Raw genomic sequence first — 72,089 nt, 5'->3', positions numbered from 1 at the left:
GGAATAAAATAGGAATAACTGTTTGGGTTGCTTCCCAAGGATGCTTTTGGACGTGGAATGCACAAAACTGATGTTGTTACTTTAGCATGATTTAACTATTATGAGATGATTTTACTTCATTATTCCTATTCTTAATAGAGTTAGAGAAAATGCAGAAAAGGGAAAGCAAAATGATCAAAGGGCTGAAACAACTCCCCTTTGAAGAAAGGTTACAAGACTCTGGGATGAGAGATGTGGGGGACCATGAGAGATATTTATAAAATTATGCATTCACAATAGGAGACTTCAGAGTTTTCCAATGAATCTGAATTGTGGAAGATGTAGAACAAATAAAAGGAAGTACTTCTACACACATCCCATAAAAAACTATGGGATCCTCTACCATAAGATGTAGTGATGGCTACTAACTTGGGTGGCTCTAAAAGAAGGCTAGACAAATTTATGGAGAATAAGATGGCTACTAGTCTAATACAGGAGCAGTATGAATGCCTACACACATGACTTGCTGGGAGCACAAACAAGAGGGGGCAATCGCATGCCTGTCCCATTTGTGCGCTTCCCACAGACAGCAGTTTGGTGACCAGCCCTTGGTCTGATATAGAATGGTTCTTCTTATGTCCTTCCTCTTGCTCAGGAGTCCTCAAACTTTTCCACCAGGGGGCCAGTTGAAAGCTGGCGGTGGTGGGTGCGGGCCAGAAGGGTGGTGCCAGCAGTGCGCTCGGGCTGGTGTGGGGGCAGGGGCAGTGCGTGCAGGCGTGCACACTGAGGTGGGGGCCAAGCATGCAACGAGGGGAGGGGAGGTGCAGGCAGGGGCAGGCATGTGCCATGAGGTGGGCGCACGAGGCAGCAGCTTGCTTGCTTGCTTGCTTGGAGGTCATTTTCGCCGAGCAAGCAAACCACTGCCTCCCTGCCCGCAGTGCAAGGTGGGCGGTGGCGGGCGCGCATGGCAGGCCTGAATGGGCATGGCTCCTGGGCTGTTGTTTGAGGACCCATGCTCTTGCTAATGCTTTCCTTTTCTCCTTATAACTTTCCCAGATGCCAATTGTTCATCAATAAATTAAACCAGATAGGAAGTCAGCTTGGGAGATGTTGCTTCCTTGTGTAAGAAACTAAACAGACATGACAGTGAGAATCATGATGAGATTTCCTGACCTTTAAAGAAGTCTTCCTTTTGGTTTTGATTCCAGCAGTGACAGTACTTTGAACAGTTTTCCTGACGTAAAGATTACCCACTGCAAAGCTGCTATTAGCCCCATTTGGTACAATAAATGTACCTGTATTTTTTCCCAGGAAGACCAACAGCAGCTTTGGGGTAATTCAGTTTTGAGAATTGTAAGCTACAGATAGATGTGTTGGACCACCACTTTGTTCAATGACAATTAACATGGTCATTACTTTCTGGGAATAATGGGTGTCAGAGTTCAGCACAGCAGGAGGTCACCCAAGTTGGGGAATGCTGCTCTTTCACCCCCATTTTCTCATGGAGGATGAGGTTATAGTGCCCTTTTCATTTTGGAAAAGCCAGATTCATTCCCAGGACCCCAAGGATATCATTGTTCTGGAATTTAGATTTGTTTGGCCTCTCTGGATCCCTTCCAACTCTGTGCTTCTTGGTTCTGCTCACAGAAATCAGAGGTATCAGTGTGGCTCTTCAGCCCTGCCAAAGATAGTCTATCATACTCAGACACTGTGTCTCCATGGAAGCTGAGATGGCCTGAGAAGGCCAATTTAGTTAGCAATTAGCAATAATTACATATCATTTTTCATTTGAAACAAATCCAGAAGCAGCTTACAAAAGATCCAAAATAAGCCAAGCAAACGAACAAAAGCCACATGCAGCACAGGATCATGAGGCTGGTACAAAGATTGTTCATGGCTGGGGGAGCCCAAGACTTGGCAGCACAGGGTGGGCGCCACTGCAGAGAAGCAATGCTTATTCTGCTCCCCACTTCCCCCCACCAGGCAGGGGATAGGGGGAAGCCAGGAATGTAAGGAAGCAGAAAGAGCAAAGATCTACCCATTGGGTTGTGGGGTGGCTGTTACTTTCAGAGTAGGGAAGAACCCACCAGTACTGGGGGTGCCCCTGCCAAACTGATAGAGCAATGTCTGTTGGAATGGTAGCACTCCGACTGCCCCACTTAGCCTCAGCCTGTATATTTGTCAATGCATTCAAATAAAAATGTCTCCTGTGACCTTGCTCCTCACTCTGAGGTAGGGTTGGGGAATCCTTTTTGGCCCAAGGGCCACACTGGTTCTGGGCAAGCAGTTCAGCCGACCATATGCCTGCACATGCCTACACCTAAAAGTTGGTGGAACCATTCCATGATATGTATGGGGTCCCACAAATGAGACTGACCACCCACACATTCATAAGTGTTGTTGTTGTTCTTGTTACATTGCATTTATCTCCCACCATTTTTCTTCTAATGTTGGACTCTAGGCAACTTACATAATTCTCTTTCACTCTGTTTTTATCCTCACAGCAACAATCCTGTGAGGTAGGTTGGGCTGTGTGAGCGACTGGACCAAAGTCACCCAGTGAGCTTCATGGCTGAGTGGGGACTAGAACCAAGAGCTTACAGGCCCCTAATCCAGCAATCTAACCACCGAGCCACACTGGTGCTCGACTCCTCAAAAATCCATACATTGCCCTCTTCCAGTGATGAGGCAATAAGGAAAGCACCGAAAACTTTTGGAAAGTCTGATTGCATCGGAGGAGGGGTCACAATATTAGGGAGAAGACACTTGTCCTTCCCACTCCAGCAGTCACACACCCTCTAAGACACCTGCCTCATTGCAATTTTGCATGCTAAAACATTGGAACCAGTGGAAGCTTTCCAAAAGATTTAATGCAGAGTGATTGAGGAGCAGAGACACTGCCTTATTTGCAATGAGCAGAACTGACGGGATGGATGGAAAACGTCCACTTGTTGTGTTAGGTCCCCAGGCTAGAGGTTGCTGAACCTGAGTAACCTCCGGGAGTCCTGAAGCTCCTCACTGCTCAGACAAGTAACATGTTTTGCTTTTTAGTAACAATGCCCATTTTATTCCTTTTCAAAGGGACTACGGAGGTTGTTATTTGGAAGCACATTCCAAATTTTCAGCTATGAATGGAAAAAATCATATTTCAGATACCATGATCCATATACTGACTTGGCCTATGCCCTGGAAACAGATAAGGTAAGATATATCAGTCATTTTATAAAGAAAGAAATACTCTTGTTCAAGCTAGGCCCAGCTCAGTCATATACTCATTGGATGGCCCAGATCAAAATCTCTCTGTACCAGTTCATTTCTTCCGGTGTATTATAGGAATCAGTGACTGGGTTCAGACAACATAACCCACACTCAGGGGTTGAGTGTGGGTTATCAGTGAATCATGGATTGTTGTTGAAATAGGGATTATCATGTTGTTTGAACCCAGCTGCACTACCAAGCCATGGTTTGTTAACCACGAACAATCCATGAAGAGACTCAAAGTATGTGGCTCGGTTGAAAACTATGGATTGCTCACATTGGTTTGTTATCTTGGCTGGGTTCATATTACAAAATAAGCAACAACCCATGGTTCAGTGACAACCACACTAAACTCATACTCAGTCTTTGCAGGTGGGTTATTATGTTTTCTCAACCTAGTCATTTTCCCCACTTCACCAAATCCTGAGAATGAAATAGATTGTAAAGCACCCTCTCATTAAAGAAGTCACCTATTAGATGGCTATTGAGTACATCTAGAATTTTGATGCAGAAGTAACTCATCACCATGTGAATCAGCCCCTTTGCCCCATGTATTGAATCTTCTGCTGGCCGTCACAGCTATATGTGTTTAAGATTAGTGTAACTGTCTAAGTAGCCTTCTTCCATTCCTCCCTTTCCTTCTGCCGGTGATGCCAATGAAAGCCATCATCACTGACTAGTATTTGTATCCAGAGAAGCTCTCCTATATATTCCTGATAATGTTCACCTTGCAGAGCAAATTCATTTAAATGAATAATGTGTGGCCAGAGATGGCCTGCAGTACCTTTTTCAGTTTTCTCCTAAACCTTCCCTGCATGCTGGTTTCAGATGTGTGCTTACCCAAGTCCATTGTGTTTTGTTGGGAGGGTTGCCCATCACACTTAATGTGCAGAACAGCACAATTTCTGTGGTGCAATTCACTAATGCTTTCTTTCAGGGAGGAGCAGCAGCAGTTCAGATGGCTGTTCAGGTCAACATAATTAAATACTTATTGTTTGTACAAAACACAGAAGAAAATGTTTGTTTCCAAAGGTAAGGAAATCCATTTGGAGTAGGGAAAAATACATATGTCCTTTGTGTTTTGGGTCCCAGAATGTGAGTTCCAAGTCCATATTGCAAATTTGGCCCAATTTAGCTTTATTGTGCAAAGGACACAATTGTAACATCTATATGTCTCAGCAACCATCCGTCACAGTATCCATTGTTATATGTGTTGTTATATTTCTGTACCACCCATTACCCAAAACTCCAGGCAGTTCACAACTGTTGAAGAAATAAAATACACTATACAATTTTAAAACTATAGTATAACGTAGAAGTAAAAGTTCACTACAATACAAAAATTTAAAATACAGTAAATGATTTAAAACTGCAGTGCCTGAAAGACTAGGATTCCTGAGAATATAAGATCTTCACCTGGAACCAGAAAGAAAACCACATTGGTGCTTGGTGAAGCTTTCCAAGAAGCTCATTCCACACCCAAGGTGCCATGGCAAAGAAGGCCTTCTTCTTACTCACTTCCTTTGGTACTGCTCGGAGAGAAAGACCACTGAGGATGACCTTAGTTCTGGACAGGTATATATGAGAGGAGACAGTTCTTCAAGCAAAAGTAGCTTAAGAAAGTTTCAATGAGTCTGAGCAAACGTCAAGTTGTCACTCTCCTCCCCTCCCCTCTCTTCCTCCCATGCCAGGGAATTTGGAAGCTTTCACTGCCACCTTCAGTTACTCACACTTTGCCATATCTTCCAGATGCAGAATTATGGGTAATGCTAAGTAAATTCAGAAACCATGATTTCTGCCAGGTTTAGAAAGAATTGTTGGTTTTTAAAATTATGCTCACTTGTTCAACTTTGAATGTTTGCACTTACACTGATATGGGACTGAGGAGCCTTGGTTGAGTAATATGCAAAGGAGTGCAAGCTGGCAGGTACCCATCCAGTTATTGCCCCACAGAGTCTGCAAGTTCATTTTCCCCTTCGGTTACTTCTGACAGCTGTCAAAAGTTGAGCTCTCAAACATAACCAAGAGCATGAAACATCTTAGCTCATGGAAATGTGGTGGCATGTCATTCATCCCCTTTGTAGCAAGAACTTGGGGTGGGGGGTGGGGCAGGGAATAGGACTCATGTGTCTCAAGGATACCCTCACTTTTATACCTGTTCCTGATAATCCGTCATTTTGCAAAGTGCCAGCTACCCCATTCACACAAACAGTTAACTCTGGCAGCTGGTAAAGTTGCAGCTCCATTTTTAAAGCTTTCTGCTGTCTATACTGTGTCTATCTATTCTATGTTCAGATGTCATGGCAATCCACCAGCGGTACAATGACCTATACATTTTTGGGGTGGTTTGTTGCCCATGAGCAAGGCACCCTGGGCTTGCGTGACACTATAACCCTTTGTGGATTGCAGCTCATGGTGGGTTGTCATGCTGTGCAAAGCCCTTCGCTGCTCTTTGAGAGTGTTATCCAAAGAGCTATTCTGTGGTCTATTGATTAGCCAGTGGATTTGTGTGGTTCCCTTCATAGACTCTTTCTATTTGGCTTTTCAGTTTATGTGAGATAAGTCAAACAGAGCAAGAAAAGGCTCTTGCATCAGCTCTGGCTGGGATTCTGTGGAAAGCGGGGGAAGGTCAGAAAGCTACTGTCTGTCTTGTCACCAATGACACATATTTTACTCCAAGCATAGACTACAAAGTGGATCACTTTACTGAAAAAGTAAGAGAAGCGATGTTCTTAAAAGATGTATATTTGGAAGTGGGCTTGATTCTAAAAGGCAACACACAGTCTTCAAAGCATACACATGATCCTATGTTGTGTCAGAAACAACGAACACTTAGAACTCCTATTCCCAGCCGAACCGCTGGTGGAAATCAGTTTCCTTTGATGAAAAAAATATTTACTGTATTTCTATGTAACTCAGTAAGTAAAGCTGTCTGGGTGGTTCTCACACACACACACACACACACACACACACGGAGGGAGGGAGGGAGGGAGGGAGGGAGGGAGGGAGGGAGGGAAGCTGCTGTGTGAATTGAGGTACTGAATTCTGCAATTCATTCTTTTAAATTTAATATGGTGGGGGAGGGGTTCTTTGTTTTGCTGTGCTGCTCCATGTATTGTTAAATGTCATAGGGTCTGCCCAGATGTTTCAGCAAAAGCACATCAATATTTTATGTGTTTATATACTGGTTCCCATATCTAAAAGCAGCTTGATGTGTTTTACAAGATGAGACAGTAAAATACAACAGCATAATAACAAAAGAGTCATCTAGGGAGCAATCCTATGACCCCCTACACATAGACACTTACACAAATGTGCGTAAAAGGATTAAATTAGGCTGGACTAGATGAATCCAATGCAGCATTGGCTTCCATTCTTATATATTCGGTTCCATTCTGCTAAGATGCGACTTTCTGAATGAGGTAAGAAGGGGTGACCAGGCTTCCAGACCAGCAGACCAGCTCTACTTTTTTCTCTAGAGCCAAAGGAACCACGAACCAGAGCCAGGTGCAAGAACCAGGACTTTAAAAGCAGAATGTCGGATTTAAGCAGAGGGGCATTTAAAGTGCTTGGAGCCTAGCCTATTGTGTCAGAAATTTCCATACAATTTGCATATCCCCTGGCAATCTCCCTCCTTATAGGCAAGTAAGCTTTTTGAAAAAGTATGCCATTGGTATCAATAGAAGCTCTGGATTTTCCCCCTAAGTTTAATTGCCATGCCAGGGAAGAGGTATTCTAGTATATGAGAAGGAAAGGATTAAACCTTTCTTCCCCAACTGCAATCCCACTTGAAAATTGCTGCCTGAATGGCAATTAAATGACACTTAGATCTCTGGGGAATAGAGGTTTAGGAAATCAGTGAGGGTTGGGGTCTCATGGACCCAGAACTAACGACATCCCTGGCTTGGGGATTTATGTTCTGTACTGGAACCGAATTAAGTTTACCTTCTTACCACACTAAAGTCATTTCCTCACTACCCAAGTTATCTCCATTCCAGCAGCTAATATTGGCACTGGGGAAATCATTCTGCTGCTGCTTTTGTTAAAACAACTGGAAATTGGAATCTCTTGTTGGTCTAATGAGAATCATCCAGAGACCTTTCCGTATATCCAGATCTACTGTCTGCCCACCTATGTAGGGAGTTGGTATGAGCAGAGCCTGGATTACAATGGAAAAGTGGGGTCCAGGGATTGGGAAACCTCCATAAAACTATGTTCAGAGCAAAAACTGAAACTCAATCCAGATAAGATGGAGGTCCTTTTGGTAGGTGGTTCAGGTTTTCAGGTAAGTGATTTTGGCCCTGTCCTGGATGGGTTGAACTCCCCCTAAAGGACAGGGTCCGCAGCTTGGGAGTGCTCCTGAACCCAAAGCTGACCCTGGAGGCCCAGGTGGCAGCAGTGGCGAGGAGCGCTTTCCTTCAGCTTCAGCTGATCCATCAGCTGCGTCCTTACCTGGACAAGCACTGCCTAGCAGTGGTGATACACGCTCTGGTAACCTCCCGGCTGGACTATTGTAACGTGCTCTACAATACGTGGGGCTGCCCTTAAAGATGGTCCGGATACTTCAGATGGTGCAAAATAGAGCTTCCAGGATGCTGTCGGGGGCCAGTTGTTATTCTCATATAATCCCGGTCCTCTATCAGCTTCACTGGCTTCCAATTGAAACCCGAGCCCAATTTAAGGTGCTGGTATTGACCTATAAAGTCCTAAATGGCTTGGGACCAGGATACCTAAAGGAACTACTTTTTCCCTACATACCCACCCACCCCTTAAGATCTGCAGCAGAGACCCTGCTCCAGGAATCCTCCTTGAAGGAGGTTAGGAGAGAATATACTAGGAGGAGGGCCTTCTCTGTGGGGGGCACCCTGGCTATGGAATGTGCTCCCCAGATAGGTCTGCCTGGCACCGACATTATATGCTTTTCGGCACCAGATCAAGACCTTTTTATTTTTCCATAATTTTAATGTTTAATATTGTAACTATGTTTTATGTTCAGTAGTGGATTATTTTGTATTATTTGGGTTTATACGTATTTATTGGATTTTGACTTGTAAGCCATCCAGAGACCTGAAAAAGACTGGACGGGGTAAAAAAAAAATCCAAAAAATAAATAAATAAAAACAAAATTATAATGAGCTGCTCTTGCTTGTAACAACACTGGATGAATTAATTATTACACCACACAACATCTTTTCCAAAAATTATTCCTACATTCATAGCATTTTAAATCTTCATTTGCAGGTGCAACTTTTTGACTTTTTTGAGAAAGAAACAGCTCAGCAATTTCTCTGTGATCACATACACTATGTAAGTAGAGGATATGCAGTGGCTTTTCAGATTTGTATCAGTTGCCAGGTTGTATAAGGTGGAACTACACTTATGCAAGTTTGAGTATAAGTAAGCACTTAGTTATTCAATGGGGCTTGTCCCCAGGTCTGAGTGCACAGAATTGCGGCCTTATTCTCAGGCAGCAATGCTATAAAATGGCTCTGTCTTTTGTTCTGATCCAATTTATGGCTAATTAAGTTTTGCATTCTGGCTGACAAACTTATGTATGTAGCAAATGCTTTCCCCTCAGCTTTAGTCCTACAAATAGGTGAACTATGAATATATATGTCAACATAACTCTGAAAGACGCTCATCGTTCTATCCTTTTAATCAGCTGAATTGTGACGGAAGCCATGGGGTGATCTTATTTCTATATAGCTTGCTTTTCTCAAGGACATTTGAGCGGTAAGAAAATGCTTTTCCATTTTTAGTAATGCTTAGATTTAAGCCAAGGAATGTTTTGACATTTGCTCCTTTTTACTTAAATGCTTTTTGCAGCTTAAATGCTTTTTGTGTATTTCTGGCAAAATCACGACTCTCAGTATTTAGCACCAAAGAGCAACCCTGAAGAGTTGCAGGAGGGTCAGCGGGAGTGGGGAGGGCACTGGTATGATACCAGATGTAGAGATGTTCCATGCATCCTACCAATAAGTATTATTTTTAAAAATCTTAGCAGGGAAGAAACTTTTAGAAGTATGAGCCCCCACACTGATCACATTTTAAGGAGAAGCCATAGCATGGTAAGAAAACCAGTGTGATGCAGCAGTTAGGGTGCTGTACTGGACCTCGGGAGATTTGCATTTTAGTTGCCACTCAGCCCAGAAAGTCCCTGGATGATGTTGGGTCAGCCACTGACTTTCAGCCGAACGTCTTCATGGGCTGTTGTGAGGACAAAATGGGGAGGAGAACAATCTTTGCAAGAGGAGAAAAGGCAGAATATTAATGTAGTAAAATATATAAAATAAATGGATATTTGCAATCATTTCTGGATGGATATTAATGGAAAATAGGAGTTTGACAGAAGGATGCAAAGGCAACAGTTCTCATTTAACTATACAACATATTTTGCTTGCCAAAAGTATTTAAAACCAAACTACATGTTAAACGTGTAGCTTAACATAGAATGTATTCTTTTAACTGTAAACAATGGGCAACCATGTGAGGAGGGAAACATCAGAATCAGGACCATGGGACACCAGAAGGGAAGCTTGATCTTTCTTCCTGCAGTGTGATCCCAGTGAATCCTCCCAAAGCTCTGGATGCTCCTCTTGATGCCAGGAGCATGCTTGCTTGCCATGTCCAGAGAACCTTTCGGGGTACAGTGAAGGCCTTGCCTGGTAGGACCCATTACACCTGAATGTTCCTCATGCCATCTCTTAATTTGAGCAAGTTTGGGTTATGAGAACAAGGTAAGATGTTATGGGAATCAGTTTACCTAGTATTATGAGGACTTTAAGATCTCTTCAGGCAGAAGATGGGTTAACAAATTACGTTCTAATTTGGTTCAGCCAAGGGAACTCACTTTAGATCTGAGGATACTTAGGAAGAAACTAAAAAACCTTTATCAAGGATGAAAATGTGGTTCATTGAACACCGTGATGAAATATGGATGCAAAATATGAGCAAGCAAAAGAAAGCTTACACTCCCTGGCTGAATTGCTTCCCCAGGGAATGCCCCAGGGCCAGAGGATGCTCCATGGATGTCCAAAGTTGTCTGAGTGAGTGATGCATCAATTCTCTCTCCAGGCCAGAATGAAAGATAATGCCTTTTGTCATACATTTCCACCCACCCACCCCTCATTATTTCAGGAGTTGACAGGACACAACCCACTTCCTAGGAGACTGTGGGGACAAAGCTGCTTCAGCGGAGGAAGCAATTTCATTCTCACAGTGAAATCAGTCCTTCTCTTGAGAATGATTGGTGAAGGCACATTCAAGGCAATTATTACTGGAGCTCTTCCCAACAAGCTGAAAGCCAAGAAACTGCTCTGGCTTTTGGACACTGGGAAATTTCTCTACACTACCTGTTGAACCTGAATAAACTCCTTGCCATTCTTCCAGTACAGCCCATCCAACAGAGCTTGTTGTTTACATCCACATTTTGCTTTCTCCAAAGCACCCATGGCCAGTTCTGCCCCTTCTTATGTTCCATGATCCTCATGGCAACCCTGTGAGTTAGATGAAGCTAAGAGACAATAACTGGGCCAAACTTTCCAATAAACTTCATAGCAGTGTGGGGCTTTGAACCCAAATCTCCACAGCCCTAGTCTGGCACTCTAGCCACTTTATCATACTGTTTATCAGGTTTATGCTGTGCTGTGGGAACATGATGAGAATATTGTGCATTAACTTGCTGTTCCCAGGTATAGCTGTTGTTTCATTCTTGGCAACACAGCCTTCTTCATATCATGGTTCTCTTCAAATTAACCTTTCAAAATACAAAGTTTTGGTGTTTTAGGGTGCAATTGAATGAGGCTGCCCATGACCCTCTGAGCATGGAGGACGACAGGCATCCTGTGTAGAGAGGGAAGAGGAATTTATGTCCATACTGGTCCCACCCTGCACCTAGGCAGCCAATTCCTGCCACATAGCCAAGGTTATCGGGAGGGGGAGGGAAGGAGGCTGAGGTGCCCCCTGAAAAAATTGTCTCTTGGCAGTGCTACTCTCCTCCCCACCCCACCCACCAGAATACCTGTCCCTTCTCTGAGGTCCCTCTTTTGGTCTTGGAGATGCAACAGTGTAATTCTTTCTGCACAAGCCACAAGATGGGAGGAAGGAATTCTGAGTGTGGATTCTCAGATCCAAGGTCTCTTTTCTACCTTCAAAAGTGGGAATCCAAATGATCCTATGGCTGTTTAGATGCTGTCTAGGAATCACAGGATTGGACTGTCTGTAATGTTCTTTTTTTGAAGGACTTATTGCATTAAAATGTTGTCTGCTGCCTTGTTGATTTTTTAGGTGAGGTCAGGAATAAATAATAGAGAAATGATCATAAGATGGCTGAAACTCAGATCATTTTTTGGCAAGAAGGCTGGTGATGCATAACATGCTGACATCAAACTGTAATTGAAAACAATAAAGTTTTCTTTTGTTTGGTTGAATAGGCTTCAAAAAGACCTAGATTTCACAACAGCCCATTTGTTACAATGCAGACTTGGAGACTTCATCTGTAGACAAGTAGGTTTGTGTATGTATGCTACATTTTCCTTCAGTACTTTTCAAAACCACTTAGAGATATTCTTAAATATGGTCAGAGGTCTATCAATTCATTCAATTCAGAATAAAACAATGAGAGCAAAGGTTCAATAATGCTAAAGGCAAAAAGAATTTTAAAGAATCATCCCTTTGGGGGCATTTGCAATACTTGTTTGGCTGATTTTGTATCTTTGCAGGCTCTGACAAGATAAAAGAGGGAAGATGAAAAAATTAGGATGGTTAAAGTCCTTTGTTTGGTTTTAATGCTTACTACAGATGTGTACATCTCTTAACAAGCTTTGGTCCATCTAGCTCAGGGTTTATCACACACACACACATACACACACACACTGACACAGTTCACACATTGTAAACAACATATGGTCTATTTAACTTTGGGTTTTTGTGTTGTCTAAAGTGGGCCACTGACTTGCAGTGACTTGTCAGGGTTTCAGAGAAAAGGGGTAACCTTGTAATAATTTAATAACTCAGTAAGTAAGCAACTTTGCACTTCTGAGAACTCTATATTCACGAAAGAATAGGGTGAGGATAGGGAACAGCAGGTAATCAGTCAGTAATTTGCTCTGTCATTGCTAATGCCACTTGTTAGAATAGCTACTATACTGGTGGAAATCTCGTACCGAGTAACACCATCTCTCTAAACATGTGCTGGCATTGTCATATGCCAGGATGCCATGATAGTAATACTTAGCTGCCATAGCTGCTGAGATGATCCAATTAAAAAAAGAAAAATGGTGCATCTTGTAGCTACAAAGAGTAGAGATAAAAGGATAACATGAAAAATATGTGTGCATTGCCCAATGCAAGCATGGCACAAGAGATCTATGAACAGTTCTCCTGCTAATCTTTATTCCTTTTGGTGCCAGGCCAAAACCTTTTTTATTTTCCCAACATCTTAAGATTTCATCTTAAGAGACTTTGGTAAGGGACAGTCTAAAAAAGTTTTAAAAGGTAAAGGTTTCCCCTTGATATTGTCCAGTCATGCCTGACTCTAGGGGGCGGTGCTCATCCCCATTTCCTAGCCAAGAGAGCCAGCGTTTGTCTGCAGACAGTCTCCATGGTCATGTGGCCAGCATGACTAAACACCAAAGTGCACGGAACGCTGTTACCTGCCCACCAAAGTGGTACCTTTTTATCTACTTGTATTTGCATGCTTTCGAACTGCAAGGTTGGCAGGAGCTGGGATGGAGCAACAGAAACTCACCCCGTTGTGCAGATTTGAACCAGCGACTTTTCGATCAACCAGCCCAGCAGCACAGCAGTTTAAACCACTGCACCACCTGCACTCCCTAAAAAAGTTTTAAATAAATAAATAAGATTTAATACTTGTTTTAATTGGGGCATATTGAGGATGTTGACGTTGTGCTTCCTATTGTATCACTGTCCTGAGACTTTGGTGATAGTACGGGATAAAAAAATCCTTAAATAAATAAATAATCTCTCACTTTAAATCCATCACAGAAAACTTTGTGCTCAACATGTGTGCATTTGGAAAGAACATGAAAACGTGTACGTTTGAGAAATCCACACAAATACTCCTTAACCAATGGGAGAGGAATATATATATGTTTCAAAGTTGCACACAATTGATGTGTACTTTTGGAAAAATATGCAGAAAATATACATGGATTTTCAGGCAAAAAAGAATAAAACAAAGCTCACAATCTGATATTGAGTTGGAACAGCTTCAGAATGGAATTTGCACAATTTTGGCAAGCTCAACGTTTTGCTAAGTCATACGAGGAAGGAGCATTAACCCTCCTGCATTAATTTGTTTCTGAACTAAATTGTCCCAACTGCTTTTAAATGCAGAGAGGAGGGGGACATGGGGAAGTATGTAGCCATACAGTGCCCATCTCCTTCGCAGCATATCTAATAGATCCTGCTAGCCTACTTTAAGGGGCAGCAACAAAACGAAGCAAATTGGCTGAATGCATCTATTTGGCATCTGTTCTGGCTTTTGGTGTCATTCTTGAGCTCAGTTTCTGATCTACCTCCTGAATGTGGATCCTTTCCCCTTTTAGGCAATTCTGAATCTCATTTTAACAGGAAGAGCAAGCCCACATGTGTTTAATGGGTTCCAGAAGATTGACACTGAAGGCAGTGTGCAAAAGCTGAGTCATGGAGTCTTATCCCGCAGTGATGTAGGCTATTTACACTGGAGCAAGGAAGAAGTGGAACATTATAGTCTTCTGCAGGTGAGGTAAACATACTAACCCCCAAAATCTGAGGGAGAACTTCTCCTCATAGCAGCCCAACTCTGCTTTAAGATTGTCAAAGGAGACCCTTCTCCAAAAGGCTTTTATATATGAGGCAATTACTCCACTGTACCTACTTTCAGTTTTGTTGTAGAACTGACATGAAGAGTATTTCCTTTCCTGTTTTTCTGCTACATAACCTTTAGGTGGCACTGGGGTACAACAGAATAACTCAAATACACAAGTGAAAAAACTGGTGGGCTGTTTGCTTTTATAAATGATACATTTTTCTTGCTCTAAAAGAAACAAAAATAAGACATTGAAGCAAAACTGAAGGATCACAACAACATCTAAAGAACTGATAAACAATGGCAAACACACAATAATTGCCTTGGGTAGGAAAATTCACAGTACTGTTGGAACTTTGTGTGAAAACAAAGGGGAGAACCTTCTTTGTTGTGGCACCCTGATGTTGCTGTATTTTTGTTTGCCCAAGCATTTTAAACTGTCTTATTTTAAGTTGACTAATGTGATTGTTGATTTTATGTATTTCTTGCCATGATTAATGATTTTGTTTTATTTTACAATTGTTTAACTTGCTGTACAGAGCCCTGATATCAGTTGAAGGGTAGTATAGAAACATTTTAAAATGAATTTCCCTTGAGTATCTGTTGGATTCAGGTACATATGCAAGCTGTTGGCCAAATTAAAAGTGACATTACTCACATTGGTTAAATGAATGTACCTAACCTGGCCACTTTTATTCTAAAGGAAAGAAGGTCTTCCCAGAATATTTACAAAAAAGAATAAGCTATTAAAATGTAAATATGAAAAATATAATAAACTAGAAGACACAACACCATAAAAGTAACTGGAGGAGGACTATTGTGCTGGAACAGGTCAAAGGCTGGAATTCTGTCCTTGTGGAACAAGCAACATTTATTTATTTATTTATTAAAACATTTCTATGCCACCCCATTCGCCGAAGCCTCGGGGCGGCTCACAATATAAATTAAAATACAAGAAATAACAATATAAAATAAGTCGCCCTGGCCAGATAAAATAAGCAAATAATATTAACAATTAAAATGTCTTTGGGAAGCGCACAGGTGGGACATGAAAGCAATGTCACCCTCTCATTCATGTGCTTCAGCGACTGATATAAACCCTTTGATTATTCTGGAAGTATTATATGCCCATCAGGATTACGAGCCATTAATGACGGTGGATGGTCCAAGCTGGCTGCCATCACCACAGCTTGTTGTAGCAAATTCCATTGTTAACCATGGACCATGTGAAGACCTACTTCTGTTATGTCTGCTGTAAATCTTCCACCATTCAGCATCAAGGAAGGAGATCAGGTTCCAGTATTATGAGACAGGAAGGAGAAAACCTCTCCCGAGACATTTCCTCCACAGCAAGCAGAATTTGATTATGTACCCTTTTCTCACGTCCTGGTGATTCATCTTTCTCCTAAGGTGAAAAGGCTGCAAACCTTTCCTCATAAGAGAGATGTTCCAGACCCATGATCATTCAGGTTGCCCTTTTTCTGCATCCGTTGCAGCTCTGCAGTATCCTGTTTGATGTGCAAGGTTACAGGGGTTTCTAAAATGCTTGTGAAAAGAGGAAGGGCTTTTCCTAGCACTGCAGGAACAACGAAGTATTGGGATGGAAACCAACACAGAACGAACGAATGAATATCAGGTGCCATCTAGACAGGGCCATGCAGTTTGCGGGAGATGAAAGCAGTGGTTCAACACATGTGGAGAGCACTATATTAAGGAAGGCTAAATATATTTAAATGGGAGATACAAATGCTGGATATATAAAAAGATGCATAACCATCCTACTGAATCCGTTGGCCCTAGCAACATAAGAAATGTTCTGATAGATCCTGCTTCCCACATTAATTCCCTATGTTAATTATGCGTGTATAAAGAAGTCTGTCCTGAATCTCCTGCCACTCTGTTTTATCGGATGAACTCAATTTTTGATTCTCAATTTTGTGGCAAACTTTTTTTCTGCACCTCAGGCATAATTTGATAGTTCTGGACCACTGTCCTCTTCCTTCCTAAACTGTTTCCAACTTCTTAGTCTCGTCTCATAGAGTAACTGCTCCAGTTCCCTGATCATTTTGGTTGCTTTCTTCTGCACTTTTTCCAACTCAACAATATAGTTTTTGAGATGGGGCAACCAGAATTGTCCCCTCGCCCATATTGGCTGCACCATACATTTGTATGGGGGGGTTACAATATCGGCAGCTTTGTTTTTAAATTCCCTTTATAATCTCTTTTCAGAAAATGCCTTTCTTGCTTAGCTGCCCCAAGTTTAAACTTCATCAGTGTATTATGACTAGGATCTATTTATTTATTCATTGATTGTATCCACTCACTCACTGTAGTATACTTAAATTTAATCACAGTTATTGGTTGTTGTCCGTTTATCAAGTTTAGTGAGGCTTGGACTCTGGCTTGAAGTTGCCCTTGATCTTGTGAATTAATTAGCAAAATCTGGATATGCAGAGTTAAAGAAATGGGGCATCAGATGGATACGGCTTGGTAAGGGAAGGGCATACATTGCCCAACAAATCAGTTTTGGTGGCTAGGGTAGAGAAAATGCATTTACTATTCAGACTCTTTCTTTTGTTTCTTTTTCTTCATCAATGTAACTCTAGTTATAATGGCCTTTGCAGTTTATTTCTTTATTTAAAATATTTCTACCCCATCCTATCTGAAAATTGTCCCAGGATTTATTTATTTATTTATTTATTTAAAACGTTTATATGCGGTCACCACATGCCTTGGCATCTCAGGACGGCTTGCAATGCAGAATTAAAACAATAAAACAATACAGTAAAATTATATAAAAACAAAAATAAAAAAGCCACTATTAACAATAAAATTAATTTTTAAAACAGTCATTAAATAAAAAGGTTTTAACCTTAATTCATCACCGTTAAGTGCTATATCCTAAAATACAGAATGCATTTATCTAGTGACAGTATTTGTTCTGGGTCCCAAGTTACTTCTCTGGGGCCCTGCATCATACCCAACACCCCCCTCCCCCCCATGTGCACACATGCACGCACACATGCAGACACACTGAAAAGTGTAACCACCCCCGGAAGAGCGCTTTTTTAAGTGAAGAGGGGTTTTTAACCCGCAAACATGACCTGTTAACTTTTCTACTCACTCCACTGTCTGTGTGTAAACTTCTTGCTTTCTCCCCTAGGTTGGCAGTATGCTGAAGACCCCTAAATTGCCTATATGGTTGTGCGATATCAATGGAACCTACAGTGTTCTTTTCAGCACCAACAGGTTGCTCTTGTCGGACTGGAAAATGGAACATCTCTTTGACTTGTATTTTTATAATGCGCAGCCCTCGCAAAAGACAACGGTGCATCTAACAATAGGTAGGCACTTAGATTTCTCAAAGAGAACTTTTACAAGAATACACTTAGCTTTTTTCAGCTTCATATGCCCATCACTGCCCTTTACGTAAATGTTGCTTAAATCCTTTTTTCTTTTCTTTTTCTTTTCTTTTTCTTTTGGTGCATTTCTGCAACGTCATAAATTAATGGTGGCAGGGTGGATATTGATCTGAGTGCACCTTTTGATTTTTAAACTGGCATTGTTCTGCTTTCTGTACTGTGGGAGCTATATGCAGAAGTAATGCATTCCAGACAAAAAAATGTTTTTAAGCAACCCCTTTTAAAATGCCCAAATCTTAAACAGATCACAGTAAACAGTATTTAAAAATACAGCTCTGAGAGCAAATTTTGAAAGAAAACTCCAGCAATTAGGAGACAAGAACATTTCTAAAGAAAAATAGGTTCCCTGAGGAGAGTTCTAAAAGCTTGTTGGGAGGGGAAGAATGCCCAAATTGTTCTAGGCCGTATAATCCATTAAGAGACCAACTATTTCATTTTTTCCTTCTCTTTTTATGAAACACTCAGTAACAAAAGAATGTCAGGGAAGGTCTCTCTATTATGCAGAATAAAAGACAGGCTGAAGAGTTGGGCACATGTTTTCTAAAAAGCATCTTCTGAACATTTGGATATCTTGAGAACTAGTGTGGCACAAGGATTAGAGTCCTGGACAGGAACTAGAATGACCCAGGTTCAAAACCCCACTCAGCCATGAAGCTCATTGGATAAAGTTCAGCTAATGACTCTCTCTCAACCTACCCTTCCTCACAGAGTTGTTGTGAGAATAGCATGGGGAGCTGGCATTAAAGCAAGGGTGCTGCCATTTGCTTTTTGTGGGAAGAGTAGAGAGCAGTGTGGTGTAGTGTTTAAGACCACAGGACTGGGACTCAGGGAATCTGGGTTCTAGAGTCCCTGCTCAGCCATGGAACCAACTGGGTGACTTGGCCAGTCACAGATGCTCAGTCCAACCTACCTCACAGGGTTGTTGTGGGGATAAGATTGAGAGCAGAAGGAAGAGAATGATGTAAGCCACTTTGAGTCTGCTAGAAAAAAGCAAGATATGAATCTAATAAATAAATAAATGTGGGATATAAATGTAGTGGTAAAATAGGTCTCAAAAGGCATAGAAACATGCAAAACACTGCAGCCTTCAGTTTTACAATGTAAGCCAAAGAAGTACATATGTAATGTAAGTAAATTCTTAAATATAAAAATAAAGTTTGTCCAGATTCAATTGGCTAAATAGGTTTATATGTTTCACACTTCCCCAACCAGTTAGATGTTAAGAGCAGTGCTACCTCATATAGTTTCCTTTGGGGGAAAAGGACTGGAGATCTGTGATGTCACTATAATAACTGTTATATTTACAAATATACAAGGGAGACATGGAGGTCAATATCGTAAGAAAAATACCGAAAATAACAAATGAATGATCAAAGTTCTGGAGCAACTCCCATATGAGGAAAGGTTACAACAGCTGGGGTTGTGGTCCTAGGAAAAGGGTGAGTAAGGAGAAACTTGATAGAAGTGTTCAGAACTATCCATGGTTTGGAGAAAATGAAGAGTGAGACATGTTTCTCCATTTCCCATAATACTAGAATCTGGGGTCCTCCCATGAAACTGACTAGTGGGTGATTCAGGACAGATAAAAAGGAGGTACTTTTCATGCAGTGCTTCAGAGTTAAGCTATGGAATCCAATTCTACAAGATGTTGTGATGGCCACTGTTTGGTCTGCTTTACAATGGGATTGGGCAAATTCATGGGGAAGAAGGCTAGTCTTGAGAGAACCTCCTATATGCTACCTCCAACAATAGAGTTGTAGGGGAACTTCAGCAGAAAGGTGCCACTGCATTCACATCCTGCTTTTGGGAAGCTGTGAGCAGCCGGTTGGCCCTAAAGTGATCAAAATGCTGACTAGATGGGTACTTGGTCTGATCCAGGATAGTGCTTATGTTCTTGTGTTCAGATGAGACCTGGGGTCAACTCTCCACTCAGCTGTGACACCTGCTTAGTGATCTTGTGCAAGACACTATCTCTCAACCCAAGAGGGATGTTGTGAAGATAAAAAGGAGGACCAGGAGAGAACTAGATATGTTGCCTTGAGGTCCTTTGAAAAATGGCTGGGTACAAATATAAATAAATAGGAAAAATGCATTTGTTTCTTCTTTCAGACACTCATTCTCATCACTGGGAAGAGAAGCAGAGTGACACGGACAATGATCTGGAAAAAAGGTTCCCTTCTATCGAGATGGCAATCCGAACTAAGTGGGAAGGTGCTGTGATCAACTGGAATGGAATGGTCCCATTTTAATGATGAAAGTTGCTGAGGTGTATCTGCAATTGAAATGCTTGTCCAGAGGCTCTCCCCACATGAACCCTGAAATCTAATCCAGGAGAATGAGAGAAAGCACTGCTCCTGGACTAGACTATGACAGCTTCATGTTCCTCCCAGCATGGATTTCAAATCTCCATTCTAAATTACAAGAAATAAATCAGGAGCTTATGAAATTGGCAAAGCAACACATAGCTGTAATTTACATACAGAGTAGAGAAAAAAATGGAATAGGACAATTTGTGTGTGTATATATATGGCTATCAACCATTGTTTCCCCAACCAGTTTACAAAGACATGTCTTAGAAAATTATTGCATATAGTGGAAATATAATGGGTATGAGGTCACCAGTGCTACCTAAGCCTCAAGTGGCAAAGATGGATCAAGGAGCACCCTCAAGCTATGAATCTGCTCCTTCAGGGGGAGTGAACCCCATCCAGAACAGGCTGAACACCCCCATCTGGTCAAAGGAATCACCCACCAGCAGCATCTCTTGTCTGGATTGAGTTTCAGTTTGTTAGGCATCATCCAGTCCATTATCATAGCCAGACACCGGTCTAGTACATCCACAGCCTCAACTGCTGCCGATGAAAAGGAGAAATAGAGCTGCATGTTATCAGCATACTGAAAAATAAATAATACTTATATTTCTATAAATAAATAAGCACACACACACTTTGATAAACATGCTTACTAAAAGAAAACCCTTGTGGAAAAAGTTGCTGGGGAGATAGAACAAAATTTAATGGTGCAAATAGAGTATTATAAATGAGGTACACCTGTGGAAAAAACATGTGTCAGATACTTTAAACAAGTGAATTTGTGCTGAATTTCAATATTTTCTTGTAAGCTATTTCAGAAAGACAATACTTTGGGAAAATCTATAGATAATAAATGTCTTCCCATTGAGAACACTACGCTTTGACTCTCCTGAGGTAATGATCTGTTAGTACCACTAGGGGCCTTAACTGAAAAGACATGTAGAAATTGTGCTTTCTAGGTCAAAGTAGGTGGAACAAGTATAAACTAATACTGGAAAAAGTCACATTCTTCTTCTAAGAATCTAGAAATCCACAAGCATGCAAAAATCAACAACTTACAAATGTGTAAGGAATCATAGAAAACCTTATGATAAAGTGTTGGAAACAAGTGATTGATCATAGTCTTTTAAATTTAATTGTATTGATAAAGTAACATCGAATACATATCTTTTGAAAACATGATGAGAGAAATTTTTAGCCTGGAACAATAATATTGATGTAGCACAAGTATGGGCAACCTACATCCTGTGGACTGTATGGGGTCCTTGCCCACTCTTGGGCCAACATGCAGAGCCCTGGGAAGTCCTATCCATTTTTGTGACCATCTGCCTGATCAACCATCAGCTGATGAATGGGAAACAGATACTTTTCCCCTGCTGTTATTAGCCATGAAGAATCTGTGATGTGGATCATGACGGGTGTGGGGGGAGGTTTCAACCCCACCCCCTCTCCGGTCCTGATGGATTGACTGCTGTTTTGAACCTGCTACTAGCAGATCCAGCCTCAAAGGTGAACATGGTTGGACACCTGCTGAGGGCCCACTGATAGGAGCTGCTTGCCTTGTTCCTCTTCTTCACCGCGGCAATGGACTCATCCAGCTTCCCCTGGCCCTGGCCCTGGCCCTGACCCAGCCAGCAGTAGTGGCAAGAATGAGAAGCGATCGATGCCACAGCCTACTGGCTCTCTGCCCAGTGGTAGCCTTGATGAGACAGAAGACACAACAGCAGTTGGTGACAATGGTGGTAAGAAACTAGAGTTACACAATGAGAAGATCCCCCACTGAGGGTGCCTTGCCCTAAATCCCTCAGAAATATGTGGTTGACACTGGCACTTTGCACTGGATAATTGATCAGCTGATGGAAGAAAGTGCATATAGGTATGAATGGAGTGTGTGGGGGGGAAGAGGGGGGTTGTGTGCTTGTGTGTGCATGCACATGCGCATGCACTATGTGAGGGAAAGTAATGTTGCATGCTCACTACTAGAATGCTGCCTGCTTGAGCCGGAAAGAAGCATTCTAGCTCTGATATGGTCCATTGATTTAATGCAGCCCCCTATCACCTACCAGCCTTCTCTCTACCCATCCATCCTGCTTCTCGGTTGATGCAGTGTACCTGCCACAACTATTTTATTTATTCATTTAAAACTTTTCTAGACCGTCCCTTACCGTGGTCTTGGGTTGGTTTAACAATAAGAAAATATAAAACAAAGCACAAGCATCCTAAAGAGAGCAGGTACAACTTGAGAGCAGATACGCCACAATCAGTTTCCTACAGAGCTGTACTTTGGGATGACCGAAGTAAGATGTGTTGACGCAGAATTGTACAGCGGCAAGGCTGTGGTGGAAGAGTGTTTGGGAAGGAACCCACAAGGTGGCGCTCAGAACTGCATCTCTGCCTTTCAAGTCACTCATGTCAGATCAACGAGGTTCAGGCAGAGAAGGTTGACTGGATTGTGCAAAAATCAGTCCTCTGAAAACAGGTTTCAGTGTGATCACTGCAATGCACCTGTGAGCTACAGATCGTAGAGAGTCTGTGCAAGCCTTCTGTACAACTAATTCAAATCATATATCACTCTATACAGAAACAAGAATTCAGAATATCCACATCAACCAGAAAAATCCAATTTATCTCAACAATAGTCCTGCAGCTGATCAAAAGGTTTTATTTTTTGCCTTTAAAGAAAGAAATGAAACAGCATTATGTCCAGCAGATTATTTGCTCTGGTGGAAAGCAATTTGATGTTTAAGATTGCTTTAATACAAACACAGGCAAGATGCAACTCCTAGCGCAACCTTCCCAACCTGGTACCCTCCAAATGTACTGTATAACAACTTCCATCAGCCCCAGCCAATAAAGCCATTTTGTTCAGCCTGTACTTTCTCAGCAGGGACTGCCCTACCCTTATACAGGCTCATACACCCACATCAGGTGGCTGAGTGGGAAGAGGGGAAATTATGCTGCTCTCCTCCCTCTGCCGCTGCCAGAGGGACCCTCCACTGCCTCTCCACCACCAACAGTGCATGTTCAGGAGAGCTGCATATGCTGCAACAGGAAATCAACTGGCACGTGCTTCCTACCATGCTTGGTGAAGATGCCCTGCCTGCCTGATTCCTGGTTGGCTGGCTGCTGCCTCACACTTACGCAGCCAATCAGCCCAGCTGAGCAGCTGCTCCTTCCTGCCTTGTGCTGCAGCCTGAACTCAGCTGGCCTCTCAGTGCTGGACCTCTCGCAAGAACCCCACAGATGGGACACATGACCGAAGTGGGCTGGTTGGCCAAGCAGGGAGGCGGAACACAGTGCACAAAGCCAAAGGATGCTGTGCTTTACTCGTGGGTCTGCCAGTCATGGGCAGCAGGAGGGGACAGTTGAATGCCTGCCATCTGCAATGCCTCTTTATTATGGTGGGAAACCAGCTGATCACAGACTTCCTGCAATGCAAAGCTGGACAACACTGTGCAGATTTCTGCTTAGTCTGCAACAGGCTAGGTGTATACGATCTTATGAAAATGGGAAACTGCCCTCTATCAACCCAAATGATTTGTTTATCTAGTCAAGTTTTGTCTGTGCTAACTGGCAGCAGTTCCCCGGGCAGATTTCCCTAAAGGGGTGCCCTCCAGATGTATGGAGCCACAATTCCTGCCGGTCAGCATGGCTGGGAAGGATGGGATTGTAGACCCCCATATCTGGAGGGTGTGTGATTGGGGAAGACTGGTTTAGGATCTCTGGACAAGGTCGTTCCATCACCTATTCCTCATTCATTTACCTTGGCATGGCAGAGATTGAATTGGGCAATTTGTGTGAGCAGTGTGTTCTACCACTGAACAATGGGCCCTCCCAAATTCATGAAGCACAAAGTATGGGATGGATATTGTGGAATCCTTATGGTGAATCTGTTGGAGTCGAAAATATTAGAGAGCAAACTTCAAGCAAAAATGCAGTGATGATACAATGCTGCCGCATGCGTTTCACTAGAAACAGCCTTGTGTTGGGAACCACATTTGCCAAATGGAACATGCAGCAGCAGCATCACCCACACGGGGTACTACATTTGATCCTAGACTAACCATCCCAAAGTACTGTGCACCTATTTCATGTTTTCTTCTTTAGTGGATTTTTTTTTCTGGTAAGAAAAAATATAGAAGCGGAAGAAAAGTATAGAAGTGGTATCTACAAATCGAAGATATTGACCGGGTTCACATAACAGGACAAGCAGCCATGGCTTATGTCGAGGAGGGGGGTTTTGAACTCAGTAAATTGACTTATGAGACACTTCAACAGGCCACAACTTGTTTTAGGGATTAGTAATCACACTGGACTACTTCGTGGCCTGCTCTTGAGGCCAATAAGAGCACAGCTTGGCTTCCCCACATCCCCTGGTGGCTATAGCTCTGGACAGGTGTGTGGTGTAACAGTGATGCTGCCAAGCTCAGTTCTCAACAGTACTGCAGATTGTGCTCACTGCAGCTCATAAGCTCTACTTCTGAGTTAGAGTGAGGGTTGTCAGCAATCCCAGCTCCCACGGTCCCCTCCTCCCTGCTCCTGGTGATTGCCATGTTCCATGGGATACCTGAGGCAGGCATGAAACAGCCTTTTTGCAGGATGCACCAATCGTCTGTCAGGATCTTGCAGAATAAAGTACCTTTTAAGGAAATGTGTAGAAATGTGGCTCACCATATCAAGCAAACACACCCATAGTCTGGACACACCCATGACATTCCCTGGATGAGGTTGTGCCTTAGCACAATAGAAGCACTCTCTGTAAGCACTCTTTGTCAGTCAAGCTTTTCAAGTGCAGATCAAGTTGCAGTTTGCCAGCTGTGAATCCTCAGCATCACCTAAATTCCCAGGTGGTATTTGAAAATACACTCTACAATATTCCCAGAAGTCTACGGTGACAGGATTGGAGGTGGAAGTAAACAGAAACAGATGCACATTTTGGCAAATCACCATTTATCCATCACTGAATGCTGTATGTAGAAATACAATAAATTGGAGAATCTGTCTTCTGTGAGAATTACTGGATGTTGTATATGTTTTGAAATGTCTGTGCTTGTAGAAGTGCTTAAGAGGAGTAACTCTATTTAAATGTTTCTGGAAGAGCTGGTGAAACAAAGATTCTAGATTAAGAACATGTCACAAGGGAACCTGATGAAAAAAGCTTTTTCCACTCTACATGTCCCTAGCAAGTTACAGTGGAGCACAAGGAAATACAGCACAGCCAGTTGATGGGGCTACTTGTAAGAATAAGTATACAAACGACCATATAAGCTAAATAATGGTAGCACTATACCAATTGCCTCATATAAGTAACAAGGTGCTTTTCTCCCACAAGTAGAAAGCTATATCCATAAAGAGAGGCACCATCCAATTTGCCCTGAACTCAGAACAATCATGCCGCTGCTTTTAAACACAGTAACACCGATTTCCTCATCCCTGTTACATCCGGATGGGGAGGGTGGATTATATCTAATTGAAGATGCAAACACCATCTCTAAATTGGGGAATTGCACAGTGCTGACTTTTAAAACTATTCACTAACATAATTTCCTTTGCAAGCTGCTACTGGTGATGTCTGATAGATCCTGCTTGCTGTGTGATACATTAGCACATTAATCCTTATCCATTAGAAGGAGAACACCTGAGCACCAAAATCTGTTAAAACCCCCTCTGGTTTAATGCACCAGGGCACCCCCAAAAGCTAACATACTAGATATACAAAATGTCTTTCATTTTTAGCAATAAAGCCAGTTTTCAACCCATCTGTTGAGCACTTAGGAAGTGAAAGTATCCCTTCAGCTCACATTGCCTCCTCAGCTAGATCTATGTATATGTTCAGCCATGACAGCAGAGGAAATTCAAATACAGTGGCTTAGGTAAGGATCAGTTCCTTACTTAAGGCTCAGAGTTCATTTTCATAGGGCTGATTCTTTAATAGAGAATGGAAAAGCAGTGTGATGTAGTGGTTATGAGCAGGTGATCTGGATTCTAGTCCCCACTCAGCCATGGAGCCAATTGGGTGACCTTAGGCCAGTCCCAGGCTCTCAGCCCAACCTCCCTCACAGGGTTGCTGTTGTGGAAATAAGAATGAGAGCAGGAGGAGGAGAATGATATGAAGTGCTTTAAGTTTGTCCTAAGAAAAATAAAGCAGAATACAAATCAAATAAATACTTATAAATAATAGTGTTCCTGATGTCAACTCTACAATTCTGTGCTACCTGCCTGTACTCTTCCTTTGTAGCTTGGCCTTTCTTCCACTGCCTAAACATGTCAATTTTTGCTTTCAGTTCATCTCTATACCATTTTTGAAGCCATATGGGTTTCTTCTGTTGCCTTCTTCCCTTTCTCCTTGTCAGAATTGTTTGCAATTGTGCCTTTAGAATTTCCCTTTTTTTAAAAAAAATGCCTTTCCACCTTGGACTCCTTTTCCCACGGGACTTTACTTAATGTTGTTCTGAGTTCATTAAAATGGACTTTCCTAAAATCCAGGATATGTGTTTCGCTACACTTGGCTTTTGCTTCCTTTAGAAACAAGAATCCAAGTATGGCTCGGTCCTTTCCCCCCTGTAACCGCCACTTTGCCCACTAGGTCTTCCCTGTTGGTCAGAATCAAGTCAAGGATAGCCATTCCTCTATTTCCTTACTCTGCTTTCTGTAGAAGGAAGTTATCAGCAGCACACATTAGAATTTTTTTGGAGGGGCCCCGTTTGGCAGAATTCATCTCCCAACAGATACTGGAGAAACTGAAGTGCCCCATAATTACTACAGCATGCCTTTTCATCGACTGAAACTCTGTTGTTACAGGTCGAACTGAAGGCTGATCTGCACCTTACTGGGTGAAAGAGAGGAAGCATGAGTGACAGTCTAATCCTGAACACGTCCATTCAGAAGTAGCTCCCACTCACATTAATAGAGCTTATGCCCTGCTCATTGGGTATAGGATTATAGGCTCACACCACAATGCTGTAGTTATCTATTCAAAAGCAAGTCCTTTTGACTGTAATGGGGCTTTTCTCAAATAAGGGAAGATATGCTGCCTTTTCCATCTATGCACAATTGGTGCAGCATCTAGAAGGGGGTAATGTGAAAACTCTGGATGTGAAAAGAGCTGGAGCTCTGCTATGCAAGTCCTTTTTGTAAAGTAATGTCAGGCGATAACAGGACGTACATCTCAGGTACTGTCCCATTCCTTCCATCAAAATAATACACAAAGCCATCCTGAATATCTTCCCCTGAAACACTACTGCCCTGAGTTCTGACTGAATGTTCGCAATAGCACTTTTAACTGAAACCTGAACCTCTGCTGCTGATGAATCAAGAAGATGACTTTGCCTACAGTGGTCACACACACATTGCCAAAAGAGGCCAAAAGAAAATACTGAATTGCATAAAAAGTGCATGTGCACTATAAATGGAAAGGACTGTAGCCAGGTAACCTCTCAGTCTGCTGTCTAGGTGCAAACTGCTGATGGGCGGCCACCTTCAAGGGTTCTGCTGTTCTCCCTTCTTGTGAGTCTCTGTTTTCATACCAGAGTTGAACCAGGCTGCCTTTCAAACAGAGGATGTCTTCAGTGTCTTCTGCAAAGGAAGACTTGACCACCTTAGTTTCATAACTTCCACATGCAACCTGAGATACAAAAATGATGGATGGAATCATGTCCTCTCTTGGTTGTTGCCCCCAAAATTAGCATTTATAGAACCTCAGCAAGGATAGAACCTCAGCAAGAGAACTGGCCTGATCTCTTATATGTGCCATGTGGCCAATCCATATTTGCATAATGGTGCTTTCAGGTATATGACACCATTTTCAGGTCATTCCTGCATGACAAAACCAGAGCCAATTCACTGATGTGCTCATTTACTCCATTGTAATCAGAGCTGCATTCAGAAGGAATATACCAGTACACTCACTTAAGACCACTTCCATCAAAATTGCAATTGAAGAGCAACTAAAAAAAAAAAAAAAAAAGTTAATTGACAGAATCACAGATGAGTCATACCATGCAGAAGTAAGAAAAGAAACCTCACTTAGTAAGCACTTGAACTGCAGATTGAGAAAGAGCAATTCAACTAGTATGGACCAGTTTTCTTGCCACATGTCCATTCATTTTGAAATACGGAAACTTCATGAATGTCTCTTTGCAACTACTTCTATCCAGATGAAGAAAGCAGCTTTTCCCATTGTGATGACTCTGTAAATTCATGTTCTAGTTACAGCACTTTTTGGTGACTAACTAGTATTGTTTCTGTGGCAGAATCCCTTCCTAATTCTCCAAATTTCTCACTGGGATGGAAGAAGGGGAGAGTCCATCCAGGGTTTTCCATAAGAAAAACTTTTAAAAGAAAAGCCAATGGACAACATGAATAGATTTGGCCTCTTCCTTCATAAGCTGCACGAACCTGCTTCAGCCAAGGAGCTGGTTGCCTATTTGCAAACATTTGTGGGGTGTGTTTCATGGGGTGTTCCCAGAGGAAGCTCTAATGCCCAGCTGCCATGCCTCCTTCACAGTTCAACCTCCCCATGACACTGTGCTCCATTTGTGATCAGCCAGTATTTACCCACTGCTACATGAGCCCCTTTTATCACAAGAAGGTGTTTCCAAACAGGATGTCTAGGAATACCAATCAGAAGGCATTGTGCAGCAATTCTATCTCCCCCGCCCCTCCCTTAACAGATTTCTCTGCCTTAGGGAAGAAGAGGTGAGAAAACACAAGAGGGTTCCACTGGGTCCCAGACCCCCCCACACACAAAAAAAGTCTAAGGACAAGACAGGCAAAGGGGCCGTAAGAGTCCCATCACGTGGACGCAGCAAGAAAATCCGGTAAGGCGTGAAAGGAGCAGAAGAGCAGCAAGCAGATCCCCTTCAGCAGGTGCGAACAGGGAAAGAAGCGATCCAGCCAAAGTGGGAGGAGTCATCTCTGGGGAATGATGGATGACGTGTTGTGTACATCGCCTTTCTTCTTTGCTTGCATTTCCTGATGCAAGCCATTTTGTATCGTGCAACTCAACTCCTTTCCCTCTGAGTTTGATTTTGATTTTTTAAAGTGTCTGAATGCATCTGGCCTGCGGGGTCTCTAAAGCAAGTCGTCCTTTGGCTCTCCGCAGTACTTAATTGCTTCCTTCCGGAGCGAGCTATCTAATCTCATCGCTGATGAAAACATCACGATCAGGATACGGGTACTACCAATTGTGCCTCAGAATTCATGTGACACGTTGATACAAGATTTGATTTTCCAGTGTCTTCTGTGGAAGAGACCGGCGATCCGACTGCAAAAATTACAACGGTGTGGCAAGGGTGGTCGTGCAAGAACCATTCTTTCGGGAGTAAAACTCATTGTACCAATGAGCGTATTGCACAGTTAATAAATTCTGGACACTTTATGCTGGAGCCTTTTCTTTTGGGTGTTGCTCTTTTCACTCTTCCCAACGGTTCCTCTCTAAATTAGGGAAATACGGAAAAGCTAGGCTGGCCCTGAAGGGTCCGCTACAATACTGTATAGTGGACTAACAGTGAGCTAACTGGCCAGCAGGTGGCGGACTGTCGGCCTTATTCCGGCTCTGCTGCGCCATTAAACAATAGAGGAGGAAGCATCCATGTGCGTGCGGGTTCGGTCCGCTTCCAGTCCTCGCCGTTTCCCCCGGCCACCGCATTGGTCCCGATGAAAACCAGAGGGAGCGGATTGTCGTTGCGAGGCTACTGACGGGAAAAAAGCAGCAGCCCGGGCAACGATCGGAGTCTTCGCCTGCTACCAGCTAAGGCCAAGGCGCGCTCCGCAGGAGCCAATATCGGCTCGGGAGCAGCCCGTGACTCGGCACCACCCCCTGCCTCTCTTTCTTGCGTCAGATTCATGTTCCGGGGGGCGGGAGGGAAGGGGGGAGCTGAGAAGGAACCACGCGCGGTTTGCCCGGGGGAGGAGCGGAAGGGCTGCTGGGGGAGCGAAGGACTTGGCTGCGAAGGCAGAGCTGGCCCCGCGGAACGCCGAGGCTGCCCTTCTGGAACGCCGCTGCACTTCGGAGCGCTCGCGGTCTCCCGCGGCGCCGAGGCGGGGCGCGAGCGGGGGCTCCCGGGGACCGGCTGCTCCAGCGGGACGGGAGTTGCTCCTCTGAGTCCCACCGGCGGGGCCCTGCGGGGTTTCGGAGAGCGATCGGCTCGGTGTCCGCAGTTCGATGGTTTGTTCCGACCGAGATGAGCCGCCCGTCCTCCGCCGGACCCAGTGCTAACAAACCTTGCGGCAAGCAGCAGCAGCACAGTCCGTCCGCGGCTGCTGCGCCCGCCGCCGCCGCCAATCCCGCCGCCGCCACCATCTCAGCCGCCGGAGCCGGCTCCTCCGCGGTTCCCGCCGCGGCCGCTGTGATCTCAAGCCCTGGAGGAGGCGAAGGGAGCGGGGGGCCCGTCTCGCCGCAGCACCACGAGCTGACCTCGCTTTTCGAGTGCCCGGTTTGCTTCGACTATGTGCTGCCCCCGATCCTGCAGTGCCAGGCCGGGCACCTAGTGTGCAACCAATGCCGGCAGAAGCTGAGCTGCTGCCCCACGTGCAGGGGATCCCTGACCCCCAGCATCAGGAACCTGGCCATGGAGAAAGTAGCCTCGGCCGTCCTTTTCCCTTGCAAGGTAAGGATGGAGGGGAAGGTCTCGGAGCCAGCGGCCGAGCCATCAGGAAGGGTGGGCGGGGAGAGGGACACGATGCAGCGAAGGAGCCCGCTCGGTCTCAGCGCCTGTCCTTGAGGCTGCGGCAAGCCGAGTGCTTCTCTCGGAGCCTCGTCTTACGAAATTCCCTGGGCTCCCTCCCCCACCTTGCAATTCAGTCGTTATTCGAAACGAATGAAAAGTGCTGCCTTTCCCTTCTCCGCGGAACTGTTTCTCAGAGACCCTGAAAGTGAGACACAGCAGAATATTTATTGATTTATTCCAGCCTTTCCTCAGCCTGGCGCCCTCCAGATGCGTTGGACTGCATCTCCCATTCTCCCAGCCAGCATGATGCGAGTGGTCCAACACATGCGGAGGACACATTACGGAAGGTGGACTGATTCTTATCTCTCTTGCCACCTGTAAGGTCCGTCCACTGTTCCAAGTTCCCTTTCACTGTAGGACTCTCCTTGGCACTTTGTTCAGCCTGTCCCCTCTGAAACGGGCACTGCCGTCTACATGCATAATTGTAAATAGGACCATAGAAAGCTGTCTTGGGTCACACATTTGGTCTGTCTTGTCCAGGTTTGTCTGCACTGACTAGCCCTCTTTAGGGTTTCGGGCAAAATCCATCGCTTCTGCACACACTGCAAGTGCTCTTCCATGACCACATCCGCTCACCATAAAATAGTGTCACATTCTTGGCGGGTGAAAAATTAATGTCCGTTGTAATTTTCTTGCTTTTTTGGAATTAAGAGAGTGCCTTGTGAGTCAGGAAGTTCCCTGATTTAGACCTCACCAGCAGTATTTTGAGCTTCAGTCCTTGTTGTCTTCTGATATGAGGTATCCTACCTTACAAGGGTAAAATGCTGTTATAATTATGACTGTTGCAATGCTTATTAAAATGAATATATGTGAATATTTCTGAGCACTTGGAAAAACAGACGTGGAAAAACACCATGCAACTGCATTTATTAGTAAATTAATTTGTGTGCGTGTTTAACTTTTGTTTAATTTTAACTTCCAGGGAGCCTCAGCTATTGGGTGGTATAAAAATTAACTGATTGATTAAATATGCTCTGGCATTAGGAGACATAGTGCTACAGTTGTTCCAGTCCTTTTTGGATGGTTGGAAGGCAGCCTAAAAGTTGCGGAGGGAGGGGACCAATAAACTAATATGTGGCTAATTCATCTGGTTTGCAAGCCTTTTCAAGACAAAATTGATAACTTTTTTATGTGTATGTAAAAAATAGGGGTCCAGGAAAATTTAGATGGGCTTCCTGGCTAGTACTACCCTGGTATCAGAAGGTGGTGTGGACTGATTTCTGTTTTGCCCCATGGCCTTGGGTGCCACAGGGCTCAATTCTTGACCCCGTGCATTTCAGCATCTAAATGACAATGCTGAGTGAAATTTCATTAAGCTGGGGCTTAACATGGATACAGATGACATGGGGAGCTCTACCTTTTCCTCCCATGAATTTGGTGCAAGTTTACTTGGAACATTGTGTTCAGTTCTAGTTACCTTACCTGCAAAAGCACATTATTGAATTGGAAAGAGTACAGAGAAGGGCAACGAAAATTATCAGAGGGCTGGAGCCACTCCTCTGTGAGAAGTGCCTACAACAACTGGGACTGTTAAACTTAGAAGAAAGGCGAGTAAGGGGAGGCATGATAGAGGTGTTTAAAGTCATGCACAAGGTAGAGAAAGTAGAGAGGGAGACAATTTTCTCCCACTCTGATGACACTCAAATGGGGGGTCTTCCCATGAAGTTGATTGGTGGGAGGTTTAGGACAGATAAAGGGAAGTGCTTCTTCATACAGCATACAGTTAAACTGTGGAGTTCACTGCCACAGGATGTGGTGATGGCCACTACTAGTCTGGATGGCTATAAAAGGGATTGGACAGATTGATGAGGGAAGAGGCTCTCAGTGGCTACTAGCCTTGCTTCTTTACCAGAAGTGGCACGCCTGCATAACACCAGTGGCTCAGGAGCTAGGCGGGAGGAGGTCTTGCCCCCGTCCTGCTTGAGGGATCCTTTTGGCAGCTGGTTTGCCACTGTGTGTATGGCGTGCTGGTCTAGAGGGACCTTTATCTGCTCCAGCGTAGCGTTGCTTGTGCTGTTATGAGTCCAGAGCAGTGGAACACTGAAGCAAAAAGCTGGAAGTGGTACCGAGATAGGCGGGGGAGACCAGCATAAAACTTCATCTGGAAAAGCAGAGCGGTTCTGTGGGTTGGGAGGTTGGGTGATCTGGGTGGTTGTGTGAAACTGGGCCTGATGGGGTTGTACTTCCCCTGAAGGACCAAATGCGCAGCTCAGAGGAACTCTTGTACTTGTTGCTCTCTGGTGAGCCACAGGTGCTGGCTGTGCCCAGCAGGACTTGTACACCATCTGGAATGGTTGGATCCTGACCTTAGTAGCCCATGCAACAGTTACATCCAAACTTGACTACTGCAATTTACTGTACATGGGGCTGCCTCTGAAGGCATCTTGCAATCTCCGAGTGGTATAGAGTATAGGGTAGCTGCCCAGATGGTGGGGGCCAGGCAGCTGGAAAACCCCTGAGTTGGCATCATTACACTGGATGCCAGTAAGCTGCTGGTCCTAGTTTAACTGCTGGTTCTAAATTGCCTGGCAATGGGCTATTTGAAGGGCTGTGTTCACAATCTGCCCACATGCTAAGATCTACATCAAGGACCCTTTTCAAGTGCCTGACATTTGTTTGTTTAATTTCTTTAGCACCCATTAGGAACCGTTTTCTCAGTTGTTTATAAGATAAAAGTTTAAACTATAAAATAAAATAACATCATATTACTTAATTTTAATATTTACCTTATTCAGAAAATGTTAGGAAGGGAGTGTCTTAAGCTGGCATGCATAAGAGTGTGGAGCTCCTTCCTATTGACATGTACCATAGCATGCAGGCATTTCGTGAGGAGTAAAGATCCTTCTGTTTAACCGGCCTTGAGGTGAATTTGTAGATAGTTTATGTGTTCAGATCAGCTTTGCCAAGTTTTTTGTGTGCTTACTACTCTGACTGGCATGTCTTGCACCAGACTGCGACCGTGTTTGTATGGTGTTTTGTGAAAAGTGGCTTAAAATTACTTCGATTGAATAAATAAAATGATGGGAAAGGGGATGGCCAGGGGCTAGATTAGGGAGGGAAGGGAGGGGATTCTAGAGTTCTAGGGAGCATTATTGTTAAAAACTAATTTGTCCACTATAAAGAAACACAGCTGCTCGAACAAGGGTTTTAAATGGGAATGCTTTGGGCCAGAGATTCTTGACCTTTTGTTCAGGGAACTCTCTTCTCCCTCAGTTGTAATTCAGTGGACTACTCCAGTGCTAATGCACAGTTCGTGCTAATCACCTGCACCACTGAATTGTGAAGTTGCTTTAAATATGACAAACATGTTCAGAATCCACCTTGTTGTTTCTATCCGGTACTTCTTGTCATGTTTCTGGCTTGATCTGAAATGAGGACATATACATAATGAGACAAGTGCAGGGTCTCCTGTCCTGTGCTTGTGTAGATAGGAACATTTGCAGAATTGAACTGAGCAGTGGGACAGGAGTGTATTTTTCTCCTATCCATTGAGTTTCTCCTAGGAATAAGAGTTTCATGCTTGTTTTTATTCCATGAGATTAACGGCTGAGCGAGTTGGTGGGCATAGGAAGGGGCAAGCATCCCCCCACCTGCCGATTCTTCCTTACTGTCTCCACCACTTGCACTTGTGTTACTTCAGCAGTTGCTGGTTTGAAATGGGGTTTCTCTGAGTGCATGTTGTGAAGCCCCAAAGCCAGTAGCTAAGATATGAGTCTGGTAGGATAGTGTGGGATGAGGGTAGAAGGCTTTTACCATCCTTGTTTTTGGTCTCCTGCTGATATGGAGGCGGGGGTTGAATCTAGGCATTATTTATTTAAAATATTTATTATATTTATATTCTGCCTTTTTTCCTACATGGTTATACTTGTGATAGAGCTGTTGAAAACAATAATATCTAAGTTAGTCTGGACTTGATACGGTGTTATTTTAGCAAATTGTTTTCTTTTCTTTTAATCTTTTTCTTTTTAATTTACAACTGGATAAACAAATCATGCCTAGTTATTCGCTTAGTATGTGGAAACAAGTGGTTGGATCCATACATAAGGCTAGTCCATTGTATGTGTTGTTGAATTCTCGGTTGTCATGATGTGTGACCACTAACAAAGCATGGTTTGTTAACTGTGAACAACTCAGAAGAATATCTGTAGTTGCTGTTGGGTTGTGAACACAGGGTTGTTTAAAGCAAGAGTTGTCATTGCATTTGAACCCAGAAATGTAGATTATTTTGCCAGTCTGCAGAGGTGGCAGGCAAGAGTGGTAGGAAAACCCAAATGCTGTACAGGGCAATGCTGCAGTGCTGCAAAGGCCTCTGGAATACAGTGATGGAGCAGTTGAAGGAGGAGGGAAACAAACAGGCCAGGATTTGAGAAAACAAACCATGATTTGTTTCATTGCCCACCAGACAAACCCTGGGTAGGACAACAAACGATGTGTTACATAAACCCTAGATTTGTACTGTATGTGGACCAGGTAATTTTCTTTAGTTTTGTGTGGCCTGAAACTGATTGGTACCCAACTGTCCAAGTTCACAATTAGAAGGAAAGGTTATAGCTAATTGCTAGTTTAAATGGACTAGCAAGATGAGCATGGGTGAAAAAGCAACACGTGCACCATAGAGCACACACATGCACTTGCTTGTGCATACCTGTACTGTTTATTTCCTCTTTATAATGTCCGTACCCTCTTTCCTGTTCACTACTGCTGTTGCTGGAGGAAAGCAGCTGTTTGGAAACTCCTTCAGAATGAAACAGAAATGGCAGTTGACAGAGCTAGTTTCATCAGTACTGCTCTGGAGACCCACACTTCTCTAAACCAGATACAGTGGTATCGGTTTCATTTCTATTTCACTCCCAAGTTGCAGGTTTAAGCTGATCAGTATGCTCTCTAAACCATTCTAAAGTGACATTGACACAGATATTGAGGTCATGTTGATAAAATGTAAGGCTGGAAGCATCTGGGTTGCCTGCATTAAATTTCACAATGGAATGGCTCCAGGGAAAAGAGGAACACACAATTGGGGAAATAGAGATTTTTCCATTTGGTTCACCACTACCATCAATCAATCAACCCACAAGGTATGGTAGGTGTATTAGTCCAGCCACACTTGCCATACAGTTTTGGGATTAGTGGAACTTGAGGGAAGGGTGCACCATGATGTGCTTTTTAGTTTAGAAAGGAAGAGAGCAAGCAGTGCACGTGCCAGAGTTGTACAAAAGTACTCCCACTGTGGTGAAAAGTGGTTAGGGAGAGATTTTACTTCCTCATCTTAGAACCTGAGTTCATACCATGAAGCTGAATTGGTGAGAGATACAAGACAGGGAAAAGGAGGTACTTCGTACTTCTTCACACAGCACATAGTTAAACTGTGGAATTCACTAATTTGCAATGAAGAAGTACTCGCTAGCTTGAATGGTTTTTAAAAAAACAATTAGGAAGATTCATAGAGGATAAGATTATCTGTGGCCACTTCTCACAGTGGCTATACATTTTACCTGTATTAAAGGCAGAGTGAATCACCTGTTGGACCATAACTCAAGAGATCCAGGTTATATTCCCCACTTAGTTGTGAAACTCACTGGATAACTTTGGACAAAACATGGACTCCCAATCTTAACTGCCTCAAAGAGTAGCTGTCGTGTAGATAAAATGCAGAGGAGAATCTTGTAAGCTACCTTGTGCTCCTTGCAAGAGGAAAAAAGACAGGATAATGAAGAAAATCATAATAGCAGTTGCTGAGGAACATTGACATTTTTTTGGGAGGGGGGATTCTGTTGTGCTCATGTCCTATCTATGGGCTCCCCATTCCACAGGAACCTGATTGGGAAATGGGAGACCGATCAGCTCTTTGGTCTGTGCCAGTATTGCTCTTGTGGGGGAAGAGAGAGGAAAGGTGGAAGACACTTTTCTTGCATTATTTGGGAAGGCAGTTGCAGAAGAGTGCCTGGTTTTTAGGTTTCAGGTACAGTCCTATGGCCCTGAAGCACATCCTGGGAGCAATAGGATTTTTCAGATTCTCCTTCCCAAAGCTGTAGACATGCTGTGACTTTGGGAGGGAGATTTTGAGATCCCTTCTCTCACTTCTGCCTCTTCATAGGTGCCATGGAAAGAACTATGTGCCTGTTTCCTGATGTCACAAAAGTAGCCTCAGGTGACTTCATAGAGATCAAACAGGAGGCATTCCAAGGGGAAAGGAGGGGAGAGGAGGTCAGAAAAATCCTCTGACCTCTCCAGCTGCCATCCTGATCCTGGCAGCATGTTTATTTTACCTGGATTCATGGACCCATCTATTGGTAATGTTACAAAAAAGGGGATGGAAAAGGGAAAACTGGATACTTGGAAGAATTGGATATGGGGGTGTCAACCAAATAGGATTTTGTCCACAGTGGAAGAAACTGTGCCATAGTAGAGCACATGCTGTGATTGCAAGAGGTTGAACAAAACCCAACTTGGAGAGCTGCTGCCAGTGAGAATAGACAATAGCTGCCCAAACCTGACTTAGCTTCATATGTGAAGGAATGTATGATACAGGAATCTTCCTCACAAAAATTTGGAACTTTTGATCTTCATGTAGCTCAGTATTGTCTTTATCAGTCCTCCTTATCCTCATACCTTCCACAGGTTTTCAGCTACAGCTCTTGCAGCCTAAGCTAGCATGACCAGTGCGACTGGAGGACAGGAGTTGCAGTTCAGAAGATCTGGAAGGCTCCAGTTTGAGGAAGGGTGGTCTACACTGGGATCAGCTTTCTGGGATTTCAGATTTCTTTCCAGTGCATCCCCGGAGATGCCAGGGAGTGAACCTGGGACACTCAAGTATATGCTCCCCCACTGAGCTACAGCCGTTCCTCTTTAACATCTGGCCCACCAAGCCCAACTCAGCCCACCAGGCATGTGGTGTGCTCTTTTGGGTCATCCCGATACCTACCCTATTTTGTAGTCATTCCAAATAGCAAAATCAGAAACTTTATGGAGTTCCTGGTGGGGCCCCATACATATCTAGTAGGCTGTGTTTGAACTGGTGGATCACAAGTTTGAACCTGCCCTAAATTATGAGGGTACAAGGGAGAGCAGGTACTTGTGGTTTACAACAGGCTTCTCTGATACAGTACCCTTCTAATTTGTGGGAACACAACTTGACCCCACCTAACATGGCCAGTGAGACCAGGGATGCTAGGTTTTGTAATCCTAAAATGGATGTAGTCCTGGAAGGTAGCAAGTCAATGGAAACTAGTATAGAATTTCTTCATAGAGAATCAACAAATGGTTTTGACTAAACTGAATTCTGAAGACCTACATTTTTTATTTGCTTCAGACATGATAAGCTCCATGAGGGAGACACTAAAACTCACCTGCATGTCTTAAATCTGTTCTTTTTTAATGATTTGGTATAAATGCATGCATTGACATCACTTCCAGAGGTGCAGATGTGGAGAGAATCTATGCAATTAGGTCAAGCTACATAGGTAGCAGCTATCAAATATTGCAGCTATCATATGGAGAATCACCACATGGAAATCATTTTGGCAACTTCAGCATGACAGCTATATTGCTTAATGTGGCTCTTAGAGGAGGCATCCTCTCATGAGAGGATTGTGTTTTTCAGTTGGTATGACATGTAGCAATAAAATCAAACACATGCTTAAAATATATTCAGTATATGGCAGCATTAGATTTAGTCTCTGCCAGTACCCTGTTGATAATCTGGGGGTTCTAAAAATCCAGGCTGCAATCCTGTGCACACTTAGCTGGACATAAACTCCACTGCACATAGTGGGATATACTCTGAGATATACATGCATAGGATTGTGTTGACAGTTTGCGTCACTTGGCTTAAATTAGACAAGTATCTGCTGCATTCTCAGCATGTGTACATGCTAAAAATACAAATATGAAGAACATAAGCACTGTCTTTGAAGACATACTTGGTGGTATATGTTTATACTGTTGATTTTAAAAGTTTCTATGTTGCCTTTCATTGATTACTTCATTGATGGTTTACAGACATTCAAAAATCCACTAAACAACGCTAAATTCACGCAGAACAACCAGCGGAGAACATCACAAGTGAAGTCAAGGAGTTTAAACTACTTACCATACTAAAAATGTTTTTAAATGCCCAGATGAATAAAACAAAATGTTCTGCACGATGCCGAAAAGTCAGCAAAGCTGACACCAGCTGTACCAGTGTGCAACTGGAAAAGCAACCTATAATAAACAGCTCTGGTGGTAATGGCACTGAGAGAAAGGGCATTGGTTGATGGTTTTCACATGGACATGTGTATTAATAGCTGTGATTGGCTGGTGTTTCAACAGAACCTTTGAAACAAGTGTTTTGCCTATTGTAACATCTGAACCAAATATGCGTACATAATATTTGCAGGAGCAGAATCCACTTGAAGCACTATGCAAGTTTTAAAGTTGTTATGCCTAGGTCATCTTTGCATAATGCTGGGAGTGTAGAGCAGGCTTGCTCGACCCAGAGATGTGCTTCACCACAACTAGATGTGCTTCACCACAACCCCTGTCATCGCCAGCCATGGCGCATGTTGTTTGGGCAAAATAGAGGTTGTGGTCCAGTGCATTGTGGTGACACCAGGTTGAGGAAGGGTGTTGTAAAGGGCAGAGAAAGAGGCTTGTCTGGTATTACGTCTGTTTTAAGAATGATACAATGGAAACTGTATTTCCACTGCATCTTGAGAATCAATATGCCCTGTGCTTGTATCAACTGCTCTTTCAGTGTTTTGTACCAAAACCACATTTTTCCCTCCAATTTGCATCATTTTCCAGTCTTACGTCTGCTCTGGAAAATGATATTGATTGTGTTCTGTTGCTTCTGAAATGCCTTCTTGGCTCATTTAGCTTTACAATTATATATTTCTCAAAATGTGAGTGATGTGGCACAGTGAATTGCAGCAGCTTCCTCTGACCAGCTGGCAATTGTGAGAATGGAAGGTTTCCTCCCTTTTACATAATCCTCAGTTACGAACGGTTATGTCAGGCTTTTCCTGTGTCATCTGGGAGTGAAAGCTAATCTGTGTACGTCTGTCCCTGCCTTTATTAACAGTTGCATGCCCAGCACACCAGTGCATTCTGCATGGTGAACAGTTGAAAAAAGATGAAAACATCATAAGTATGAAGACCTTTTTATTTAAACATCATTTCAATTGTTAAAACATATGATCTGGCCAGGGCAACTTCTTCTTTCTTCTCTTTCTCCTCCTATATTTTTATTTTATACTGATAATTTTAATTTTATATTTGTAAATCAATGTATTTTTTGTATTTTTATATTTAATGGTAATTTATTATGTACTATTGTATTTCAATGTATTTTATCATGTTGTAAGCCGCCCCGAGGTTTCGGCAAGGGGCGGCATAGAAATGTTATAATAATAACAACAACAACAACAACAACAACAACAACAACAACATAGACAAGACCATTCTTATTTAGTCCACTTAACACAGGCTAGAATCACATTTCTGAAACAAATGTGCAGTGAAGGTGTTTGCAAATGTGTTAAAGGATAAGCCTTTAGCTCCATTTCCTAGCCTGAAAGGACGGTGATGAGGACCAACTAACATTACTGTTTCTTTTGCCCCAACAGAAAAAAAGACAGGACTCTGTTGCCAGGAGGTTCCAATTGCTTCTTAAAAAATAGAGCAGTGTAAACTGGGTGCTGTTTGCCTTGCCTTTTAATTTAAACATTCTTGTTCACTTTTTCATGAAGGTTGTTGGAGGAGATACAAAGCTGTTTGGGGATCCTTCCTCAGCCTCAGGGTCTGCAGATGTTGTGGACTACAACATCCATCACGTCCAACCATCATGAACAGTTATGGCTGATGAAAGTTGTAATCCAAACATCTGGGTTGAGAGAGGCTAGTCTAGTGGACAGCTAGTGTATTTTTCATTTTCTGAGAAGTGAAGAGTGCCTAGAGGGACCCCACTTCTGTACTAGAGGGTATATATTCACTTATTGCATCTCATAATAATACTTATGTATTTCTTTCTTGAAAGAGATTCTGTTCTTCTATAAATAATACTCAGAGCAGCTAACAAGGGGCTTAATCCATTCATGTGCATGCAGCAGAGTCAGAGGAAGGGAACTTCCCCACTTCCCCTTCATTACAGCAACCCCCTGGAAATGCCAAAGAGAAGGGTTGGGGGACCCTGCTGTATCAGGTGAGCATCTTCCTCAAGCAGAGCCCTTCCATCCATGGAAAATATATCCTGGGTCCAAGCCAGTATTTCTTCTTCTTTAATTCTTAGTCTAGACTAGGAGTGGCGGGACCTATTTGGAAATTAATCCTACTGGGGGGGGGGGGGGGCGGTACAGAGAGCCTCGTACTAACTCTGGAGTATAGAGTGCAGCTGCTACAGTTAAACTCAAAAGCTGCAGGCAGCAATGGCCTCATCACACCATCACTGCCTTTCTTGAAAAGTTAGTGCATCCTCTCAATTCACTCATGGTAGATATTTATTTATTTATTATTTAAAGTTTTTGTATGCCGTCCCCTTGCTATATAGCCTTGGGACGGCTCACAGAAATAAATAAATGTAATACTATACATAAAATGTAATACAATACAATTAAAACCCAGAAACACCCTGGCTGCACACTTAAAACCTATAAATATTAGACATTGCTAAAATGTTGTTTGAATAAAAAGGTCTTAGCCTGGCATCGAAAAACAAATAACGATGGCGCCAGGCGGACCTCTCTGGGGAGCGCATTCCACAGATGGGGCGCCACCGCAGAGAAAGCCCTCCTCTGGGTGGGTGGGTATGTGGTGGGTTTGATGAAAGTGATGTGTCCCTGAACTTGATAGCTGAACGGAGAGTTGACCTGAGCCCGCTTGGGGCTGTGTGCAGTATCCCATCTGGTGCACTGCACTGGCTCTCAGAATGGAGCCATTTCCTCCATGATGCAAATGCAGTCTCAAAGCAAGGTACTGCAGTCACACCTGGATCCCTGAAGAGTAGACCTGTGAAGCACGTATTTCCAAGTGCACATTGATTACATTTGCACTGGATGTTTTGAGGTGTACATTGAAAACTAATCTTTGAATTGACTGTCGTGTGCTGAGATAGGGAGTTGGCTACAGGCAGGGCAGGTGGCGCGTTGGTGGATGGATCTTTTGCTGGTCGAAGTTGTATCCCTCTGTGGGGTGTGGGCACATGTCTAAAAGAAATTACAGGACTTGTGCATTTGAGGCAGGTTTTTTAAGCATAAAAAAGGATAGTATAATGTGTCAACTGTCATTTGCCTACAAAAGAGAGTGATATTATTTCTCTGCACTTGATAATTGCCATTGCTTGTTTGGAAGAGTGGACAGTGTTCTCCAATCTTAAATATTAGGCATGCTGCCAAAACAAAGCCTTGAGACACTTCAAGGTTCGAGTCACTGTCACCCAGACCGAGCAAGCAAGCAGCTTTCAAGCAGAACAGAGAGATCTTAGCACATGATTAGTTAATGCCCTGATCACTCTGTTCAGTTGTTGTTTTTAAATGTACATTCAATTCTCATTTTTTCCTGTTCAAGAAGAATGACTCTGGAAAGAATAGATGCTCTGGAAACATTACAATTATAGTAGCCAACTATACCTCAAAATGATGTCAGTGAACCATCTGGCCTTTAAAATGATTTGCAACTACTAATGTTTCATCTATTAACAATCGATGTGGCCACCTTTGAGCCTCGATTAGGGTGCATGTGGTGATGCTGTTCAGCCATGCATTCACTCCAATGGCTAAATTCAATTTTGGGGAAAATCGTGGGGACTGCATTCCAGTGGTGGACGGACCTAAGGCAAAAGAGATGGGGCCAAAACAACCATCCTCGTTTGGCTTGAAGCTCTTACTGCCAGAAACTAAGACCTAAGAGAAGCCTTTCAACTGTTTGGGATGAGGGGGTACATGGAAAAAATGGAAACCTACTGACAGTGTGATGGTCTTATCCAGCTGGAGAACTCCATGGAGTTGGATTTGGCCACTGGGACTAAGGTTTTCCACCTTGATGTGGAGAATGCTAGCAAGAAGGAAGGTGGGATGAATCTGCTGTGTATACCCCCACATGTGTTTCAGAGAGACTTAGGTTTCTAGTAACTTAATATTTATTTTATTTATTTAAAACATTTCTATGCCACCCCCATTGCAACAAAGCCTCGGGGCAGCTCACAAAGAATACATAAAAACATACATAAATCATAATAATATAACAATTTAAAAAACATTTAAAAAAACCCCGGTGTATTCTCGGCTAAAAATTTTAAAATCCTAATTAATTCAATAATTTAATAATTAAAATAAGTTTTAAATAAAAAGGTCTCAGCCTGGCACCGAAAAACAAATAACGACGGCACCAGGCAGACCTCTCTGGGGAGCGCATTCCATAGATGGGGCGCTACCACAGAGAAAGCCCTCCTTCGGGTACTCACCCTCCTAATATTCACAGAGGGTTCCCGGAGAAGGGCATCCGTTGCTGATCTCAAGGGGCAGGAGGGCATAATACCTGTCTAAATGTCAGTGTTGGACCTGCCACAGCCTTTGTCAATTTCTTGGGATTGTGAGTTTCCAAATTAACTTCATCACAAACCAGTGTTGAGAGCAACTGCTGCATGGTAGCTAGCATGCTAGACTAGAACTTGGCGAAACCTGATTGTAGCTAATCCCCACTTGGCCTGGAAGCTGTCTGAGTGATTTGGGGGCCATTCAGTGACTCCCAGACTAACCTATTCCACTGGGTTGTTGTGAGAGCAACATGCAGAGGAGGAGACCCACATAAGCCGTATGGGTTCCTTGCAGAATAGAAAAAAGGTAGGATATAAATGCAATATATAAAACATATACTGACAGAGTAGCTTACATCCACAGGCACACAGGACATCCAGTTATTCAACTCTGCCTTATATGTGGTCAGGTTATTTTTCCATCTCACCTGGCATTGACTGCTCCAGGGGTAGGCAATCTGGTTTCCTCCAAAAATTTGCAGTGCACCAAGTTGCCCATTGTGACTGGCAGTTGCTCTCCAGGCTCTCCGATAACCTGATCCCTTTCACAGGAGGGGCCATGGATTGAACTGGGAAACCATCTGCAGGGGAGACAGCGTGCTTTACAACTAACCTATGGCCTGTGCTATTTGTATTGAGCAAGAGAGATAAAAAGCAGGTTCACAGGATGGGTTGTTGTTAAATGCCAAGTATCCACAATTAACTCAGCAGATGTCTGAGCTCACTGAGGCTGCTTTGCTGCTTTCCCTGGCCTCTTTTCTTCTCATTCTTCCTGGCAATATCTCAGGGGATGCTACAGAGAGCACTGTGACTCTTCTCTTTCACCACTACAGTCACAAGTTGTCAAAGAGTCTTCATTGTGCAGCTGATCAGGCACCCCTACCACCTGCTCCTGAGGAAATACTCCATCTTGCAGATCAGTGGCTCCCTAAGTAGGGCTGTCCGACACGAGATGGAGGTGGTGATCAGCTGGATGGCCCTGCCCAGAGAATGGGGCAGCACCACTGAGCAGATCACCAGCTCCCAGCTCCTTGTTGAGAGGCATACTCTTGGTGAGGGGTGGGAGCAATCAGCTGGGCAGGCTGTCCTGTTTTCAGGGAAGCCCCATCTAGTCAATGAGTGGCTCCCTCCTTCCTGAGAATCCTGCTGTAAGGTAAGAGCTGGAAAGAGATGGGGTAATTCGGTAATCCCCTGGGTGGTGTGGCACTGTTTCTGGAGTGGCCTTGCATAGCAGATAGCCAACTCCAACCCTTTGCTGAGAGTAGACCTCTCAGGCGGCTCTTAGTCGATTCCCAGTTCCTGTCTCTTGCCTGACAGCAGAGCGCTGGGACAAGAGGTGTGGAATTGCCGAGAAGCTCACATGTTCTGGGGTTTGCTCCACAATGGGTTTTGTTATCTTAGTTCAAATGACAGACATTTGTGCTAGGGGGAACCCTAGAATAGACTGTTGTGTGATTAACAACCACACTAAGTCACAATGGTCAATCAGCACAACTGGGTTTGAGCAACATGACTAGCAAAAGGCACCATTGCTTGTTATGTCATACCGCATTAGCAATCCAGGGCTTGTTGTTCACCATAGCTTGTCACCTCAGCTGCATTTAGACAGCATGATAACCCATGTTTCAGCAACAGCAATCCATTATTTAACAACAGCATATGCTGAGTCCATGCTCAACCTTTGAGTGTAGGTTATTGTGTTGTCTGAACTGAGTTAATGACTTTTTAAGAGAGACAGTGGTAGTGTAATAAAGACATTATTGCTTGCAGTCTCCGTGTTTATCTAAATCACTGGCCATGATTACCATTTTACAAGGGCTTCATTCATTTGCAAAACCCATTTGACCAGAGACAAAACTGACAGGATTTGGACAATGTGATAGCCAGCATTCAAGATTTTAGTGTAGGTCATTGACATGTTGGTTATCATGCTTTCTTGAACCTAGTTGTACTACCACACCTTGGCTTGTTTCCCATGAAGAATCAGCACTTATTGTTTGTTTTTAGGCTGTGAACTGTAGGTTGCTAACATGTGACCCTTGGCAAATCTTCCTTAAGAGAATTTGTTCTTCCACAGAAAAATGTTTCCCTGTCTCTCTGCTGTGGGGTCAGATCTCCTTCTACCCCAAATCAGTCCCATCAAAATGTTGACCTCATGAGTTGGGTGGAAACTTTAATCTGTGGTGGAGAAATAATTTTAATTGATTCTATGAATTGTTTTTAAGATTGCAGTTTTAATTGTGTTTGAACTGAGGTTTAACTGCATTCACAATTGAACTGTTGTTGCTGGTATGATGGAAATCACGTGCAATTATGGGAAAGATTCGCTAATCCAAAACAACAAACTGCAGATTTGTTTGGCAGTTAGAAGGGGAAATTGATTCATTGCTTCTCCTCCCACCCTTCCATCTCAGTGTAAACAACCAGGCATGGTCCACCTCCCCCTGAAATTGATGTGCGAAGCTGCTGTTGATTTGAATGACTTGCCAGTCTGTAATATGTGTTCCTGTTTCAAGAATGGGTGATACAGATAATGGCCAGGAATAGGGGCAATGGAAACAAACAAGGTTCTCCACTACAGACTTTACACTGTGTTATTTCACAGGAACGCTGGACTGCCCTTCCTGACAAACCCCCTTTTCACACAAGCATTAATTTTACAGAGTTCTTGTTCTGTAATGCAGCATTTTTGGGTCTCTGCCAGCACTGAAATGAGAGCATTTAGAGGAGACCTAAGTTGGTACTTAGTACATAGTACTGGCCATCATTCTTACCAGCCCTAATCCTGTGCCTTTAACAATAGCCTGATCTGTAGAAATGTAACAGGTAAACTTTCCCCCTGAAAAGAAGGCATATATGGTCAATAAAGCTTCATCAGTTTAATTTTTGTGTTGCCCTGCTGTTAAAGGTTCAGGAGGGACTATTTCTCTTTACTGTTTTCTTTTTATTGGCTTTGGTTAGCAGTAAATCCTGTAAACACACACATACCGTGCTGGAATGTTTTCTGTTGGATCTGTAGTACTTGGCTTTAGTTGGAACTCCTTGAACATATGTGGCAGTGCTAAATGGAGAAAAAGTGCAGTCTTGTAGCTGTGAGCCTGAGCCACAAACTAGGAATCTCTAATGTGCTAGCTAAATGTATGCTTTCTATTATTGAATCTTTCACTGTAAAGGAACTCACATTTGGAGAGCATCTCACGAGGAAGCTGATTATTTGTGGCAATTAGATGTTCCAGATGTTCTGCTATACAAAGAATTGCTATAGCCAAGCTTTTGGGTATTTTAGGGTTAGGGTGCTTCCACTCGTGGGGGGCCTAGCACTACCAATGAGAAAGGAATGTGCAAGAATCTCTTTCCCTCCTCAAAATATGGAAAGAGGAGGAATGGGGACATTCAGGAAGATTAGACGTAAAAGATTACATTGTCTGAAATCCTCATAGAATTCCATGAATGAGGCGGAGCAATTTTGCAATAAAAGCCTTAGGACAGGGGTGGAAACCCTCTTTCAGCACATGGGTGAAATCTGTTTCGGAGAGGCTACAGCAGCGGGCTGAGCTGAAGGCAAAATGGGCAGGGCCAAAATAGTGTATCTTGGCTTATTTATTTATTTAAAACGTTTCTATGCCGTCCCCATCGCAACAGAGCCTCAGGGCGGCTCACAACAAAAAGCTCTCACTGCATGTAACTAAGTTGGGGGCACAAGTTAGAGTTGGGGGGTAGCATTTCAAAGTTTTAGAATGGGGAAAAAATCTTCACAAATGTTGGGAAACCACCCGATCAATTTTGGTGATGGAGGAGAAGGGTGGAGCCTTCTGGAGAGCCTTGGGGGGCCTGATTGGGCTCCCAGAGCACCTGTAGTTCAGCACCCGTGATTTGAGACAAATGCAACACGCATTGCTCCTTCAGGTGGGTTGGGATTTCAGTAAATCCTTTCTATAAAATACCCGATGTGAACACATGCTTTTTCACCCAGAATCCTGAGGCTGGCATCCCCAATATCCGGACTAATGTGCATGTGGTACCTGAAGCATCCTTTGCAGGAGGGGCAGTGGCAGTGGTCCCTGTTCCCTTCCCCTCTCATGTTCCTCCCCTACTTCTTCAGCTCAACCACCATTGCAGTTTCTTCATGTTGGCAGGGAGTGCTTATACAGGCACGAACAGAGACTGGCTTTGGGATCTTGAGTTCAGTTCCCTTCTCTGATGCCTCCATTTTGTACCTCTGAGCGAGTTGCTTGTGTCTCAGCTTTGCTGGCAACCCTATCTGTAAAATGGGTCTATGATTCCTTTTCATTAGAGTCATGGTGTCCGTTACTGAATTTGGTGAAAGATGGTTGTAACAACACTGCACATGTTCTGTCATATTTGGTAGAAAGGTGGAATACAAATAATAAGTTCTGTTCTGCTTTGGAGAATTGGTAGGGGAAACAGCAGAAACTTTGATGTGCAAATGTCTCCAGAGTATTGACCCAGAGGAAATTCTAAAAATATTAGGCAGTTTGGTGTATTTAATGGAGAAAACCTCTATATGGCTTATCCCAGGTAGGCATCTCTTGGTTTTTAACCTTAACATCCTAATGCAGCCAAATAGCTGTGGTCAAAAATACCTTCTGATAGCTGATTCTTTAAACAGCAAAAAAATAAAGACATTGTGCTTTGGACATGTGTGTTTAATCACAGTTACCACTAGTCCAGCTTCGTGTCTGCATTTTTTAGAATATAATGCAGTAATCTGATTCAGCAGTTTTCCTATGTTGGTCTTAATGAAATCAGTGCATCTGGGCCAGACTGGTTCACCTTTTGTTCTTCAGCTTAAACTAACATTAATTAAAATAGGCCAACAGCCTCTTTTTCTTCTCTCCCCTGCCTCTACCTATCTATTGTGCAACTGAATCAGCAGCTATTTTATGCTTCTTTGTAATGATCAAATAAGACTTGAAAGGTAGGATAAAAGAGGGAAAATCAAGCTTTATTTTCTGCAAATGCTACTGTTAAATATGACCAGGAGGAACAAGAATTGATTCTCTTTTAGTTGTTGATGGACATCATGAATAGCTTGTGACCTTGCCTGAGGTGGGGTTGGGGTTGTTCAGGCCAGATCAGTTTTCCACAGCTGACTGCTCTCCAGATGTTTTGGATGACAGCCCTCACAATCCTCAAACAGTTGTGGGATTATGGGGATGGTGCCTGACACATCTGAAGGATGTCAGGTTGGGAAGGAGTGAGAAAAATTTGGTAGCCTTGGGCATGGAGCTTCAGTGCTTTTAAGGAACATATGCCTACTTCTGTTTTAATCAGAGTTTTTTGTTGGATAAATTGCTTGGAATACAAATGGAGTGAGTGTTGGCACTGATTGCAAAAGAGGCCGTGGAGCACCAAGGTACCAGTTCCTTATGCTTCCTGGCATAGCTTATTTGGGGTGGGATGGGAGTGGTTGTTTCTGCAACCATCTTCTTGCAGTGCTTTGATCAGACTTAATTGACCAGGTGCCTTCCAGGTGGTTTGGACTACCCATCACCAGTCAGCATGGGAGGTATAGTACAGCCCATCCAGAGGGCACCAGATTGGGTAAGGCTGAGCTACAGACCCTGCAACGGAACAGGTGTAAGCTGAATACTGCTGCACCTTTCCCTCCAGAAATATGGGAGCCCCAGGCGCTCCTTTCCCTACACAACAAACAACACCCAGTCTCCTCTGCAAGGCCATCCCATTGTGAACTTCCTTCTTTTCATTAGAAATGTTGGCAACAGCTTATACCTGATGGTACCTTTGCCTCAGTTCTGTTTCTCCTTGACTTCCTCTTATCTACCTGCCATCACCTCCTCTGGCGTTCTGCCTAAATTTTGAATGTTGCTTCTTTGGTGTTGATTTTCTGACGCTACTTTTGATCTTTCAGTTTGTCCCTCTCCAGATTATGACTCCACACTTGCATCTTCCCTTGGATTGATGATGGCTCTGCCCCGACCCTGCAAGTGCCACTGCCTCTTGAGGACCTCACGCCTTTTTGAACTTTTCTGTTCTTCATTTACTCAGTGTCTGCACAACAGCTTGTGAGGACCTGCTGATTTCCAGCATTGTTCTCCAGGTGCAGATGGTTTTCATCTATTCTTCACTTTACAGAATATTCTCTCTAGTTAGAAGGGGCACCAAATGGAATATTTTACATGCTGATCCCTATTCTTTTAATTTTTCTTTTAAACTCATTTAAAAACAAAAGGCAAAATGGTATTGCAGCAGCAGCCTTCCCTATCCTGGCATACGCTAAATGTGTTGGAACATAACTTCCAGAATCCCCAGGCCGTATGTTCTGAACAGCGTTTATGGCAGTTGTAGTGCAACACTTCTGGAGAGCAGCAGTTGGGAAAGGCTACTGGCAACTCAGTGGCTACATTCAAGTATTGCTATAGTTTAATGTGAAGCTAGGCACTGGCTCATGAACACCCTTCACTCAATTAACCACAGTGCGTCATCCAAAACTGGACGGTCTGTGATAATCCCAACAACGGGGGGAAGCAGGGCAGCTTTGTAAATTGCAGGTTCAAGTTGGCTTATTCACATATCAAACTTAAGGTTAACCATGGTTTGTGGCATTTGGACAATTCAGCAAACTGTGTTCAGTCTAAAATTAGAAGTAAAAGCCCCTCTGGTATGGGCATATACCACTGCATGAGCTCAAGATTCACTGTGTCTTGTCCTCATTTAGCATGACGTCTAAAGATGGCCAAGGTGAGATGAGAGATATAGACCCCTAGAAAAACATAACCTATTAAAAGATGATACCTGATAGCCTAGAGGACTTAAAGGCAACAGCTAAAGGAATAATGTAATAACTGAAATAAAGTGGCATAGTTGAAGTAAACCCCCTTAATAGTTTTTAAGTAAACATTTATTTGGTGTTTATCAAATAGTATCTTCTCCAGATTTTAAAGTGAAATTATCTTGGTTTCACTTAGCTGTCAAATTCCATTCCTTCATGCACAATTTGGAGAATGAGGAACAAACTTTATTTATGTCTTATACCTGTTTCATCTCATCCTTTTCCTGGTATATTTTGCTGTGAGGTCCAAATTTCAGCAAACTGCATTTGGTGCTAAACAGGAATTCTCCACAAATTGTGGGTTGGGAATCCCTCTTCAAATGAGTTTCCTGTTAGCTCAAAATATATTTTGCCTGATTTGGACATTACGGTGAACCATGGTTTGGAAGTACCAAGAAAAGCAGACAGGGAAGAAGGAAGCCTGCAAGTTTGCAGTTACTGAGTTTAAACTATTCTGACTTTTTGTGTCCTTTTAATTTTTTTTTCTTATTTTTTAATCTTTAAATCTGTAGTGGTTTGGCAGAAGCTGGGAGGGCTTTGTATACGCCCTGCTGAATAAAGAAGGAAAGACAAAGAGGAAAGTCTGTACTACCAATTTGTTCAATCCGCATGCATGTCTTCATGTTTCAGTTTGGCTTCCAGTAGTCAGAGATAGCAGGACCTGCTTAGTTTCATATTTAGTTGTTCATATTTAGTAAACTTGGAGTCTAGGGTTGAAACCCTCAGGCCAAATTCACCAAATTCAGAAGGCCTAACTGAGCGCTCCAGGATGGCTTTTCTGCAGGATTTTTTTTTTCTGTCGCTAAAATTTCAGAATGCCTTTGCTAAGGCAGTATGAATTTTACAGAGTGATCTTAGGCTCCTTAGGTATAGTCTTTGGTTTTCCAGATCCGAGGTCAGAAGAGAACTCCTACCTTGGAGCTGGGGACTGAAACTTAGAGCCATCTTCACACACAGATGGCACAGAAAGAACTGCACCAGCTGCTTTCTGAGATCATCAGTACCACCCTGAAGAAAGGGGTAGAGGAAGGGAAGGAACTAAGTTCTGCAGGATATGACATATTCTAGCAGCAATCATCCATCTGATTGTACTACTCCTGTGCATCTGGAGTGGCATGACTAGGTGGCCATAATCAGCCTTCTAGCTGGCTTGTAGGGCAGGAGGAACAAAAAGGTGAAAATTACCTTGCTCTCCTGCCCTCCAGGTTTATGGGCATCTCTGTTAGAATGTATCCTTAAACTAAAATATGCTGGTACGTTTGGCATTTTAACTCAACCTCTTTTGCCTTTGGACCTGCCCACCATTGGACTGTGGCACCCATGAGCTTTTCTGAAATTGAACTTTTCCCTTAAGATTAAAGAAGTTCACCCCCCCCCCCCCCCCCCCTAGTCCTTACAGCAGGGAAGGGAACCTTGAAAGTAGCTTTCCATTTGAGAGTTTCAGGACACTGAGTTCTGTCCAAATCAAATACTAGCATGTACTCAGTCCTATGTGTAGTGAGCAGGTGACAGAAGGCAACTTCGGCATTGTGGAACTTATATCTAATTTGCAGTGTGAAAGAATGGTATTTCATAAATGCAAAAGTAATAATATAGACAAGCAATTAACTGTGTGCCCAGCACAGCATGTGCTAGCCTGCACTGCTGCTGAGACTGCAATTAATGTCAATTTGTGTTGGGCAGGGGAGAACTTACAGTGCGTCTCAGAGTGAAACTTAGAATAATTGAAAATAGCTAAGGGGCTGAGTATGTTAAAAATGTTAATAGGCTTTAGAGCTTTTCACCTTCAGATTTCAGGGGTCCAGCTACAGCTTGCATAACAGAACCTTATAACTTGCTGCCAGTGGGTCAGTGATTCCCAGGAGGTACAAGATTTTAGATGGCTTTGTGTATTTTAACAGAGGGCTTTTTCATACAAGGCATTGCTGATGAGATCAGGGCCAGGTCAAGACATTTACCCTCTGTCAAGTGGGATACCTTGCTATCTGAGAAAGGCACCCCAGAATAGTTTGTTCTGTCTGGAAGGATATGAACTTGGGGACAATTCATGGGATTCTGGGGCACACCACATGCTGCTGCATTGGTGACTGTAAAAACATTAAAGAAACATAGAGTTAGAAAGGTGCGCAGAGTTCACCTAGGCCAGAAGTACTGTCTGTTCAGTGAAGATATCTTGCAACTTGCATCCTGAACTTCCTAAAAGATGGTTATTGAGCCTCTCCTTAAATGCCACCAGTGACAGAAAGCCTGTCCCCAGGCAAGGCTGTTCAAACTGGAAGCACCTGCAGGGAACAGCTGACTGGGGAAGACTGTAAAACATTGCACAACACTTGTTAAAAAATAGAAGTACCTGCCCATGAATGAGACAAATAAAGACAAGCCCATGGCCAGTGATACGGTAGAATTACTAAACTGGACTCTTTGGCTCTTCCGCTTGTATGCTTCCCATTATCTTGGCACCAGCTCAGGTGTTGCTTTCTTTATTTTATGGTTGCTGTGGACGCAAGGATGCCTGAAATTCTGCAGCCCTTATAGCCATGTCCATGTATCAATTGCTAACAGACAAATCTTATCTATAGTCATGTCCAAATACAGATGTTGGTGCATATGCATGTGGTAGGATTTGTCATTAGTCGTTCCCAGCCCCCCTTGCAGCATGCTCTGTAGAACTACAACAGTTCTTGTCTCTATCATGTCAGCCTCCCTGTGGTCCACAAGAAACCATGCATCCAACACTCCCAAATGGTTCCTTGAATATCTGACCTAAAATATCACTTCTCTTGTTTTGTTGCTCAAGGGAGGGACCTGTCTAGACTTTTCCCTAGGGAACATCCTTTCTAGACAGATCAGTTATCTAATAATCACTGCTGTATTTGCTGATAGCAAGGATGAAATGATAAAAGTGACATCAAAAGAGGTCAGTTTTGTTATTAACAGTAACATATTACAATACAGAAGATTCCTGTCAATCTCATCATCTGGAAGACTGGGCTGCTACTGCTTGCTGTGCCTTCATATCTATTCTCCGCAGTACTTGCTGAGTTCTGTGCAAGGCGAGTCTTTGCCACTCTGAGCAGTTTCATAGATAGACGAATGAACCTTCGGGCTTGGACTTTAAAGCCAAAGCGCTCTTGCCAGCTTGTAAGGGAATCTTTCATGCTGTTGATATATGGTGTTGGTTAAGACATATAATCCAGGCTGTATCTGCACCCGTGCCAAAAGAATTGCATTCCAAGGAAACTGAAAACGTGTTTGCAATACATTATTCATCACATCAGTGGCTTTTCTAAAAACAGTTTGCATAGTTTGGATTCTCCCTTCCCTTCTTTTTCAGTTTAAAGGGAATGGAATGAGAGGGAGATGTAGGGCAGAAAGAGAAGCTGTAAAGATGCTGAGTGAAGGAATACAATATTAAAATGATAAAGATGTACATAAGCCTGTTCTAGGAGCAATTTCTGGCACCTTTCATGTGTGTTACACAAATTATCATTTATTTGTTTATTTATATTCCATCAAGGCAGTTCACAATATTAAAAACTTAGTTGATTAAATAATTTTAGAATTAGAATTAGACAGTGGAACACTGTTAGACAGTGGGCAGGTTCACACTTCATGGAAATCTGTGTTAGAAACTGTGCAAGAGTAGCTTATTAGGACATTTGAACCCAGTTGCCATGGCAAAATGCGGCACGCTTAGTTTTAATTAAACTTCTTGCAGAACCAACAGTCTATTCTGAGGGTTCCATGCTTTACCATGGCTTGTTACTCAGTGTGAACTGGAAAACTACCTTCTTGGGTGATTTTGCTGTTTCTGCCAGGGTCCAGTGCAACAGCTGCAGCTCCCATTTATAGCTGGCCAGATCTGCCTAGCAACTGCTGAGTTGCCGGCAAACGGGGCACCGACTGGCTGTCTCTGCACTCCCTTTCTTCCCTCCTCCCTGTGCACACTCCCCAACGCCTGGCCACCCCGCCACCATGTCAGCCACCTAGCTGATTGCCTGCTGATGCGCACCTACACACCACCTGGCCAGTCACCCACTAAATCGTTGCCCACTCTCCCCACATCCTGTGGAGGGGGTGGGGGCTCGGGGGCAGCACACAAAGAGCAGGCACTCATGAGGAATAGTGCTGTGGTGCCACAGGCAGGCAGCACATGGGGCAAACACCTCGGCCAGGAGGGGGGCAGGTCAGTGATCAGCCAGGCCAACCAGCCTTCATGGCACAACAGTATTATTACCCCCATATCGCAGATACATGACTGGCTAACAGTGCTAACTGAGGTTATGGGGAAGTGGAGTAATTGTCCACCACTTCCAAAGCTTTGCCAGCAATTTGCTTTCTGGGGAAGGTGCAGCTTCACTGGGCTTTTACCCCAATGGAAAAATCTCACCATTGAAATTAACCGAGAGGGAGAAATGAGCTACACCAACTCCAGAGCACTAGGTCCAAAGGTGTCTCCAGTCTATACATATAATGCCCTCTATCTGCAACTGGAAAACTTTCAGCAACCATGAATGGGGAGTCCTGGGTTAGAGAGTGGTAGGAGACAACCTTCTCTCCCTCCTAACCTGCCCCACAGAGCTGTTGGAGAGGGTAGGGTTGCTCTGTTGGAGAATTGTGATGTATGCGGGTTTTAGAATAACTACTTTACACATTGAAAAGAGATACCAGAAGTTCACATTAAAGGAGATCATGAAAATTCTTTTATTTCACCATTCATGTGCATAGCACTTCACGGAGTACAAGAGTGTAGGGTTCTTGTCCTGACAACTTACAGTCGAAAGAAGGTCATTGTGTGGCAAAGTCTTTGAGCAGGCAAAACTGAAGCTGACCTGCAACAAGAAGTTGTGGTTTGGAGTGTTGCTGTTTCAGGGTTCCAGGTCGCTCCACTCTCCCTTCTTCCATTTGCCCTCTCACACCCCATCCAAACCGACGATCAGCCACTATTTCATCACTGCTGAGCATGCTCAGTTTGTCCCCTCTCCATTGAGCCCCCACCCCGCAGTGTGTTTTTTGTACTTTGGCAAAACTTGAGGTTTTCCCAAGCTTGCTGATTCTTCATTCTTTTGTGTGTGGCTCTATCTTAGCCACATTAACAATAGCACCAGAACCTTGACACCCAAAAGAGAAGGAACAATGATCTAATTTGCGCATTTGGAGAAATAGTTTAAAATGATTTCTCATGTAGTGCAGTTGTCAAGTGTGAATATTTAAACGTCTAAGTGTTCTTTAATTTTTTAAAAAAGTGTTAAATGTGTTTAAAAAGTTAAAGAATGCTTTTTAAACAAAATTAAAACCTCCTTTAAAACGGCATACAGAAAGAAATTTAACACTATCCTCAACTTTTGAATTACTTTGTAGCACCTTTTTGTGAGTGGGGTCTTTATAACTCCAAATTTAGGCAGAATGTAATATCTACGGGACAACTGAATGCTTGCATTGGACCTTGTGAACAAATTTTCTGAGTAGTTAAAACTTAATGATGTTTTGGAACCTTTGTGTGTAGGGCACGGCTTTTGTTGAATTACTTGGCAAGTGAAGTCCTGGCAGACATCCTAGCCTGAGAAAGAGAGTAAGTCTTCTCTTGGAACTGCTGCCGTAAGTGTTTGCCATAAAACAAATGGGATCTTCAAACTGCCACTTACTTTGAATTACAAAACAATTAAACATGCATAGCATTGACTATCAGCCAGCATTGCTTCCTTTATCAGCAAGAAGTTTCTGCACTAGATAGTAATTCTGGTCCTCCTGCCCAAATCAGCTTCCTCATGCTGCATTCTCCCTTTATGTAACATAGACATGTTGAAAGGATCGGGTACATTCTTGCCCTACAGAAAATCTCAAATTCAATCCATGGCATCTCTAGTGAAACTGACCAGGCAGCAAGTGATGGAAAAGGCAACTGTCACTCAGCTGGAATTTTGCAGGAGAATGCTTGCACACACTGGTTGCCATGTGGAGGGTGGGAGAATTTTCCCATTCATAAAATGGCTGTCCCAGCCAGTCACAAAGCAGCCATTTCAGAGGGCAGACTGTTGAAATTAAAAGTAACTTGCCCAAGTTTTTACTGCAAGATTGATATGGGGGCTGAGATCCACAATGCAAAAATACTTTTTTGAACTAAAATAATGTTTGCAATAGCCCATCCTGTAAGTAAGTGGTTTTTAAACAATCTTAAATAAAAATCAGGAGGGCCAGGAAGCCTGGCAGGTGCAAAGACAGGTATTTGTGGGTAAGTTAATGCCTTTAGACATTATGCTAAGAGACCTCAGGAGTAAACAGTTCTGGTCTAAGGCCCACCAAACATGGGGAGGGGAGACTTCTGAGTAAACATGCATAAGATCATACTGTTAAGATTCCCTTGTCACAGACTGAGTGCTTTGGAGCAGGGAAGGGTAGAAGTCACCTAAGGGTGCAGCAGAACAGGGAGCGATAGAATGCTATATCCAGAAGTGCATATGCCCTGCTAGATATAGGAGGAGAAAGGAGATAAAAGGCAGCTGACTTAAGCAATACTATCCCAGTTTTAGCTCCGAGACTGCAATAACCTCACCAGAGGGAACATTTTCCTATTTTGCTCAGTTCTAATCATAACAATATTTAGCATGTATACAGCATTTTAGAGATTTTACATGCTTTGAATTCTCTGTTAGAGTGATGTGAATGTAGTTGTACAAATATTTGATTTTCCACAACCACATTTTGTACTCTGTTCACTCTTCCTGGGTGTTCCCCCAGTGTGAACCTTCCAGATGTGAGCTACAATTCCCATCATCCCCAGAGAGGGGTGGTGGCAGCTTAGCACATACATCTGGAGGGCATTCTGGTTGGGATGCCTAGACTACAGAAATGCAGTGGAACAGCTGAAGTTCCAAGCTGAAGTAAGTTCTGATTTGTAGTTAGAAATAGGAAAGAGACAGGCAGGCTTCTGAGACCTATAGCTACAGAGGCAGTAAGAAAAAAATAATCTTTTAGAAAGAAGAAAGAAAATTAATACAGACTTCTAAATAGCCACTGGGCTTTTCATATGGTAGGCATTGCTTCTTCAAGACCAGTTGAAGAAGCTTTTCAAAAACTGAGTTTGTTTTTGTTTTCTTAGATTAGGCCACAAATGAGTAACACAGGTATTTTATTTGCTAATAACTCTTGAAGATGCATTTACACGGCTGTCTGAATGAGAGCTCCCAGCTTCTGATTAGCACTTCAGTAAAAATCAGTGGGTACATGTCTTTTATGTTTAGATCTGCTCCAAATGCTGATTGCATTTGAAGTCATTCCTCTTAACAATCTCTATCAATGTCCAGATTCTTAGGTTGATGAACATGAAGATTATTACGAATGATGGCTTCTTCGTACAGTGATTGATGGTTTTTGTGTACTCGACTGTAACCTTTTTTTTAATTTTTGAAATAGCTCATTTTTCCTTATTCTCAAAAAAGGCGTCTAAGGTTAGGTTATGGTGATATTGAAACATATTTAAATATACCTAGTTGCTTGCTCCATTGAAAGCTCCGTCCTATGCATATTTAGATAGAAAAAGGGCTTTGCAATTTCCAACATTCCCTGGACAGCAATACTGGGAGTTGTTCAATATTTTCAGTCCAAACATGCATTGGATTGTCCTCTAAAAGTGAAATGATTGACAGGTGTGTTGGACTGGATACCATTAATTAAAATGTAATGGAAAGTCAGAGTGGCATAATAGTTAGAGTGTTGGAAACGGGCTCGGGAGAGCCAGGTTCAAGTCCCTGCTTGGCCATGAAATGCACTGGGTCTCTTTGGGCCACTCACTATCTCAAGCTAACCTACCTCACAGGGTTGTTGTAAGGATAAAATTGAGAAGGGGGACCATGTAAACCAACTTGGGTTCCTTGAAAGAAGAAAAAGGGGGAGAAAAGCAGTGCAGGGTCATAAGTAAATCATCTGCTATAAAAATAGGATTGTGTGTTGTAGGAATAATACTTGTAGATGAGCAGCATAGCTCCATAAAGGGCTCCCAAATACCCCAGCCTCCATTTGTAGCCAGTGCATGGTTGCCCTTTATATGTGATAAATACAAAGAAGACGTCTCCCAAAAAAAGAAAACTATGAGAAAAATCAGTGGGACCTGCAGCAAGTGAATGAAGTTAGTACTACTGCTGTCAGGATAACACAGAGCAATGGGTGTATCATGAAATAAATTTTATTGTCTTAACTTAATTTTAATTCTGCTCAATTGAATCTTTTTTGTAGTTACAGACTTTTATAAGATTACAAGAGATATTCAAGTGGCCAAAGGATTATTTCCAGCTGCCTTCCAACAAGAAAAATTCTTTAGGTGGTTTTAATAAAGTAGTGAAATGGAATATAATCTGGAGATTCATCATCTCAGAATAATGAATCAGGTTGCTTGACTTGGCCTATGATGTTCTTCCTGTTAGGCTTTTCAGTAGTTGTGTAGGAGCTGCTTTTTTAAAGCTTCTTGATCCCAGTCAGGAGACACTTGCATGACAGGACTGGCAGAATTGACTCTTTGCCCTTGTACAGAAGTGTCGCAAACCTGTGCAAGAGTGATTTGCCTGCCATGGCCTCGTATATAGAGGACACTGCCACACGTGTAGCTCTGCTATCCAGGTTATGGAAGCCAGACTAAATGTTCTTGCATTGCCTCTAGACCGGGTTGGTGGTCAGATTTGTGCTAAGCTTTAACAGAAGGGAGTTCTTCAGTAACGGGAAACTATGTATCTTAGGGGGCTGCACACAGACTTTTCAGCCTAAGGGCCAAAATCTATTTTGAAGAAGTATACAGATGCCATCCCAGTGATGGGTGGGGGTTAAAGTAAAGGAGCCGGAACAAAAATACCTGCTTGTAAACTCTTACTGCCAGTATTAAAGCCTAAGAAGAAACACTTTGACTTTTTAGAATGGGGAGCAAATAGCGCAGAAGCTCTGAAACCCTCAAATAGAAACAGAGCGAGTCAGAAGGGGTCTCCCGGGCCATCTAGTCTGACCCCCTGCTCCAGCTGGTTCTGCTCATGACATACCTACCATGTGCATGTCCATGATCATTGGTTGTGGGGAAAGGGGGTAGAGCCATGAGAAAGAGGCCTGACCCATCGGAGAACCCCATAGGGCTGGGACCCTAGGCTCAGGTTCTGCACCTCTGACTTTAAAGTACAGATAGTCTTTACTGGGCACAGGCTGCTGGATAGCATAGAAATTTAATACATAGATACCAACCTATAGGTGGAGCTAGCATAAAGTAGTGGGAATGGGAAGAATGCATGGTGTAGCTGACTGTGCTGCAATTGCAGGGGTTTGGACCTAATGGCCTTTTGGCCCCTTCCAGCTCTTCTACTCTATGATTTCCCGCTGCTTTGATTCTGATGAACAGGCAAGTTGTAAGCAAGTAACAAGCCAACAGGTTCATTTTGCCATTTCATTTTCTTGCTTTTCCTTTCAGTATGCCACCACAGGCTGCTCCCTGACACTTCATCATACAGAAAAGCCAGACCACGAAGATGTTTGTGAGTACCGCCCATACTCCTGCCCATGTCCTGGTGCCTCTTGCAAATGGCAGGGCTCATTGGAAGCTGTCATGTCGCACCTCATGCACGCTCACAAGAGCATCACAACTCTTCAAGGAGAAGACATTGTCTTCCTCGCCACGGATATTAACTTGCCTGGGGCAGTTGACTGGGTGATGATGCAGTCCTGCTTCGGCCATCACTTCATGCTGGTGTTAGAAAAACAGGAGAAGTACGAGGGTCATCAACAGTTCTTCGCCATCGTCTTGCTGATTGGCACCCGCAAGCAAGCAGAAAACTTTGCATACAGACTTGAACTGAACGGCAACCGGCGGAGGCTGACTTGGGAGGCTACCCCGCGGTCCATCCATGATGGTGTGGCAGCAGCCATCATGAACAGTGACTGTCTTGTTTTCGACACTGCCATTGCACACCTTTTTGCAGACAATGGAAACCTTGGAATCAATGTGACTATTTCTACATGTTGTCCGTGATGTTTCTGTGTAACTAGTGAGACCACATGCTTGTCTGGACATAGTGCTTTTATGTTTTACTGGATTATTTATTTTAAAACATGGTATTCTACCATAACCCCGTCTGCTTGTTTCCTCTCACACAGTGTACCATCACATGAGGGACAACAGGGTTGTGTCTACTGGTGCCCTTTTGGTGGCACATCTGTAGAAGGGAATCCACCTTACGCATGTAGGTGCCCTCCTTGACACGTAACCCTGCGTGATTGCTAATTGTGTGAGGAGGGACACCCTGACAGGACTTAAGCCTTCATAAGTAATACAATTTTTACTTAGCCTACCATTTTGTAATTCTCTCCCCCCACCCCCACCTGCTGACCTTCTTGGGAATTTTAAAACCATGGTTAACAGGACAGCTAAAGAAAGGCAGGATGAGTTAGTCCTGTTGATCTGAAAAGAAGGGAAGAGTTATATTTTGAAAACATGCCATTAGAGGGGGAACAATTCTGTTTTCTTGGAAAGCAAAAGTTTATTAGAAATACAGATTTGGAAAAGTAGGGGATGGGGTGTACAACAGAGATAGACCTCTTGTGCTAAAAGAGGCAGCTTACACATTCGGAAGAATGAGGTGGCAAAGTCCTTTGGTGTTAAAATGGACTGTACTGCTTATGATTATCTCTGTATAAGTGAAAACATAGTACATCAGATGGAGAGGTTCTAGCTTGTGTCCTTCCTGCTGCAGTAGTCTTTTTATGGTTTTTTTGTTTTAATGTGAGGGAACTTGGAAAAAATAATCATTTACTAAAAGCAGTTCACTCCATTTCTACTACCTCAGAACTCTCCTAGCTCATTCTGTGGCGTTGATAGGCAAACTGCTTAAAACGCTTCTAAGGTGAAAAGGGTGCTTGGTAATCTCTGAGACTGGCCTTGTAACACAACAAAACAAAAAGGAAAATGCAGACCAGAGATTAGAAACTGTCCCATCAAAATTTTGGCCTACAGCTTCCATCAGCCTCAGCTAGAGTGACCATCAGTAAGGGATGATGAACATTTTATTGGCCAAAAGACCTGGAAGGCCACAGGTTGCCCACCTGATGCAGAGTATTGGACTGGGGACGGATTTGCTTTATTTCTTTTTAGATGTTTGAGGACTTTGAAAAGTTAACTATTACATAGTTTCACAGCAAAAGAAAGAAGGTATTTTGTCGACTTGTTGCTCTTGCTGTGGTTTTATTGAATACAGAGAATTGCCCTTCGATAGAAGAGAGTTCTGTATAATTGCAAAAATTCTGACCCTCTTGAATATCCATTTATTTCAGCAAGAGCTGAGAAGCTCCACATTTTGCTCAGTTTGCTGCTTAGGTTACAGGATGGCAAAAACCACAATGTGTTTGAACAGTTAAAAGTAGGCCCCATCTATAAATACATCTGGGTTGTTTACATGTGGCTTCCCCTTTCGGAAGACATACTTAACATACTTGATATTAACATTGTAACGACTGACTTAGAATAACATGAGGAAAAGCGATATGGTGGTTGTCTTGTCTTCTGCTATTTAAGTTTTTTTGTTGTTGTTGCCACATTTACTCTAGTTTTCTAAATAAATATTTTGCAAAAATACCCTATGTGGCTTTTTCAGCTGACTAGAATAACAACTGCATGCCAGGTAACATAACTGCTTCCCAAAGATACATGAATGCACATCCTTTTGCATTCATAAGAGTCTGAATTAAGGGTGGGGAATGGATGGCTCTCCAGATGTTGCTAAACTACAGGTCCCATCAACCTTAGCCAACATAGCCATTTGAGAAGGGTAAGGAGAGTTGCAGTCCAGCATGTTCTCCATCCTTGGCCTAGGTTCTGCTAGGCTAAGCATCCGTGATAACTCCAGTTTAGGGGAAAAAAATCTCCCCTCAACTTTAGAAATCTGCTTCCAAAGTAGGCAATACTGGTCTATGTAGGCTACTGCTCTGCCTCTGTATAAGGTCCTCTTCATTTATTCACTGTCTCCCTGCCTTAGAAGGCACATCAGCAGCCTTGCTGGGCTTGTTCCATTGCTCTGTCCCAGCAGTTATTCTGAACAGCGTGTGATGTGAGGGCAGCACGACCTTGTTCAGGCTCCTATGGCTGCCTGGCAATTCTCTCCCTCCCTTCAGCATTGAATGCATTTCCTCAGGTGGCCATTAAGAGCTGATAGAGCAAAAGCACAATCCTGTGACCACTAGGCAGCATTGAGATAGCCATAGGATTTTTTCAGTCCTAGGTCCAGCCTTGGCAAGTTGCTCCAAGGCTGGAGTTAATACTCAGCTCAAGATCATGTTAACCATAGAGAGAACTGGGCTGACTGTTTTCTAAGGTTACAAATGCAAACTCAGAGAAAAGGTTTTGTGGGTGGGAAAGGGAGAAAAATGGTGCCATCATGATATGTAGCATTCCGGGCAGCATCTCAGCCTCCTTCCCTCCCAGTCCAGAGTGCCACAGTTGGAACAGTCAGATGGTTGCAGGGCAAAAAACACAGAGGCAACCTGCGCTTCCTCTTTCCTCCTGCCTGGAATAGGAGGCTATTAATTATCTGGATTCTGAATGTTACGGGTATCATTTGGGTTGCACCCTAAGAGACTGACCTACAAATCAATTAAGGTCCCTGGTTAGAATCTTGTCTATGCTAGGAACTCAACAGGTGGGCATTATGTTGACCACGCTTTCTAATAGCCAAAAATATGCAAAATAATTGTCTGGATTTTATTTTTACTGTTTCTTCTCTTACAATCCTTTGGTGCATATGGTACAGAGGAAGGACTTCCAGATGTTCACACTAATAGGCCTCACACTATTAGAAAGTACAAAAGCAAGGTGATGCGAGATTTCTTTAACTGCCACTGGTTTACTTGTAATTGTGCATTATTCTTATTGATCATAACTTGGGCACCTTCTTGGCCTAAGAACTCCCAAAGCATGCAGAGACAAGTTCTGAACAGCTTCGTTTGTCACATTTTCCACTGTATTTCCATTTCTAATGCAATTTAAAATTTGTCCTCAAAGATTTCTTCTTACAATCTTATCACTGAAGAAAATGTTATTTTTTAAAGCAAAGTGTCTCCTGTTCTCATTGTCTTATTTTCTGTGATAGCCTGGTGGTCTGTTTTTCCCTCTTGCCTACCCATGTTACTGACTCATTTTCCTCCATGAATTTTGCATTTGCAATTTTAGTTATTGCTAATTGCACACCAACACCAACTATCAGTGTTGAAAGTCCTTGGGCAAACAGCTGACTTTTGACATTTTAATGACTTTGTACAGAACTCCCAGACTCATTACCAGCACAGTGTCAACATGCTTGTTATCCCTTACATTTAAAAAAAAATACTGTGTGCCTATACCATTCATACAAAGGAAGCCCTGTGATTTTCTACCCAGGTTGGTGATCAATAATTACTTTAATACAATAGTAATTACAAATTAATTACAGTAAAACTTATTTGAATGTATGCATATCCAGCTCTTAAAAGGGTTTCTCTGTGATTGCCAACCCCAACAACTGATCAAACATTCCTATTTAGCTTCATCAATACTAGTGAATAAGCCTTAATGTTTCCAGGCTTTAAGCATGCTTTCTGTGCTATGAAAAAAATAACAGTACTTATTGCCCCATTAATGTTGTGCCACCTTTTTATTTACTGCTGTCTTTGTTTCTAGTATACAGAATCACACAGCGGAAGCATTACAAGCTTCAGTAATCCATTAAGACAATAGAATCAGGTATGTGATGCTTAATGTAGAAATTAGATTAACGCCTTAAGGAAGTTAACCTGAAACAAATTCTTTTGAGATGGCTATGCCAGTTTAATGCTCTAGGGCAGATTGAAGCTCTTAGAAAGATCTCCTTAGCCTTGCATGACAACAATAAGCATTGCTACTGAGTTTTACCATATTCAGTATATATCCATACTGAATGCTTCAGTAAGAGAATTCCAGGGATTTAATAAAGGTCCCACACAGAACACATCTCCTGTGTTAAGGCTAAACTTCAAATGCGTTCTTCCTAGTGTTTTGGCTTGTAACAGAAGTGAAGAAGGATTATGGAACATTCTTTGTTACCCACAATAAGGTTGCAATCTCTAGGTACAACAGAGTAGAAAACAGGGCTTCCTGGGAGATGTAGAGTACCAACACAGAAACAGGAAGCTAAGTAGTTAGTTTGTGCCTAGGATGAATTCCTGAATGACGCAGTGGCTGTACCTGATTTAGCCTTGATAGAAATTAGCCTTTCTTGGTTCGGAATTTATCCCTTGATATTATAACATGGGAATGTATATAATTTCTGTGGCACAGCTAAAACATGTTTTGTGGTACACAACATGACACAACATTGGTAGAATGGAAACTTTGGGGGCCATTTATCTGGGTGTTAATCCTACAGAAAAGAATGTTAAGGCATGATGTAGCCCTAGCTCTAGTCTCGTTTAGCTGCTTGGGATTTAGTGCACTCATTTATTCTCTTTGTTCTACCGCTTCAAGGTCTTTGCAACTTCCAAACATTCTGACGCACCAGCACTCCACAAACAAGGACCAAATTCAGGCTGTGACTAAAAATATTGGTTTAATCACCTGAAACCAAATCCTGTACTAAATCTGGTCACCTGTAGACCATTTAGCAAGTCACTTTGTGTCTGATTTATATGAGTATAGGCAGCAGGATGTCTATACTTACATATGGATGAGACAGTTTTCAGTTGTGAACTGTTTCAAATTCTTCACAAGATTGAGATTGCAGGGATTAAATGACAGTGTTGTTGCCCAGGAAGGAAAGAAACATTTTAGGGAATGAATTTTAATCATGTGCAAGTGTGCGTGCATGTATGGTAGATTTACTGGATCATGAGTAGTGTGAGACTTTGATTCCTAGAACTCTACCGAGTTGGCACAGGATCCTTTAAATGTTGATACTGTGCCCCTAGAATAGATACTGTACATTCCAAAAATGACCTCACTTGGATATTGAAAGCTAAGTATGCCAAGCACAGCAATGCCTGCAGCTGCTCTTCCCTATCACCTCCCAGGATGGTGTTTGTATTTCTCTGCTGAAGCGCCAGAGGGACAAACATGGAGGTGTCAGTGGGCAAACTTCACCTTTTGACCATACTGATCTTGAGTTCCACATTGGGGGATAGCTAAGTGCAACCTTCGACACGAGAAAAGAATGTCACCACTTCCTCAGCAATGTTTCCAGAACAGAATGGGAACCAGGTGAGCACGGAGAGATGTTGCCGGGTCACACTGAGAGCATGAAATGGGTTCTCTTCAGCAGAAACATCCAGCTTTATAATTCAGGAAATGTCTATTCTTGAAGTGTTTCAGTTTTTACTCCTTAGCTGGTTGTATCCCTGCTCTTTTAAACTCAGTTATTTGCAAATCTTTTAGGCTTACTTGACACATGCGTATACATAACTTGATTTACCATCACTGGTTGACACTTGAGCAAGATGTATGAAGTAATTCCATGTGCAAGCATCATTTCTGAACTCAATAGTATTCACAATGGCATTCATAATGCTATGAACTATATATATTAATAAGTAAAACTAACAGTATAATACTGTGCTTGACTAGTCACAAATAAGTCTTGTTGAGTTCAAGGATGTTATTCCCAGATAGGAAGATACCGGATTGCAATGCAACCTAAGTGAGACTGGATGTTGTTTAGTTTCTAAAAAGTACATGATCATGGCTATAAACAATTCCACGGCACATTTTGTTTTCAGAGTTGCAAAACAAAATATTTCAGAGTTACAAACTATGATGTTTATGTTGACTTTTTAATGCCTTATTTAAAACCCTGGTCAGACTGTATCAAATCTAGAAATCTGGATCAAACTTAAAATTTACATAATATATCTCAATCCTAGTACCATTCAATGGGACCAAAAAATCCACCCCCAAAAGCATGCTCTTAAGAGAATGTGTCAATATGAAGTCATATACAGAGATGCAAAAAAGAAAAAAAAATACATGCAATTTTTCTTCATTTGAATCTAGATACTTTATAAGGTATACACATTTTATGCTGACATATTCCAAAATAGATCTAACAGATGTGCAATCAAGGAACTGGCTAAAAGAAAATGATTAAAAGCATTATTTGAACATTAGAAGAATAAAACATTACACTGCTTTTATAGTATTTATTATTACATTTATATCCTGTATTTGCCCCCTCTTGCAAGGAACCCAAGACAGCTTATGGTTCCCCTCTCCTGCTTCACAACGATATTGTGAAGTTAGGTCAGTGACTCACCCAAAAACACCCTATACACTTCACAGCAAAGAACAAAATAGAATCCAGAAATCCCCTAGAGATCCACCCATAGAATATTCTGTGGCACAGTTAAGCCATTTCTGCACTTACATGAAGGATGCCATCAATGTCAATGTTCCATCTGGTCATAATCAACCTCAAGCAGCATAGGATCTGCCTTGGAAGATTTCTATGTGAGCCGATAGAAGCTGTCTTCCCCACACTCTTCCCCTCCAATCCATGAAATTGCTATATAGGAGCTTGGCCCCCCACTGCTGAATGAGGTTGCCTGTGGCGCAGTGGAAAGGGATTGTCCAAATTGGGCAGTGGCCCTGTCTGTGAGTGGAGACTTCCAAGAACAAAACACAGATTCTGGATCTAACCTGCCTATACGGAGCACAAAGTTGAATATGAGAGCAACAGTCATGAGATAGAGAGAGAAATTGTTTTTGACAGCTAGACAATGACATAAAGAGATACAGAACGTAAGGATGAAGCTGTTAGATCCTCTGTTCGATTAGCTGGTATGTTAAGAATCGTGAGTTAATATAATTTATCCAGGCAGGAGAGAGACCTGGTTAGAGCTGGCCTTTATATATGCAGAAATTGGGGGGACCGGGGGTGGGGGGTGGGGGCGGGAACACAACTACTACCTTGTTTTTGAATCCTGACCTGGTATCTGCTGCTTCTTAGAAAGTGACTAAGTCAGTCTGGAATCTCCATCTTGAGACATTTTGGAATGTATTTTAAAACCCACCTCACCACCATTGCTTGTGTCACCTAGCTTGGCCTTGAGTTCTGCAGTATTCAGAAAGCTTGCACACTATTCCATAGCATTTTTACAGCATTGCTTAATTGTGATTTTGGAGAGCGTTTGTTTTTCTCTCTAAAGGATCGGTTGGTCTATCTTTGCCTCCAACCTCCCAAATATATGTATTCCGTTTTATTATCCATTGCAGAATTAAAGCTCCTACAGAGTCTGTCCGCTTTCACCAAAAGAAGAAAAAATGAAAGAAAAAGCCGCGAGTTAATGCAGAGCGTTCTTAACATGGATCTACCTAGGTTCCACATTAAATTATGAACAGTGTGGAAAGAGGTCAGAATGGGTTCTGCTCTCCACCTGGGGCAATCGCGGTGCAGTGAAGGAAATAATGCTTGTTAGCAGTTCAGGGCAAAACCTGCGCACTTTAGACACCCAGCCTGGCTAGAAAATGTTGGGAGTGGCAGGTACTGTTTTATGTCCAAACATCCATAGGATTCTGTCCTTAAGTACTTACCATTGCATATTGCGTGGGGTGGAGGATTTGAAACGAGACAGATGGGGAAAAACGCAACATAACAACGATGCACCCGAATGAGAGCGCCTGCGTGATTCGCGTAAGGGGAGGAACCTCCACAAAGACGGGAGAAGCACGGGCTGAGCTTGCGTTTGTGAAGTCCCGGCGGAGTGTAGTTCTGCGGCGCCATCTCCCTGGAGACTAGAATGCAAAACATCGTGCGTCAGAGAGAGCACAGAACTTTAGTTCTTTCAAGCAGCCTCCGGAGTCTTAAAGGGGCCGCGGCCCCTGCACAATGCGTTTGCAAGAAGAAATTCAGTGCATCGTATTATGGAAGGCGCTTCCGAGAGCGCGGGGAAGAATTGTGATGGAGCCAGTGAGTCAGGCGCTGCTCGAACGTCAATGCCCGCGAACATCGGTGCTACAGAGAAACATGGGAGAAAGAAGTCAGGGGGAGTGGGCTAGAAAGATACGGGTGGTCAGCCCACAGACTCTGTGGCATAGAGACATGGGCGTGGGTGCTAAAGAGGGAGGGGTACGAAGTGGGGAGCGGGGCGGGTGCAATAGAGGGGACTTCAGTGAGTTCATACAGGTGTGATAACTTCAGGTAGATACATGTGCATCGCCTGATGCAGGCTTTGAAACGGGGAAACTTTGTACCACAATAAGTAGTGATTTGTCTGGTCTGCGTTCAGAGATGCAAACTTGGGTCGCACATTGGACATCCCTTCTTGCTAGCAGGCATTGAAATGGGATTTCTTGTTACCAGTTCTGCCATGGTTTTAAATAGAGATTCCATCCCTGGAGGCAGAGAGTCTTTCTAATGAAGCTCTTTAATCAACTGTATCAGAGAACTGAGATCAGAGCACTACCATGAAGAGCATTTCCTTTCCTGCATTTCCCCTGGATAACCTGTAGGTGGCACAGGGGTCTGAAGAAGTAGCGCAATTATACAAATGGAAAAACATTTTCTTTACCACTTTTATTTAAATGACAATACCACTTTTTCTATTGCTCCTTAAAAAGGAGCATGCTCACACTGCTCTTTAAACAGAGTAGTGAAACGGAAGGGGGGTTTACATCATTGTCTAAAGAACCTGTAAAGACCTTGAGTAGGGAATCAGCAATAAATGCCTTGTGTAGAGCAGGTCGGAGCCCCCAACTTCATACTGCCCTCTCCTACCCAGTCAACTAGGTAATGTTGAACAGCCCCCTCCACCCAAACACACACACACACACAATTTTCCCTGTGTGTCCTTTGACTCAAAGGAGACAGAAATGTGCTTTAGCGAGGGTTCACTTCACATTCCAAGATTGTTATAGTTATTTCTGTCTTGCCTTGCCAACTCAAGCTTTATCATTGCCCCAGTTTGTGTGGTCGAAACAGTCTAGCATGGCTAGTTTGAGCCACAGTGGGTTGCAGAATATGCCAGGTGTGATTTGCATATTCAGTGCCTGGATGCAGCTTCCCATGTTGTGTGAACCCAGTGGCGGGGATAGTGTGTGGATTACGTAACCCATCACATAACCTACTGTCTGCTATTTGGACCATGCACAACAAAACTTCTGCCCACATTCATTAAGCCCACTGTGGCATAAATAATCCAATTATACGTACTGGCATATTATCTCTAAAGGGCTCACAACCAAATTTTCTTGTGAAATATCTGGCATCTGCTGAGACATAATGTGGCTAATGAATGCCAGAGGCATTAAAAGTACAAAGGAGAAAGTGTTAGGTAAGACCACAGGGGAGAAACCTGAGACTCTGGAGCCAAATTCAGCCCCTAGGCCTCAGGTATGCTTGCCTTCTTTCCTCCTATAGCCAATCATTTCAAAGTTTTCTGCTTATTGTACAACTTTTCCCTTATTCTAAAAGGTTGAATTTCCTTCTTCTGAGGATTCATTACTGGCAGTAAGAGCTTTGGACTAAATATGCTGAGGGATTTGGTTAGCTCTTTTTTGGCCATACCCTGCTGACATTTTGCCCCAGACATGGAAACATAGAAACAGAGTGAGTCAGAAGGGGCCTCCTTGGCCATCTAGTCTGACACCTGGCCCCAACCAACTCCGCTCATGACATGCCTACCATGTTCATGTCCAGCCTATCCTTAAACACCCTCACCAATGGGCTTCAACCATCTCCCATGGAAGCTCATTCCATACCCTAGCAGTAACCATACCTTGGTTCCCTGAGTTTTGCTCCATTGGAACGTGTCCTGCCCTCCTCTGAAGGGGAAAACAGGTCTCTAACCACCTCTGTATGGCACCCCTCACATACCTAAGTAGTTTGCCATCAACCCACTCTTCATTGGAATAAGGCACCCAGTACAAACTCTGAAATTTAATTTGGCCCTCAGACTGCTCTGGGTTAGCTTATGGAGTTGAAGTCAATCATATCTACTTTAGAATTCTTCCCAAGGATAACAGAAAGACTGCATTCTGACAACATGATAGGGAAGGGTTCAGTACGGATTGAGTATGGGTTGCTATTGAACTGTAAGTTGTGGTCAAAATGTGGATTTTTGTGTTCTGTTAACCCAGCTGAATTAACAAACCACATAACTTATTAACTGTGAACAATTCATGCAGAGAACCCTCTGCTCCTTGTTGGGTTGGGAACTGTTTGTGGTTCAGCATGTTTCGTTACCATGGCTGAATTCAGACATAACTCACGTTTCAACAACAACGTATGATTGAATGACCCACATTCAGCTCCGGAGTGTTGGTTATATTGTTCCTGTCAATGTGTCATGAATCACAAGCATATCACCTATATGGAAAAGTGTATATGGAGATAAAAAGAAGAGATATTAATATATACTTCTATTCAATATCCTGACGTACCATGACAATGCCTGAGTAACAGGAGAGGGGATTACTTACTTATAAAAAAATAGCTGCCCAACGGAAGCACTCTGTGCATTTTACAAGAGTTCTAAGGAAAGCTGTAAGACAACAACACATACCAAACACATATTGAAATTTGGCAGGAATTGTTTTGACAGTGCTTTATCCCAGGAAATACTCTCTCCCTTCCTAATATGCACAAACAACATCAGAACATTGTGGAAGCTTGCAGAGATAAGAGTGGTCTAATGCAACAGTTGGAAATTTGTGGACATCCAGATGTTCTTGAACTTCAATTTCCATCAGCCCCTGCCACCAAGGTCAGTCTCAAGAAAGACGATGGGTGTAGTTCAACAACATCTGAAGGACTTCAGGTTCCAAGCTACTTGTTTCATGCATTTCAATTCCACAAAAGTCATTTTTACTCATTGTTGAAATGTAATACTTTGGTCCAGATCCAGCTGAAATATCATAGTTAAGTCCTGCTGAAAGCAAAGATTTTTTACAGATCTGCTTGGAAGTAAGTGCTTTTGAACTTATTGTAGCTGTACTGGGTCCAGGTGCTGCTGCTGCTTATACAATTGCATATGGAAATATTGGTAAGTGTCATCAAATGTTGCAGATCAACTCATCCACATTTGTATGTATTCAGCAGACAGTGAAGATGTTGGAAAAGGACCCTCATCCCCAGATGCTGATATTTCAAGCAAGTAAGTAAATGGTAAAGCAGTTTTATTTGTTTTTTGTTCTTTAGCGGTAGTAGTTTTTCACAATGTTGCATTGTCCAAAGTTAGAGTGAATGTTGCTCAAAGTACTGCTAGCCATCCATCAGAATTCATTGGCGATACGTTCAGGATGAATGTACATAAGTACTGGCCCTACACAATACATCATTTACTTATCGTATTTGTACGCAACCACTTTGGCTCTGAGGGCTGTATTGGCTGGGGAGAGGAGGCAGCACCTACATCATACACAACATACATATACAAGCTCGAGGATTCCCTTGCTAGCATGAGCAAGGGAATCCCTTTCTTTAGTTCTGATCAGAAACGGATCAGAGCTAAAGAAGAGGAAACCATGCGACTTCTGTCAGATATACAGAGCAAGCCTCATGAGCCTGACTGACCACACTTTTTGCACCCTTGATTATAGGACATTAATTGGCCAAGATATGGTAATAGCCAGTACTTTAAAAGTCTTTTTTAAAGAATGGGACAGATCTACCCATGGATAATAGCAATGATAGCTAAAAACTGGAACCTTTCTATTCAATGGCAACAGGTTTGTAATTGTCAAGGTCAGGAGTGCAATGAAAGATTCTCTTTTTAGCATGTCCTCCTTGTGAACTTCCCAGGGTTGTCTGGATGGCAGCTGAACTGGACTAGATGGGCATTTGGTGTGATCAGACAAGGCAGCACTTGGCAACTAAGTATTTTGTGCAGCTGCAGAGAAGACTTCACTACTACTACTACTACTACTTTTTATTTTGAACAATTGTGTCTTTTCACCTGAATTTTGGATACGGGTAAAGGAATTCAGCACCAATCAATAACCATCATATGGATATGAATGATGACCTGCCTTTTGACAAGCAAATCGTTTGGCAATCAGCGGTGACATGGTGGAGGTCCACAAAGAAGCACAACTCTGGGCTGGCCCATCTTCCCTTGAGAGGGCATGAATGTCTTGCCTGAGGTGGAACGACATGAGGAGTGGTGACCTGCTGTGCTTTCCATTCCCCCCAGTGGCCCCCAGCCCCTGCCGTGCTCCAGGAGGCAATCTGTCTGACATACCTGGTTCTGGGAATTACCTCCTCAGAGCCAGGCATTTGAGCTTGCTGGCTCCCTGAATA

The 72,089-nt window shown here is 43.0% G+C and overlaps 2 protein-coding genes across 2 annotated transcripts in view; both read left to right on the top strand.

Moving 5' to 3' along the window:
- MINDY4B (MINDY family member 4B) overlaps positions 1 to 19,718 on the top strand; it is a 22,748-nt gene extending 3,030 nt beyond the window's left edge. Inside the window, exons 4-13 of the mRNA XM_044432747.1 lie at positions 3,061 to 3,180; positions 4,175 to 4,238; positions 4,382 to 4,409; positions 5,786 to 5,951; positions 8,479 to 8,544; positions 8,900 to 8,970; positions 11,670 to 11,742; positions 13,806 to 13,979; positions 17,211 to 17,391; positions 19,579 to 19,718. Of these exons, the coding sequence (XP_044288682.1) occupies positions 3,061 to 3,180; positions 4,175 to 4,238; positions 4,382 to 4,409; positions 5,786 to 5,951; positions 8,479 to 8,544; positions 8,900 to 8,970; positions 11,670 to 11,742; positions 13,806 to 13,979; positions 17,211 to 17,391; positions 19,579 to 19,718 (1,083 nt within the window). The remainder of the gene's footprint in view (positions 1 to 3,060; positions 3,181 to 4,174; positions 4,239 to 4,381; positions 4,410 to 5,785; positions 5,952 to 8,478; positions 8,545 to 8,899; positions 8,971 to 11,669; positions 11,743 to 13,805; positions 13,980 to 17,210; positions 17,392 to 19,578) is intronic.
- Positions 19,719 to 29,773: 10,055 nt separating this feature from the next.
- SIAH2 (siah E3 ubiquitin protein ligase 2) lies at positions 29,774 to 61,432 on the top strand. Its single transcript, XM_044432959.1, has 2 exons — positions 29,774 to 30,391; positions 59,276 to 61,432. Exons 1-2 carry the CDS (start codon positions 29,966 to 29,968, stop codon positions 59,831 to 59,833), a joined length of 984 nt encoding a protein of 327 aa, XP_044288894.1. The 5' UTR covers positions 29,774 to 29,965; the 3' UTR covers positions 59,834 to 61,432.
- Positions 61,433 to 72,089: the final 10,657 nt, after the last annotated feature.

This window comes from Varanus komodoensis, unplaced genomic scaffold (genome assembly GCF_004798865.1).
Source record: "Varanus komodoensis strain SLA01 unplaced genomic scaffold, ASM479886v1 scaffold25, whole genome shotgun sequence".
Lineage (NCBI taxonomy): Eukaryota > Metazoa > Chordata > Lepidosauria > Squamata > Varanidae > Varanus > Varanus komodoensis.
Note: the sequence above shows the minus strand (reverse complement) of the source record. Positions and strands in the feature narration are given on the sequence as shown.

Bases quoted from the DNA above. Each gene is read 5' to 3' on its own strand.
- SIAH2 (XM_044432959.1), top strand. From the start codon at position 29,966: ATGAGCCGCCCGTCCTCCGCCGGACCCAGTGCTAACAAACCTTGCGGC. The intron at 30,392-59,275 runs GTAAGGATGGAG...TTTTCCTTTCAG, and splicing joins CCGTCCTTTTCCCTTGCAAG to TATGCCACCACAGGCTGCTC.